Raw genomic sequence first — 72089 nt, forward strand, 5'->3', positions numbered from 1 at the left:
GCTTTAAATTAACGTTTTTATAGTTGTTTCGCATATAGGTGAGACCTATCCCGAGGACGAGCGCAGTCACTCGAGGCAAGGGGGTTACGACCTTTCCACATACCAATGAGTGGGCTTTTGGTTTTCCTTATATACCTATATACTTGTGGTTTTTCCCAGAAAATGAAATGAAATGTTTATATGTTTTAAATGCCATGCATTGCATTTGCCTATCTAATTATGCATTAGTAGTTGCTTATATATATGTTTGGTGCTGCGAACGCATAGGTAAGTGCCAGGTAAGTTATAGTTTATGATGATGATTAGTAGTTATGTGTGATGCATAAAGAGCTCATAACCTGCATCCCCGGTGTTAGTGCTCCCGTCCAGAGTAGGGCACAGCCCTTCACGTGATGTTCACCTCCCGCACCACACGCTCATCTTAGATCCAAGTTAGGTGCACAATCATGTCGTACAGACCACTTTAGGTGGTTCCAACTCATAGGTAACCTGCGATTATTCACCCAGTCTTCACGTGATCGTAGCACTTGAGTGTATTTATTTACACCCAGTCCTATTGTACAGACCACTTTAGGTGGTTCCGACTCGTGTGCAGATATAGTTAGTGAGTTGGGGATTTGAGTTCTAGATTCAGCCGTACAGGTCACGTTAGGTGACTCTGGCTGACTCATTACATTGCATTGATTGACATTACCTAAGTTACTTACAGTTTATGTAGAGGCATTCGACATGGCATATTTCTGAGCATGTTTTCGATATATGTGTATATTCTATTTTCTGGGAAACTATACAGGTTTTACGGTGAGGGGTTAGAACTTTTGATAATGAAATGATTTTGAAAAACTTTGTTTTTGCCCACTCACACTTTCTGTTTTGCGCATCTTCAGGTTCTAGTTTGGTTACTTTTTTGGTGGCTCACAAGGAATCCACGGCATATCTCACAGATTATCAAAGTCCCTAACATGGAATACGCATGATAGAGACATTCAACAAAGATCATTAAGTTCAACGGAAATCATAAACATCGACTAGGCATTCATAACTATGGAATACGCATGTTAATCCAGCCTAGGGTTTACTAAACACAATCGTGACTAGCGATCTTTACTACTCATGAATATAAGTTCATAACGATTAGGTAAAATTCCCTTATATCCTAGCATCAAGTTTAGGCATGCAAATTAAGTGTCGACCCTCAACCCACATAAATAAACAAGTTCTTAATCAAAACAGAAAAATAAACCACATCTAAAGTTCATGAATTCATAACTGGAGTAAATCAAATCATAACCAATATATGTAAATGGCTTCAAATTCGCCTCTAACTAAAAAAAGAGAAATTAGTTCCACATGTTTAACATAATTGAACAACAAGTTAAATTAAACATGAAAACATAAACAAGTTAATAAACTAGACAGAATGTAAATATGAAATTGAAATAGAATGAATGGAATTGAAATGGATGAATGCTAGCTAAGGGGTTCATCTTCACATATGTTACACTTGCATAATAAAATGATTTCCAATTGCATTTCAATAAACCATGAAACTCAACACCCCGGGTTAATTAGGTCCGCTTAAATTAACCGTCAAGTTCTCCTTAAGTTAATGAATTGGATGGGTTAGCGCAACGCAATCCACAACATTCTCCAAAAGTCCTTTACGTGAACAGCACAATAAAGATACAATCAAAGATCATTAAGCATCATGAAAATTATGAGTATTGACGAGGCATTCGTTACTATGGAATACGCATGAAACTTATGCCAAGAATTCGTTTAACGCGATTGTTTATAAGCAACCTCCACTACTTGTGAATATAAGTTCGTAACTATTAGGTGAAACTCACTTATATTCTAGCGTCATATTCATGCATGAAAATTAAGCTTGCAATCTCAATGAACATACATAAATAAGTTATCAATTAAACAGTTAAACGAATTGAATCCACAACTTATGAAACGCAATTAGAAGTATTCAAATCAAAATGCAAGCATAAACATATATTCGAATCACCCCCTAACCAAGGGGGGTTTAGTTCCTCATGGTACAAAACAAAGAGAATCAAAGAAACACCTAAACATTCCAACAACTCAAACTTGAATTGTATGAACGTTTAGGCCCTCTTATCTTCCATTCCTCATTCGTACAAAACAAAGAGTATTGAAATTAAACATTGAAATCAAAGAAACACCTAAACATTCCAACAACTCAAACTTGAATTGTATGAACGTTTAGGCACTCTTCTCTTCCTCTTCGTTGTAGCACAAGGTCTAAGGATAGTTTGATGGTGTGAATGGTTTGGGGAGTGGTGGAGGAATGGAAGAGGAGTGGTGGAAATGGAAGGATGGTGTTTGGATTGTAAGGGAGAGCACGGCACAAAGGGTTTGATGGTCTACATTTCTGCAATGGATGAGTTTCTGAAATGGAAGTGTGGATGAAATGTGTATGAATGAGTGTTTCTGAATATGGGAATGTGTATGTGACTGAAATGTGTATGAATGAGTGTGTTGGAATGAGTATTTATAGGTGAAATGGGGGGGGGGGGGGGAACATGACAGCTAGGTTGCATGTGCAAATGCTGGAATGGTATGGTGAGTGAATGTGCACGGTTTTGAGTGTTGTTGGTGCTGGAATGGTATGGGTTGTGCACGGCATTGAGTGTGGATGAGCTGGAAATGCATTGGGAACTCACGGCATTGAGTGATTTCTGGGTGCATGTGGAATGAATGATTTCTTGGTGAGTGGATGCATGTGTTGATTAAATGGGGAATGCAAAGGAAAAGCTAGAAATGGGAGTGAAGAGTCACGGCAAAGGTAAGTGTTTGGTGATGGGTGCATGTGTTGGTGGTTTTGCATGTGAATTAAAACTAGAGTGATGATGATGAATGCATGTGCAAAGGAAGTGGATTTTCTGCAAATGCAATGATGAAATGGATGGGAATGCATGTGGATTAAAGGTTGGAATGACAATGAGTGCATGTGGAATGGCTGAAATGTAAAGGGGATGCACGGCATGGTTATGATGAATGCATGTGCAAAGTTGGTTGAATGATAAGTGGTGAATGATATGTGATAAGTGATATGTGGTGTGTGATAAGTGATATGTGATAAGTGATATGTGATAAGTGATATGTGATATGTGATATGTGATATGTGATATGTGGTGTGTGATAAGTGATATGTGGCTGAAATGAAGGAGTGGAATGTTGGAATGTTATGCACGGCTAAGGATAAAGGAAAGGTTTAAATGTCCTAAAACTAAAGGGAACAAGGTTCCAACACTTTGGTCTTCAATTAGGCCTTCAATTTCGTCCAACACTTTGGCTCCAAGCATAAGCTATCCATCCTTAGCCCAAAAGTGCTCCAAAAGTCTCCAAAATGCATCTTTTTGCTCCTTTAGCCCTTTGGACCTACAAACACACGAAAATAGCTTAAAGTACTAAAATAACTAAAGAAACATAACGTAAATGCACGAGAACAAGCCATTTAAGTCGCATGAATATGCTCCTATCAAATACCCCCACACTTATCTTTTGCTAGTCCTCGAGCAAAACAAAACAACAAGAGAACACGAAACTAGACAAAACGAACAAAACACAACCTACACCTTCCAACAATCGTCTCACGGATTTCCAATGCACATGACAAGTTAAAAATCATTAGTCCCATAGATTTTAGTCATCTTCACACTTGAGTACATTCTTAATCATAGTCACCACATACTATTTCACAATTAAGCATTTAAAACCATGTTTTGAATGAAGTAACATGCCTTAGAGAATTTGCTCAAATCCTTACAAGATATGCACTCATTTTTCACACAGATTTTCTGACTACACACCCTACACTAGTTATATGTGAGAAGATTGATGTAAATATGAATTCTAACACTCACATATGTTATATCAAAGAAAGCATTTTCTGGATTTACGATAATGACATGAATATGATCTCATGAATGGAATGCTACTACTTAGAATGAGAACCAGTGATTCCATAAGCTCATATCAATTCCAAACTCCACATTATTGAACACATAACGATCAAGATAGAAGCATAAGGGTTGAAACGGGGCTAAAGGTGTTTGGCTAACAAAGAAGGGATATGGAAAACAAAGGTTCTTAAAGAAATAGCGAGCAAAGCATTTGAATTAACTTAGAATTCACTTTTGAATGAAAACTCAACTTTTGAACAACAAGGGGGAACAAGCTCTTTTTTTCTTTCTTTCTTTCTTTTCTTTTCTGTTTTTTTTCTTTTTCATATGTTTTTCAGAATTTTTTCTTTTCTTTTGACTCTCAAAACATACATAAACGCTTAAGAACAAAACATTCTCTCCCCCACACTCATTTTCTTTCATAATGTACTCAAAAGGAATTCATTTAAGTCATGCTCACTATCTTTTAAAAACAAGGGTGTGGACAGTCCTAAACTAGGCTAGGTTAGGATAATGTGGGTTTACAATGAATAAAAGCTAAACAAAGCTCAACGGGGTTAAAACTTACAACAAATACGAAAAATGGGAAGTAAGGCTATTTGGCTATGGTGGTAACTACACAACTTCATCTTGACATATGTTATGCAATTCAATGTCATGCTTTGAATGAAACGGATATAAGTTCTAGCATTTAGTTCTATCATGATACAATTGCATTCTAAGTAGCAACCAAGCAAGGAATAATGAGATCATGCAACAACTTTAGAAAACAAAGAATCACAGAAAATAACTCTCCAAAGAAAGTAATGGCTCGAGTCTCAAAGGGATGTAGCGTTATTATGAGTTTCTTCCTTCAAGCATGTTACAAAAACGAATTTTTCTTTTATGATTGCATGTGAAGTCATATATTATAACCATAACCAAGCATATACCAAGAGTAAATCAAACTTTTCTCCATGTTTATAACTCTTTTTAACAGTCATGCAATTACAAACCAAATCCTTATCATTGTGTTGAAAGGTACCCTAAGACACAAACACACAAAAACGACTCAAAACACTCTTTTTAGGCTTTTCAAAACATGTTTTTCAAATTTTTATGTGATTTTCGGAGTTATAAAAACAAAACATACTAAAACACTCTAAAACAACTTAAAAACACCTTAAAACAGCAAGGAACAACATTTGAAGTTATGGGTGATAAAATCCCACGAATTTGCATTAACAACATTAGTTACCCCCCCACACTTAAATCAAACATTGTCCTCAATGTTTTAAGCATAGATTCATACAAAGCATAAGTAAACACACAAAAAACATTTAAACATACTAAACATGGCAGAATGTAAATAACAAAGAGAAGAGTTTAGAGACGCAAATCTGGTTGTGGAATGTAAATTCCATCTTCTCCTTGTTGATTGCAATGAGGCTTGATGTTGTTGATTCCACAGGGGTTCCTCCCATCGTTGATTTTCCTTTGTGCTACTCTTGAAATGGGCAGCAGGATTCTTTTGGTCTCCCCCGAAGGTCTGAGCTTACTCCTTTGGTCTGTTTCTTTGTTCAATCTTTCCAATTCGTATTGAAAAGGGTTGGAGGATAACTCAGCCTATGCTTGTCTCCACATGCTTCAATGTATCATTTTCCCTTGCCTTACTTGCTCCGTTGAAGATGACTACTCGAGAGCAACACTAGGTAAGCAATCAGGAATAGATTCCAGGCAGTTGGCTCTAGATCGGAAGACTGACTCCAAGTGCCGGCTGATTGCTTCTTTCATTTTGCCATGCGAGTAAGAACAAGGACAAAGAAAAGGACAAGGAAAGAGCATGATATGAGATACTTTTGCTTTAGACCTTGATGATATGAGATACCTTTGCTTTTGAAGAAATGGCGAATGAAGCAGCACATGTATTTGTTGTGGTTGTCTCCATATGCTTCGATCGACCGTTTCCTTCTGCCTCATTTGTACTCCAGGTTTCTGGTATCTTCTTTGGGGGTGCAAAAATTGAGTATTTCAAGAGGCTTTGCTGGGAGTGCGCCCTCAGAGGTGAGGGAGAGTTGGGCATTTTTCTTCAGGTTTGCCTTGCCATAAAAGACGAAGGTCGACATATATAGAGATAATATCAAGTGATGGTATTGTTCTTTTACCCTTGTCGACAAACGTTTTGATCCCGCAAATCCGGCTTTTTGAAATAGTGGCGCCTCATCGATTTCTGAATGACGCCCCTTCGATTTCTGAGCAGGCGCCCCTTCGCTTTCTGAACGACACGTAGTAGTGCGGATGCGGCTCCTTTTGACAAAGCTGCACACGTTTTCTGAAAAGCAGAGAAAGCGTCGCCGAACTTTGCGCTTGTCGGCTAAAGATGTGTAGTTGCGATGATGGCCTCCACGTGTTGTCTGAAAAGAAGAAATCTTTTGACAAAGTTGAACGCGTCTTCTGAAAAGCTGAGAAAGCGTCGCCTAAATTACGCCGGAAATTCCGGCCTTTTAATCGGTGGACGCGTCGCCTTGGCTTCTTATAGAGGTATCGATCACCGCCAACAAACACACTCTGAAGAATTCCCATTCTTGAAAATCGACTACGGCCCTTTGAGAATTAACTCCATCCACCCCATCTCTTTGAACACTTTTGAAAAATGGCAAACCCATCGAACCTTAGCTTAGAATTGAGTCTCAGCAGTGATACGGGCGCGCCGCGTCAAGGTAACGTATGGCGCCCTTCTTTCTTATCTTCTAACGGTCCTCTCACAGGTGAAGACTCCGTGATGCAGGACGCCACAACAGCTACAATAGTAGCTAGGAACCTCCACACTCCAAAAGATAGTAGGCTGCTGTCAGGACGGTCTGATGAGTTGGCCGTTCAAGAGTCCCTCGCACTTAGTGTTCAGTGTGCGAGTTCTGTGTCCAACATCGGCCAACGCCTGCTTACCCGCTCCCGTCAGGTTGAATCATTGATGGCAGAGGTGGAAAGTCTTAAGCAAGAGATCCAGCAGCTTAAGTACGAGAATAGAAGTTTGCACGTGCTTGCAAACAACTATTCGACGGGCATGAAGAGGAAGCTTGATGAACTGCAAGAGTCTGAAGGTCGGATTCAAGCGACCGTGAAAGGTTTTCTGCTTATCTCCAGAGGCACCTTTTTCCTGGCTCATCCAGCGCTTGGCCAAGTATTGAGGCCTGGAATGCTCTAGCTCCGATGCCTCCCGCTCCGATGCCTTCCGCTCCGATGCCTTCTGCTCCGACGCCTCGTAGTGGGGCTTCACGTAAACAACCTTTGTGAAGCACCATCTTTCTCCATGTTTAGTATTTTATTTAATATATGAAATTTTTTTTTTTTTCAGTGCATTGGGTTGCCTCCAAAGTAGCGCTTTCTTTTATGTCTTGCAGCCGGACGAAGAACCCAATCACTCCAGGATATGTTCACGAATCGGATGAGAACTCCGAGTCATAAACTAGTACCTAAAACAAGAAACAAAACAAGATTAAGAATCTGGAATAAAAACAAACAAAAATAAAACAATCCAAGGGATTAGCAAATTTTCAAATCCCCGGCAACGGCGCCAAAATTTGATGCGGGAATTATACGCACACAAATTAAACCCTCTTTTCGTCAAATTGTAGTATATGTATAAGTAGGGATCGTTCTAGACCGGGGATTAGGAGGGATTGTTAACCACTTGGATTTGACTCAAAAACGTAAAATAACAATATGAAACACTATACTAGACTCAAAAAAATTGCAAAACTAAACTTTAAAACACTAAAACAAACCAAAAGACTCAAACATCACCCAAAACACTCACAACTGCCTTAAAATCACTTTCTGGGCAGTTTTGAGCACTTTGGTGAATTTGGACGAAATTGGGAAATAAAATGAATCAAAACACTCATAAACACAAACTAAATGTATTTCTAACTAATCTAACACTTTAAAATAAATGGGGGATTGGTTTATACGTAATTAAATTAAATGAACAAATTGCAATTAAAACAGAATGTACAAACGAAATTGATGGAATAGAATGATGAAAAACTAGTTAGAGGGTTCCTTATCCACACATGAACATAAGCATATAATTTGACTCCCAGTTATGACTTCAACAAACGATGAATGACAATGCTCCAAGTTAATTAGGTACGCTTAAATTAACCTTCAGATTTCCTTAGATTCATTGGATTGAATGGGATACGCATTACAACCAAATTATTCCTAATCAAAGTCCCTAACATGGAATACGCATGATAGAGACATTCAACAAAGATCATTAAGTTCAACGGAAATCATAAACATCGACTAGGCATTCATAACTATGGAATACGCATGTTAATCCAGCCTAGGGTTTACTAAACACAATCGTGACTAGCGATCTTTACTACTCATGAATATACGTTCATAACGATTAGGTGAAATTCCCTTATATCCTAGCATCAAGTTTAGGCATGCAAATTAAGTGTCGACCCTCAACCCACATAAATAAACAAGTTCTTAATCAAAACAGAAAAGTAAACCACATCTAAAGTTCATGAATTCATAACTGGAGTAAATCAAATCATAACCAACATATATAAATGGCTTCAAATTCGCCTCTAACTAAAAAAAGAGAAATTAGTTCCACATGTTTAACATAATTGAACAACAAGTTAAATTAAACATGAAAACATAAACAAGTTAATAAACTAGACAGAATGTAAATATAAAATTGAAATAGAATGAATGGAATTGAAATGGATGAATGCTAGCTAAGGGGTTCATCTTCACATATGTTACACTTGCATAATAAAATGATTTCCAATTGCATTTCAATAAACCATGAAACTCAACAACCCGGGTTAATTAGGTCCGCTTAAATTAACCGTCAAGTTCTCCTTAAGTTAATGAATTGGATGGGTTAGCGCAACGCAATCCACAACATTCTCCAAAAGTCCTTTACGTGAACAGCACAATAAAGATACAATCAAAGATCATTAAGCATCATGAAAATTATAAGTATTGACGAGGTATTCGTTACTATGGAATACGCATGAAACTTATGCCAAGAATTCGTTTAACGCGATTGTTTATAAGCAACCTCCACTACTTGTGAATATAAGTTCGTAACTATTAGGTGAAACTCACTTATATTCTAGCGTCATATTCATGCATGAAAATTAAGCTTGCAATCTCAATGAACATACATAAATAAGTTATCAATTAAACAGTTAAACGAATTGAATCCACAACTTATGAAACGCAATTAGAAGTATTCAAATCAAAATGCAAGCATAAACATATATTCGAATCACCCCCTAACCAAGGGGGGTTTAGTTCCTCATGGTACAAAACAAAGAGAATCAAAGAAACACCTAAACATTCCAACAACTCAAACTTGAATTGTATGAACGTTTAGGCCCTCTTATCTTCCATTCCTCATTCGTACAAAACAAAGAGTATTGAAATTAAACATTGAAATCAAAGAAACACCTAAACATTCCAACAACTCAAACTTGAATTGTATGAACGTTTAGGCACTCTTCTCTTCCTCTTCGTTGTAGCACAAGGTCTAAGGATAGTTTGATGGTGTGAATGGTTTGGGGAGTGGTGGAGGAATGGAAGAGGAGTGGTGGAAATGGAAGGATGGTGTTTGGATTGTAAGGGAGAGCACGGCACAAAGGGTTTGATGGTCTACATTTCTGCAATGGATGAGTTTCTGAAATGGAAGTGTGGATGAAATGTGTATGAATGAGTGTTTCTGAATATGGGAATGTGTATGTGACTGAAATGTGTATGAATGAGTGTGTTGGAATGAGTATTTATAGGTGAAATGGGGGGGAACATGACAGCTAGGTTGCATGTGCAAATGCTGGAATGGTATGGTGAGTGAATGTGCACGGTTTTGAGTGTTGTTGGTGCTGGAATGGTATGGGTTGTGCACGGCATTGAGTATGGATGAGCTGGAAATGCATTGGGAACTCACGGCATTGAGTGATTTCTGGGTGCATGTGGAATGAATGATTTCTTGGTGAGTGGATGCATGTGTTGATTAAAGGGGGAATGCAAAGGAAAAGCTGGAAATGGGAGTGAAGAGTCACGGCAAAGGTAAGTGTTTGGTGATGGGTGCATGTGTTGGTGGTTTTGCATGTGAATTAAAAATAGAGTGATGATGATGAATGCATGTGCAAAGGAAGTGGATTTTCTGCAAATGCAATGATGAAATGGATGGGAATGCATGTGGATTAAAGGTTGGAATGACAATGAGTGCATGTGGAATGGCTGAAATGTAAAGGGGATGCACGGCATGGTTATGATGAATGCATGTGCAAAGTTGGTTGAATGATAAGTGGTGAATGATAAGTGGTGAATGATATGTGATAAGTGATATGTGATAAGTGATATGTGGTGTGTGATAAGTGATATGTGATAAGTGATATGTGATAAGTGATATGTGATATGTGGTGTGTGATAAGTGATATGTGGTGATGATAAGTGGGAGTGTGGCTGAAATGAAGGAGTGGAATGTTGGAATGTTATGCACGGCTAAAGATAAAGGAAAGGTTTAAATGTCCTAAAACTAAAGGGAACAAGGTTCCAACACTTTGGTCTTCAATTAGGTCTTCAATTTCGTCCAACACTTTGGCTCCAAGCATAAGCTATCCATCCTTAGCCCAAAAGTGCTCCAAAAGTCTCCAAAATGCATCTTTTTGCTCCTTTAGCCCTTTGGACCTACAAACACACGAAAATAGCTTAAAGTACTAAAATAACTAAAGAAACATAACGTAAATGCACGAGAACAAGCCATTTAAGTTGCATGAATATGCTCCTATCATTTAATAGGTTGAATCTGTATCTAAGAATTCCTTCCAATAAGGTCTGAACTATTTTGTTTAATTAATGAAAACAGGTCACTTCTCTCTATGGTGGTCCCTTAGAGTTTTTGTTTATCGTGGAAAGCACAGAAAACCCTGCTTATTGGGCTGTATCTATGGCATTATCAGAGCTTAGGTATACGCAACAATAATCATGGTTTCTTTAATATAAGAAGAACATCTAGGACAAGTCATGTATAATATATGCTTGGAAGCACAAGTTTAATGCATAAAAATTTTTAGGTTACATGTGTTCCCAGATTAATCTGTTTTAAGTTTAACTTCATTTCCTTACAGGAAGAGGTTGATGCTAAGATTGTTGTGGTTGGTATTTCAACAACCTGCAGTTAGAAAATTCACAACCAATTGGTATGTACCTGATTAAAATAATTTACGTTTTGCTACCATGCATAGTTGTAAGTGTTATCTTATCAAATCATTATGTACCTATAATTGTTCTATACGATGAGTTTCTTTTCTGTATGGAATACAGGAATATAAATTTATTACCAAGTCTTAATGGTGTAGGGTATATGTAAATGAATTCAATTAGAACTCATTTTTTTGTTTTCTATTTTGTAGCTGCCTTGATCATTAGTTGGTGATCTCTTGTATTGGAATTTCCTGATTTTTTAAGTTTCTGAAAAAAGAGAAAATGTTATTGCATTTATATGTGTGAGTATGCGCGCATTCTTCACTGATATTCCATTCTCATTTCTATTCTCCCTTATTCATATGTAAATGCTTTGTTGTATCTTGTCATCTGCCCATTGGTCATAAATATAGTATCTATGCTTTCTTTATCTTATTTTTGAATACCCACGCTGATTGGGAGATCATTTGTTGTTTCAAGGTTGAAGGTGGTCTGCATATTCATGAACTTGTCAATTTAATATGTTCTTAGTTGAAGTTGCAGAAGGGCTGCACTGAATTTGTGGAGATTTTTGTATGGTAAATTATGACTGCAAACCCCTTGAAAATCTACTTTTCCCTGGTATTTATGTGATCATATCTCAGTGTTGTCCTCAACTCCAATCACTTTCAGTTGGACTTGAGTTAACGTTATTCTTATGAAATTTGTGGGTTTGATTTTGGGTGCAGGCTGTAGCTAATGATCATATCCAAGTTATTGAGATGATTAAGCTCCTGGAAACAAAGGGTTCGAAGACTTTTTAAAGTTTGGTTCCAACATTTGTACAAAATTCTATAAAATATTAGTTATGCAAATTTATAGTTGTATTCTTATATTTTAATGATATAACAATTTGTTTTCTCACCAAAAATAGAAAAAGAAATATGATACTCCAATTTGGGTGCCCACATAGGGCATCCTTTTTTTTAATATTATTTTACAACTTTGCCACCGATGTGAATTAGGGTGGCACTGCAGGAAAGGTACCAATGCAATATTGGTAATCATTGTTACAACAGAGTCCTCTACATAGGCCACACTCTCTAGTTTAGTGGATGCTTGGTGGACATGAATGTGACATCCCACATCGCCCAGGGGAGTGATCCTTAAATGTATATTCCCATCCTACCTAGCACGAGGCCTTTTGGGAGCTCACTGGCTTCGGGTTCCATGGGAACTCCGAAGTTAAGCGAGTAGTGCACGAGAGCATTCCCAGGATGGGTGACCCATCGGGAAGTTCTCGTGTGAGTTCCCAAAAATAAAACCGTGAGGGCGTGGTCGGGGCCCAAAACGGACAATATCGTGCTACGGTGGTGGAGCGGGCCCGGGAAGTGGTTCCGTCCCGGGCCGGGATGTGACATTTGGTATTAGAGTCTAACCCTGGCTGCGTGTGTGCCGACGAGGACGTCGGGCCCCTAAGGGGGGTGGATTGTGACATCCCACATCGCCCAGGGGAGTGATCCTTAAATGTATATTCCCATCCTACCTAGCACGAGGCCTTTTGGGAGCTCACAGGCTTCGGGTTCCATGGGAACTCCAAAGTTAAGCGAGTAGTGCGCGAGAGCATTCCCAGGATGGGTGACCCATCGGGAAGTTCTCGTGTGAGTTCCCAAAAACAAAACCGTGAGGGCGTGGTCGGGGCCCAAAGCGAACAATATCGTGCTACGGTGGTGGAGTCGGCCCGGGAAGTGGTTCCGCCCCGGGCCGGGATGTGACATTTTCAAATGTCACATCCCGGCCCGGGGCGGAACCACTTCCCGGGCCGACTCCACCACCGTAGCACGATATTGTCCGTTTTGGGCTTACCATTCCCTCACGGTTTTGTTTTTGGGAACTCACGAGCAACTTCCCAGTGGGTCACCCATCATGGGATTGCTCTAGCCCCCTTCTCGCTTAACTTCGGAGTTCCTACGGAACCCGAAGCCAGTGAGCTCCCAAAAGGCCTCGTGCTAGGTAGGGATGGGAATATACATATAAGGATCACTCCCCTGGGCGATGTGGGATGTCACAATCCACCCCCCTTAGGGGCCCGACGTCATCGTTGGCACACACGCGGCCAGGGTTAGGCTCTGATACCAAATTGTGACATCCCGGCCCGGGGCGGACCACTTCCCGGGCCGACTCCACCACCGTAGCACGATATTGTCCACTTTGGGCTTACCATTCCCTCATGGTTTTGTTTTTAGGAACTCACGAGCAACTTCCCAGTGGGTCACCCATCATGGGATTGCTCTAGCCCCCTTCTTGCTTAACTTCAGAGTTCCTACGGAACCCGAAGCCAGTGAGCTCCCAAAAGGCCTCGTGCTAGGTAGGGATGGGAATATACATATAAGGATCACTCCCCTGGGCGATGTGGGATGTCATAATGAAGGTTTGCCACCAATGTGAGTGGCAACACTTGACAATAGCCACCAATGAAAAGGGTGGCTTATAGCCAAATTTCTAGTAGTGTTTTAGGCCAAGCTCGGGGTTCTCGGTTCAATTAGAAGTATCAAGAATATTTTGGCATGGGTCGAGCCCTGTAGCGTTCGGGCGAGGCCTATCAGAATGTGATTTCCTCTTGGATAAAGATGAAATGGTCTAATCCTAATACAAGATGGACTCTCTAGAGTTTAAATAACTTCTGCGTCAGAGAAGATGTCGAACTTCAAGGGATGAATCTGAATGATTAAAGAGTCTAGTTCAGAGTCCCATAGAGGTTAAGATTGGTCGAGACCGAATCAGATTGGGATGAGGAATTTCAGTTCGAGTGAAATTCTAGTTCAATTGTTTGGGAAATCACTATTATAAATAAAGAGTGGGATGCATCATTCAAAGCCCCTCCAATTCAACACACAACTGTCATGCGCAAACCTCTTAAACACCTTGAGATTTTTATTTTCTTTTTTCCCGCCAACATATCTTCAGTTTGGATAAACAGCATTGTGAAGGCAACCAGCAATATATTCAGTTTAAATAAATAGAACTGGAGTAGTAGAATCAGTCGACCGAGAAGCACCTTTAGTTTGGATAAACAGCACTGCTTCGAGACCGACTGGTTATTTATCCAAGTCTCGGTTGACAAGGATTTCCGGTTCCTTGTTGGAAGAGGTCATCTCATTAGCCTTCTAGGCGAAGTGAGGTGTTACTAGGTTACTACATTCGGCACAGTGAAACCAGAATTTGATATTGAACTTCACATAATTAGTAGCTTTGTCTTCAGGGTCTACCTGAAGGCCGAGATGTGTTCCTTCCTCGGCCGCAGTCGCGAGATCAAGAAGCCAACAGCGTGCCCAACACCACATCAACATATTTTAGTCGCCGACCAAACTTAGTTGACGAGTTGGCACACGCTGCATTTAATTGAATGACGTAATTAGCTTATTAATTACTCGGCATGCGCGCCACGTAGGTAGGTAGTTTTTGGGTCAACAATTACACAATAGACTCTTCACAATATTTATAGCAAAAGTGGCTCTCTCTCTACTGAAGCAGTAGTAACCAGTAAAACCAAAGCAATGTAATTAGCAAATACACATGATTATTATTATTATTTTGGTTGTTCGTGTTTTTCTTGTTTTATTAAACCAACTTGCCTAAAATGACATCGCTTTGGTCAGGTAATATTTAAAAATAATAAATAAATAAATAAATAAATAAATAATAATAATAATAATAATAATAATAATAATAATAATAATAATAATAATAATAAGAGCTACTCTTCCTTCAGGCATTTTATCAAACAATTGAAGGGCATGTATAAATTCAATTCCAATCTTTAAAGGGACAACACCCAAGTTATCCATGGACATTTATTAAAGTTCGAGGTTAGCTGACCCCTTGCCCCTTAGTCCATCTGCCAATGATTCAGTATCAGTTTTCATGATGAAAAACATATGATTTCATACATGTAAATTTTGAAATGTTTAGTTTTGAAAGAAGAAAAAAAACTGAACCGAACCCAAACTGAACCGATAAAACCGAATCAAAGTCAAACTAAACCATAAAAAAAATAAAAAATAAAAAATAAAAAATCAAACAATAACTCCTTATCGATTTTCAATTTCGGCAAAGATTGAGCCGACTGAAACCGAACCACACCTAACATGTACACCTGTCAACTTTTGAATATTTTCCTTTTATGAGAGAGAACATTAACAATGGAGCTGTAAAGAAAGTGAGAAAAAGAAAAGCAAACTAAAAAGTGAAGGACCTTGTGGGTGATCATTGATCGTTCTTGGGATGTAGGTGAAGCCCCGGACATGCCATCATTGCTGCTCCTTGACAAAGTAGAATATTTCCCCTTTTCTTTTTCTTTAGCAACAAATTAAAGAAATAAAGATACATATATAGCATGATATATCATTGTGCACAAGAACCAGAACAAGTGAGTTTATTCCATCACTCATCTCTCTACTTTCCAATCCCAATGGCAACCTCCCCGGAACCAATCTCCGAAAACCCTGTTGATTTTCGTGCCCCGCCGCCTTCTCCCGTTGCCTCTGGTCGCCTATCATCAGTCGCAAACGATGAAGTCCTCACCGAATTCCTCGAGCACTCCCTCCAAGTCCCTGACCTCATCTTGCCAGACAAGTTTTTCCCCAAGCAAATATCTATTGAAAACAATCCTCCCACAATTGATTTTGGAGCCCTGAATTCGGATGGATGTGACGCTAGTCTTTGCAAGGTGGTGGAGTCCATAGCAAGAAATGGATGCTTTCAGCTGGTGAACCATGGAATTTCAAGTGAGCTTGTGAGGCCAGTGCAGGCTGCCGCCACGGGAATTTTTAGCGTGTCACCGGAGACGAGGGCTGAGGTTACTAGGTCACCGGAGAAGCCATACGGGTTCGAGGAAGTTCATGCTGAGGAGGCTGACCATGTATTGAGTGAAGAGTTTGTTTGGTGTAGAGACCAAGGCTTGAAGTTGGCAATGGATGGAATTGCCCCAATAGGATATTCAAATTTCAGGTATTTATAACCGCCAGTTCTAAAGAATCTTAATTTTTTTATCAGAACAGACTTCCAACTTGTGACTAACTTCAATACTAGAAAGAGAAATATTATTAAACTAACATAACTAGTTAGTTATGGAAAATTTTATTTAATTTTGGTTTAAACATTTTTTTTATTAAAATAAAGCATGTCGATCGATCGGACGAAATGTTACAATCCCAAACTTTTTGCTGTGCAGTGAAAAACTAGAGACCCTTATGACAAATATTGAGAAAGTCTGTGAGAAAATTCTACTAAGCTTGTTGATTAATTCTCAAGAAAAAATCATTCATGGAGAAAGCAAAAATGATGAAATGGTGCAAAGGAAAGAAGTTGGGACGGTTTGTTGCTTGTACAAGCATAGCCAGAATGTGTTACAAGATGAATGGGATAAGTCTCTGAGATATGATGTGATTAAGATGCTGATTAGAGGGACTGATTACTCTCATGCCTTGTGTTTACATATCTGTGATGGTTCTTCAGAGTTCCATGTTTACTCCAAGAAAGGTTGGGTTTCTTTTATCCCAGTTAAAAATGCCCTAATAGTCACCACTGGGGACCAAATACAGGTAATTAAATTAACTTTGGATTACTGTGTATTATGTATATAATTCAAAGTTCTAATTATAAAGCCAACATTATAACTACTTGGTCACCTAAATGGCATATATTGCTTTAGTTTGTATGCTACATTGTTTTCAAAGTTTGTGAATATATTTGCTTTTAGTGTCTAAAGGTTGCAATAAAGTCGGGTATTCCCTTGCTTTGTAGCAATTCATTTGATGGCTGCAAGCCCACCATCATGAACATTTGTACCTTCTACCATCATTATATTTTGTAATTTTATATCTAATGCCACCTATTCAGAGATGCCCTCATCGAAATATTTTCCCCACACACACACACACACACACATATATATATATATATTCCTCAAATTATTTTATTGGAGATTCTTTGTAAGACTTACTCAACATCGTACTTCAACGATCCAGTTATCTATCTTTTAGGTCGTTCCTCAAAGATTATTTATACCAAAAATCATTCAACTCCAAAACCATTTGACCTTTGGATTGAAGAATAGTTGTACAATGTCTCTTTGAAAAACCGTATTCATCAATTTTCTTCACTACAATTAGATGTCTTAGTGGTTTTGCATTTATCTGAGTTTTTGCAAAGATAATCCATGAATAATGTACTAAAATATAGACAATTTGTATCGCTAAAAAAATTATAGAATATGATGTCCCTCAATTAAGCTTATTTGAGAGACCCCTCAACAGAAGTAGACTATATGTGTGTGTGTGTGTGTGTATTTTGCTTAGAAATAAAATGATGCAATTTGAGGTGTCCTCAAATAAGCTAATTGAATTTCTTTGTTTTTTAAAAGGCATGGAGTGGCAGCCAGTATAAGCATGTGATTGGAAGGCCAATCTTTAAAGGTGAGGAGGAATTTATTTCAATGGCTTTCCTCTATTCTCCTCCAAGCTTCATTACAAACTCCCAAAGCAGCAAGGAAAATACTATTTCACTTGGTCAACAAGTTATAGTGGCTATACTTCTTACTCTTGTCTACCAATTTTCAGTATACTTGTCAAGCCATTTCTGATGCATTTACTCGTCAAGTTATTTCAAATTTTCAAATAGGGTAGTATATACATGTGAATTTGTGGATGTATTTTGGATGATCTTGGAATTATTTTATACATTGTAACTTTGCAAATTTGAAGTTAATAGTAAGCTTGTAGTCTTCATGATGATTTATATCATTTTTTTAGTTGGATAAAATTTTATTAAAATGATCAAGAATTTACATAGGACAGACATGTCAACATTCTCAAAATAAACCGTATCAAGGAAAAATGATATGGGAAATCTCTAGAGCAATACCAAGAAGCCACACATGACCCGGACTCGTATATCCACATGGACACCAAAATCGAGGCATACTAGTTGACATCCAAAAAGTGACGAAGCCATATAAGCAAGTGATATGTAAAAAGAACAAATGAATTAAAGTCCGAAATTAAACTAAGACTATAGTGCGTCGAGAGTGTAATGAACCTTTAATAATACATGTAATGCAATCAAAAACCTAATTATGCACAGTGGAAGAATACTAATGTAACACATCCAAAGATATCAATTAAATTTACTAAGAATAGTCTCTATTTTGATGAGAGAAGATTATGCCGCCATGCCTAGTGTCAAGAGCTCCAAAATCTACCAAGTCTTGGAGAGACACAAAACAGAAAGTGTGAGCAGCAAAAATATAGATTTCTAAAATGAATTGTCCCTTTCAAACATAAAGTACTAGTTTGGTACTAAGGTACTTTTATAAAAAGTGTGACATCCCACATGGCCCAAGGGAGTGATCCTTAAATGTATATTCTCATCCCTACATAGCACGAGGCCTTTTGGGAGCTCACTGGCTTCGGGTTCCATGGGAATTCCAACGTTAAGCGAGTAGTGCGCGAGAGCACTCCCAGGATGGGTGACCCATTGGGAAGTTCTCGTGTGAGTTCCTAGAAACAAAACCGTGAGGGCGTGGTTGAGGTCCAAAGCGGACAATATCGTGCTACGGTGGAGTCGGGCCCGGGAAGTGGTCCCGCCCAGGCGGGGATGTGACAAAAGTGGGTATAAAAAAAAACTGAGCTCAAAAATATGTTTGGTAAACACTTAAAAATAGCTTATTTTCACAATTTTGGATGAAAAAAAGCTGAAAACGTGAAGCAGCATAAATGTTGGATTATATGTTGAATGTTGGATTATGATTTCTTGTTAAACGTTCGATTATGATTTCTTGTTAAACATTGGATTATATGTTTAAGATAAAGTTTATAAATATTTTTCTTATAAAAATAAAGTATATTTAGTAATTCATCCTTAAATTAATGGCACGTCTCGTATTATACCATTTTTTATCATTTCACACAGTCGCAGCTATTTTGATATAAAAATTTACCAAATACTATAATACTTAAAAGGAAATTTTTGTAATATTGCATTCAATGAGAGAGTATTATAGTATAATCCATAAATTTGAAATTTTTATGATTTCATGTGATCGATTAATTATGTGCACATTTTAGACTTTTTTAATTAATTAAAATCATTAAAATCTTAAAACAAGGTTGTGGGCTTTGTTTTCCACTCAAGGTTGTGTCATGATACAATCTCTATATGTGAGTATATACATTATATATCTGATGAGCCTTTATATTTTTTTTTGAACAATCGATATTATTTATATTGAAGGAAGGAGGCGAGCTTAGCCTCATAATGAACTAGCAATAATGTGGTTCAAATTCGTCTTTCATGAGAATCGAACTTTAAAACATTTCACTGAAGAAAAATATTACTAAACTATAATATTAAGTAACAGTGATCTCTATATTTTAAGAACTCATTTTTCGATCTATTTAAGATTCATTGACGGTAATTGTCTTTATTTCGGACTCCGCTGGAGATGTTTTTAGATCGACAGAAATAGAGAGCATCGGTTTGCGAGAAAACCTATACAAAGTTGAACGGCCAAAGATTGAAGGGTTCGATAATCGGGAGAGAGGTCCGCCGGGAGATACATCGACCTCCCTCCTTGGGAGTAGAAACACGAAAACCCAGTGGAGAAAAGGTATTTGACATCACTGACATCACTCTCACTCATTTTGCATCAGATTAGAATCTCAGTTCGACAGAGATGGACAATTTTCGTACAAGAAAAAGAGATACAATGAATTCTCTCTCTGTTTTCACTCACTCTGAGGTAAAAAATTTCTCACCCCTTCTTATGATTCCTTCAATTGGGTACTTTCAGCTCTCTGTTCTCTGATTCATCAAAATTTTCCAATCTTTGGCTTTAAATTCAGCTGCTGCTAATTGGGGTTTTCTACATTTGGTTTTGTTTTATATGATAGTGCTTGGTGTTGGACTTTTCCTTTTTATGGTAAATTTAGTTTTTGTTTCACTAAACAAGCTTTTGGGTTGTATTTTTTACTGGATTTGATGTTAAAGTTTGAGGCTTTCTCTCTATCTCTCTGTTTTGGTTGTTGTTTTCGCTGTTTATATTTTTCCCCATGTTACCTTTACATATATAATAAGATGTATACACAAATGTCGTCATTTGGATGAAAGAAAATGTAACTTTTGAAGTGTAGGGAGCTCACCATGTATTAACTCATCATTTCTGTTTTTTTTCAAATTCTGTATTGGATGATATTTGGTGTTTGATGAGTCAAATTATTCCCCATGTTTCAAATATCCTATATACCGAGAAGCAACTATGGTTGCAGATGGATTCGCTACTCTTTAGTAAATTTCCTACTACATTTATTCCTAGGTTCAGTTATGGCTTATGGCTTTAGGACCCGAAGAGGATCCGCTCTATAATTTTCGCATTCAGTTATTCAAAGGATGATTTCTGTATCAGATATTGATTGTATTTTTCCTTTTAGTAGATTATGGAAATGGAAAATTTAATTAAGCATGTCGGAAAGCAATCACTTACTCAGGAGTTTTTCCAAGACCTTGCAACAAGTTTCAGGTGATTCTGTAATGCTAAATCGTATAGGTTATAGCCTGAATTGGCCAGACACATTTGTTTTATTTTCTTGTCAAAAAAGAAAATAAAAAGAATGATTTCTTGGAATTAAATATGCATACTTATACAGAACAGGGTTTTTCCAAGTACACGCCTTTTATTAAGTTTTTCGCATTGCTCTGTCTTTTCAGTTGCGCTCCAATCCGTGCTGGAAAACCTGATGTAACATGGGAACAGGTTAGTCATTTATTTTTATGTTTTCGTTGCTTAATCTTATTGTTTATACTGGAGCATTTTGTAATGTTATGAGTTCGTATTTTGTTCTAGGTGCAAAGTTGGTTCCAGGACAAACAAAAAGAGCTGCAACCCAAAAGTACTTCCTCGCCTAATGCTGTCGAGTTATTGGTTGATTTTTCAGATTCAAATGTCTCAAGAAATGCACCTCAAGTTTCTCAGAAGCCAAAAGGTTATCCTTTTTGTCAGTATGGATGAAGCTGTAGAAAATGTGGTCTTGAATATTGAATGGCTTTTCCATGTTAAATGCAAATTTTGATTTACCATGTAGTCAAAATTATTTCTATGCTAACATCAAGCAACATGAATAATATTTGATGATATTACTTTCAAGTTCCTTAAAATTCCAAATCAGAATGGCATCAGCTTGGAGCCCTTTGAAAGCCATTGTAGCATGTCGGTGCTATCTTGGCAGAGAAGGGCAGGTGGGTTAAGAGCTCGGTCAATCTCGAAGTCTAAGACCTAATTGATTAATTTGTGATGCTACAGTATTATCAACACAATTCTTTTAACAACTTGTGGCCTTGTCTATGTGATGTTACTCAATCGAGGGGTCTTCAGAAGCCATAATTATACGTTTTTTGAAGTGCTATAAATGCTATTTTATTACTCAAATTACTAGTTGTCTGATAGGTGGTGCACTTTCTCTGCATATTGATTGACTGGATTCTGATTGCAATATATTTCTGTGGTCAACCTTTCGTCTGCTATGCCTTACATAAATTAGTTATATGCGATATATTGTTTTACCTTTCTTTTGTCATGTTTCATTCTTTTTGTGTAAAATTTTTGCTTACTTTATTTTCCATGTCATATTATCTTTTCGCGTATGGTGCAGTGGTAAATGTTATTTCTCACTTTCTAGGATTTTGCGTTCATTATGTCTGTTATCATCTTTACATGGAAAGAGATATTTTCACGTGCATGGTCTTCTGCAACATATGTTTAAAATCTTTATCTGTTATATAGAATGCTTATGTTGTCCTTAGGTCACTATTTATGTTGAATTTTTCAGTTATGATACTGGGACATTATTTCTTAACATGTAATCTCAGAAAAACTTTATCATGCAGAGCAGTTAAATGGGGAATCTTCAATCTATGTCTGATTTCTCATCGAAAATCTTACTTGATAACTTTTAACTCAGGTAAATGGGTCACAGAACTTTCAGAGTTGGCATTTGAAGCAAAATCATCAAAAGATGATGCATGGTAAGAATTTGTCTATTCAACGATCCTTTCCAAGTCAACTCTACTTGATTCTATATGTTACATTTGAAACACGTGTTCCCTGTTAATATGTTACATGGCAAGAGTACCGTCCCTACTTAATATTGGAGTAAAGTAGCCGAAAAACCATTGACATCATTTAATATTAAATATGCATATTGTTCTTGTTTTGGAGTGGCGTGAGTATTCCTATTCATTCCGTAATTCCATGAGATTTCTTACCCTAAGTGATATACATGTTTGAAGCATTTTTCTGTGTGAAAGAGTAAAATATAAACTTTGGGCAGATCCACAATGTGTAAGTATAGTTCTCAAACAGTGCAGTCAAACTTAGGTTCAGAAGACGCCTAACGTTATTATGCTCTCGAGGAAAAATGAACTAGCCTAATTACTTGTTAGGAAATCATCCAAAAGTAGTTATAATTGTTGGATTATGAATAGTTTACTTCCTTGAGTTACGGTATAAAAACACCTTTATTCTGTGATATACCAGAGTTTTGTTACTATAAATTAACTCAAGATGTTTTGGGCATTTACCTAATTAATGCCACTAAATAAACATCAAGGTGAAAATTTGTACGTAGTTTATTATTTCTTTCAATTCAGATTGAAACACAACTACACCTGACATTTTTTGTCTTTCCAGGTACGATGTTGCTACTTTCCTCTCATACAAAGTAGTCAGTTCAGGAGACCTTGTAAGATTCATCCTTTCATTATTTAGTATAATCATTATACTTCGTTTGGATTAAAACGCAGTTCTTATCTTAGGTCTATTTTCTAATGTAGAGTTTTACGAGAATAATGCAATAAGTCATCCATTATGTCTTGATCTCTTTGTTTTATTTGCAACATTCACGGTATGAATTTCCATTTTCGCTTAGGCATTTATATTTTAAAGATATACTAGCAAATATTGTCTCTGCTTGAAGAGAGATTTTAATGTTTCCCTGTTATATGTCACAGGAAGTTAAAGTGCGGTTTTCCGGATTTGGTAGGGAGGAAGATGAGTGGGTGAATGTGAGAGGTGCAGTGCGTGAGCGATCTATTCCTTTGGAAGCTTCTGAGTGTTCGAAGGTGAAGGTTGGGGACCTAGTGCTGTGCTTCCAGGTAATCTTCTAGTCTATTTCTTTTAAATTTGTCCCATAAGCTGCCTTACAATGATGCATTGGAGTCCAAAATATTGTAAAAGGCATATTTTTTGTTAATGCAAACCTTTCCAAAGATATTAGTACTCTCTTATCGCTCGGCCTTAAAACCTTATTCGCAGGAAAGAGAACATCAAGCTGTATACTGTGATGCCGAAGTTGTGGTCATCCACAGGGGGCTACATGACATGAACGGTGCTTGCAAATGTACCTTTGTTGTTCGCTTTGACCATGATAGCTCCGAGGTAAATTTCCGAGGATCTATGTTCATGTATGTTTGTGTTCAGGTTCAGTTTTTCTCTCTAACGTTGGCTGATCGGATTGATGTTACTAATAATACCAGGAACATGTTGAGCTGGGGAGGTTATGTATCAGGCCTGCACAAAGCACTTCAGGCTATACTAAAACCCAACCGGAGCTCTTTACAAACAGGGACATGAAATTCTCTTTTCTTTATTGAAATATGGCGCTGGATGGCCGGAGGCGGCGATGTTTGTAAATTTCTTTAAAACTTTAACTTGAGATGTCTTTGCAACTGTATTATTTGCAGCAAATTACATTAACATCTTGTTACCAACAAGCATAATATCCATATTCTCTGAATGAACACCTTGCAAACAAATCACAGATTGATATGATTGAAAAAACTTGCCACATCGGGCTTTTAACGAGTCAACTCAGGCGGTGATTGGTAGTAAATGATTTTCACTTTTCTTCCTACATCGTTGTTAATTTTTGTCTCTTGATTATTTTTTTATTTATTTAATCCAATTAGTCATAAATAAACACGAAAAATGTAGAATTAATCTGAGTCTATTACACATTTCATATATAATTTTTTTTTTTTTTTCGTTCTAGTCCAGTACCTAAAATTATAATTCTAAAACATTTTCATGTATCGGTTAAACTGTCTATTAAAACAGCTGTGAATTTATGACATGGTGCCCACGTAAGTAGGACTCTCTGCTACGCTCCTTCGTTTGCAAGAAAACGCTCTTTTAATTTATCATTCACATCAACAAACAAGACACTGCTCCCGCATTGGACAGAAACAGACCAACTATAGGTTTCGGCTACAAGTTTCTATAGTTACAATTAATTAGAGCTTCAAGTCATCAAAAATTTCTCGGTAGAGGGCGTTGAGACTCCCCGACCGGAAACAATGTCGCAATGGTGTCGGCAGTATCCCAAATAGTCGTTGGGCGGCTTACGAAACTGTTCGTCCATAACAAATGGATGCAAGATAAAGGTTCTTCGACCATTTCTCCTGTAATATCCATATATGAGTTAGTCCAACGTATTGAAAGATCACCAAATAAGGGAAAGAAAAAGAACCCTGACAACAGTGAAAATATTATGTTACCTTGACATGTGTACTGGGAAATACAGAAGTACGAAGCGTCTCCTGCGTTTCGTCTTGAAGCTTCCTCTTTGGGATACTAAGAACAAAAGCAGCTTGATCGGACGTTGCTGCAGTTGCTGTTATGCGGTATCCACTGTCCCACCGCTGATGAATACCTTCGCTTGGATAAAGGAAATCTAACTCAACAACCTGAAAAACAGAATATTGGCTGCCTGTTAAATAATTAGTTCCATACAAACAGGACGCGTTGGCAGGATCATAAAGTAACAACTAACAGAGTCAATGCTGCTGCCTTCACCAACTCATTAGACCAAATTGTCTCTCTAATTACTCGAAAGAGAAATGTGTTCTTAGATCCAAGATTACCTGGCCCGAATAATTTGCACCACGAGACATAACAACTGCCCATCTACTTCCAGAAGTGGCCATTGCAGTAACATAGAAACCCTCCCGCCACTTTTTGTTAATCCACTTGTAAGGAAATGTATCGGTTACTTTGTATGACTGCTGCGTAAACATTGTACCTGGACCCATACAAATGGCATCAGTAACAAAAAAAGCGGCCATTTTTAGATTAAAATGTTTGATAAAATTGAGCCCCAAAACGACTAGACTATTACACTAACCCTTGGACATTACTACTAATGAACTCCCGTTAGTAGCTCCAGCTAAAGCACTGATGTAATAGTTCTTATCCCATTGCTCCATTATCCATTCCTTCAAACACACAAAAAACATCATCCTTGAGATTAAATAAATATAAATTTTGAACAAAAATATTGTTATTTACAAACAGTTATTGCCAGCATTAAATAAAACGACGAAGTGGAAGTACAGATTCTAGCAAAAATAAGTTATTTTTGTCAGAGAAGACAATCACTTCTGGTCGATTGAGAGTACAAGTTTGTACCTTGTGAAGACAGCATGGTGAAAGTTCGTAAACTTGGGAAGAAAAATTAGTGCCTGCATCCATAATTAAGGCCCACAAATTTTCATAAGAGGCCACACTGCTAATATATAACCCATCCTCGGTCCCTTTGTCAATATGCTGAGCAAGCCTTGTATCAGCCACATTATAGTGATACCTAAAGAACGTAAGAGGAAATACTTTAAACAGTAAGGGGATAAAAGACAACAAAGACAACGATATAACTATCAAAACAGAAAGCAAGATACACAGCATAAATATATTATCACGATGAGAGGTCCCCAAATCCATCACCAAATAAGCAATAGCTTCACTGCTTGTGATAGAAATACCTTTGCTTCATTGGTCTATGAGCATTATAAACACTAATCCATTGATTTGCTGGCATACCCATCCTAATCCTCTTCTTTGGTTGTTCATCATCTTCCTCCTCCACCATCAATCTTCCTCTCTTATGACCGACCAGATTAATAAGCTTCACAATCAATAGAGCAGATATTAGAAGCACTAATCATACCTTTAAAAATATATGTACCAAAACTACTGCTCAAGGGTAAGCCATCAACAACAAAAGGAGAGAAGATCATGCATACCTTCAGTGCACCCTCTGTGTTTATTGGCCTGATATTAGGAATTGGACCTACAATCCCATCAAAAAGTGATATACACTTCGCATAATTCGGCTCTTCATCGAACTTCAAGTTCACCACATATTCCACAAATTGTCTAAATGGCTTTGGCTTGAAGGAACACAATGTCTCTGGAGATGTTGCCATCTTCTTCTTGCAAACAAGAAACCCCTTATTGTCTCCCTGAGAAGACCAACATGTTATAATAAAATGTAATGAAATAAACAAATTAAGGCAAGCACAGCACAAATTTTTACTCAAGCTAAGAAAGAAAAAACAAACCTGATATCCTTGCCAAGGCAGACGACCACGTAGAAGGAATATAAGGGTGTAAGTTAGAGACTCGAGATCATCTCTCCTACTACCCGTTCTCCCTAAATGCGCATGCACACTAGCGTAACGCACTGTTCCTCTGTCAGACCAGAAAACTTAAGAACAAAGTAGCAGAAAATTTTAAGAAAAGAGCATAGAGATGAGTAAATGAAACAAAACAAGATAGGAAACAATGCTTGTACCTGAAAACATCTGGCCTCTGGTCATATTCTACATGCCGACCACCAGTAATTTCTCGCCATCTAGTTGCTGATAAGACCAAAACAAGTTATATGATGATGACTCATTGACGACTACCATACCACTTAGCATTAACAAAACCCATATTCAAAAAGTACCTAATCCAAGGTCAACCAAATACAACTTTTTCTCATCAGGAGTCCCAGGATGACCAAGCAGAAAATTCTCAGGCTTTACATCCCCATGTACATAGCTGAAAACAACATGGTAGGAGAGTTAAACAATGGATTGATTATGGCTTTCAAGTTTCAAGGAACTGAAAAAACATCTGAAAATATGGCCTCTGGTCAAACCACAAATCCGGTGATTGTCTCACAAATCTACTTAAACTATCCCTCAAAAAATTTCTAAATCAAAAGTTTTAGTGGTCAAATAGTAAGTTGTGCATTGTGAAATTTCCAAACACTCCATCAACCCTGTTGTCCATACAAACTTTACATGCAACAACTACCTTTCTTATGTCTTAACTCTTGAACTTTCTAAACAATAAAATTGTATGTAGCGGAAACAAATAAATATTCCATTCCATATGAACTCGGATACTCAAAGAGCCTAAATATGATATTAAGATACTAGATAGAAGAAGCACAGGCTTACTATTTCACATCAATACTTCCCACATGTAAATTTTATCTAAACAAATCCATTGCACAACATTAACAACAACAAAGTTCTTAGTTGTTTCATGGAGAGAGAGAGAGAGAGAGAGAGAGAGAGGAACAACGAAAATGACAACAAAATTTGAATTGATTGGCAGAAGAAACTCTCACCCTCTACAATGTATCTTCTCCAATATTGATATTGCTTCAATGGCAATGCATGCAACCATTTCAACAGACATTCTAAAATTACAAAGGTGACTAAATTACTCAACCGGAAATCATGAAAACCATAAAATAATAATTAAAGAAAATTTGTTAAATTAAGAGTCACTTTTGTAATTCACACTTACGTGTGAGAGTTAGTATTCCAAACATCCCACAAGCTTGGCCCCAAGATATCCATAACCTGTACATTGAAGGGTTTAGGAAATATCAAAAAGCTAGTCTTGAACTAGTATATCACACAACTATCAAAACGTTACATTGTGGTTATCAATATTCAAAACAAGTCAAAAGAAGACTGCATACCATGATATAATAGTCGCCTTGCTGACCCTTGAAGTGTACTCGCGGCACGCCATGGCTGCCACCAAGAGTGCTGTAAACGTAACACAAAGTACATGATAGATTCATAAATCCTATTAAAATTAAAAAACAATGCCAAAACCTGTATAATAGAGGCATCCTCACCTGTATATCTGCCACTCAGCTGGTGGTCCATAGCTACACCCTTTACTGTTTTTATGCTCGAATTTCAATGCCACCTAAGAGACAAAGGTAACAAAATGTGTATACAAGGGAGAAGCCGAAAAGCAAGGTAAAAGGTAAAGACAGAGAATAAAAATCAACAATAAAAAAAAAAAAAAAATAACAACGTTCTTTACCTCTAAAGCTCCTGGGCCAATTCTCTCATTTGGATTTATTATACGTCGACCAACATAGACTTGTCCGAAGCCACCCTTACCGAGCTTTCTTTCCACTTTGTAAACAGGGGAACCACCAACCTGAACCTGCAGCAAACAAACATAGAAATTTGAACAGAGACAGAACAATTAAGCGTCGAGTTATTGAAGAAGAAAACAACTATGAAGGTTCTATCCAGGATTCCAGATGCAGCAACATGCATGCGGTGCAATTCTCAGAGTTAGAGCTGTAACTCCTCATCATTATTAGTAGTTATAAAACAATAGTTTAGTAATTAAGATATATCATGGGAGATGCCTATAACTAACAGGACACTAGGACTACAGCATAGTGATCGTCGAAAATGTAAATCACGACATAAATCAAAAGCTGCTTATACCTATCCACTAACATTTAGTAATACTAAGGACTGAACCAGTACCCTTCTAGTTCACAAAATAACACCATAACTGCATTCCAACTTTAACCAGAAACTTAATTTGTTCTCAATACTTAATTGCTCGAACAAATTTTAGAGACGGATGACAAGCCAACATCTCAGTGTCAGTCAAGTTTCTAGACAGGGTTAAAAGGAGGTAAAATTCAGGTTTCCTATTTAAAACAGACAACAACATTGAAATGCAGGAAAAATTAGGGATAAGTTTTGAAAAATTAACCTATCCACCAACCAAAACTCTCCATTTACATATAAACTGTTAATACAATCACAAAAAATCATTTTTCACAAAATCTAAAAGCTCTTAGATTATAACCCAGTTGCAATTCCAAAATCGAAATCAAATAAAACCGAATATCTTCACTCAAGAACAGCAAAAAGACCCCAATGCCCCCACAATCCCCCATCCTGCAGATTTATACACCCAAGAATTGCAGATGACCCCTAATTGGCATTCATACTCCACGGCATTCAGTAAAGACCACATTTTTGTTACGAATTTAAAAAATTAATTAATGAAAAAAAAAACAAGACTAAGGAACCTTCTCAGGAATCGGAGTAGTGCTTCCTTCGTCTTCACCGGCATTGGCCTTATCATTACTCGGAGCGGCACCGGCTGCTCCGCCGCCACTATCATAGTCATCCATTTTCTTCTCTCCCACTTTCTCCTTCTCCGCCTCAACGACTACGTTTTTCTCATCACCCACCACCACCACCTTCTTGCGATTCTCCTCCTCTTCTCTAACCTTATCACTCTCGTTCTTGTTCTTGGGATTACTCGGCACAGCTGCTTCTGCCGCCGCTGCTGCTCTCCTCCGCCTTGTTCTCGTCGCTATCGCCTCTCCGGCGTCGATCGGACTCGGAACTTTCTCCTGTTTCTGCTTCTTAGCTGCTGCCGCCGCTGCTCCTCGTCCCCTGCGCGCTCCGCCACGCGGTACCGGCATCTTTCATCGTCCGATTCTCATCCCCGCGAAAACTTTGAGCAATCTACAAACGCGCCACCGCCGACCGAGGAACAGCCGTAATGCGCGAACAAGGACAGCCGTTTCAAGCCTCGACCCTTTCTTTAAGTAATGGGTCGAAAGAATGTGGAATCTTGGGGTTCAATCCCCAATGTCCAAATCGCCGAGCTTCTGATCGTTCAAGAATTACGGTTTCGAGAAGATCGGAAAGACTCACAGAAGAGGGGTTCGACTAGTTACAGAAACAGGGAGACGAAGGTACGAACGAAGGAACGATTAATTTATTTTATAAATAAAATTTAGGGGTTTTAATAGAGGAATTGAATCTGCTCCATACCTTAGTGTTCAAAGCCTAAGGTTTAATTCATTTGGATCGGACAAATTAAATCCGACGGTCTCTATTAACTTATTTTCCTAGTCTATCACATAAAACCTACGGTTTTGATTTCTTTTAAACTACAATCAACGGTTTAGATGATTTGATCCCTTAAGCTATGTAATTTCTTGCTTTATATTTTGTACTAATTTAATATCTTGATTATTAAAAAAAAAAATTTCGAGTTTTGCTAGTTTTACCATGCAATACTGCCATTTTCTTTCCTAAATCATGAATAAAATTCCTTGTATAATTTAACAATCCTAAAAATACTTGTCATTGTTTTTTGTCTTCTAGCTTATCAAGAAATTCTAAAACTATCTTAGTCACTTGTTCCGGACTTAATGTACATTACTAAAATTCTATATCTTGTTTTTCTAATGCTATTATGTTTTCGGTAATCACAATTCTATTATTTATAAATTCTTGTAACTATCTTTAAATACTTTTGGTGTTCATTCCTATTTTTACTACGTACTAAAATATCTACCTATATACTACAAAATTTACATATTTCTTAAAAATTTGGTCCATCTTTCTTTGAAAGATCGATGGAGCATTTTTCAATCCAAATAGCATAACAAGTCCTTCAAAATTTCATTCTGGACAAGTAAAAGTTGTCCACTCAACTAATTCTTCTGCTAATCTAATTTGCCAAAATCTTGATTTACAATCAAATTTACTAAAATATTTATTCTCTTGAATTTCATTTATAAGTTCATCTTTATTAGATAATTTATAACTATCTTTATAAGTATTATCATTTAATCTCTTATAATTATAAATTATCCTACACCATCGTGGATGTAGCCCCAACTTGGGGTGAACCACAATGTATCGTAGTGTTCTTGTGTGTGCCTGTTTGCCATTGAATCTAAATTGGTCCAAGATTAACCTGATTTTTTTGCAACAGCAAATTTTAAATTTAATAACTCTTTTATTTGTTGCTCAAACTCTTGCTTAACTACATGGCATGTGATAGGGATTTTTACCACCTGCACAAGTAGTAATAAAAATACTAAAATACTTGCAAGAGTACAAGGTAATTGTAGTATAAATGGCTCTAGCAAGGTCGTTCTCCTCAGGGATTGAATGAATAATTTGTATCAAATCAAATCTTAATTAATTACTTAAAACAAAGTTTGAGAAAAAGTTGATTTTTGATTTCAAATAATAAAAACGAATTTAATAGAAAATAATTAAATAAAGTGAGAAAATAAAATAAAAGAAAAGAAAATAAGTTTTGAAAATTAAATTGTAAAAGCCTAGGGTTTCGCCGTCACCATAACAATCCTATATAATTCTTCCAATTACTTATGAATTACACATGCATATTACTCATCAACAAGTTAGCTGCTTTAATGGTTAAATCTAGATTAATAATATCTAATTTTGCTAATATTTTATTTTTGCTCCAATGTAATTGAGGGTCTTCTCATAGAATTCTAATTTGTTTTGCTAATTGTAATAATTCTTCCAAACTTTTTGGTCTGTCTAATTATAATACCTTTATAGGGGTTGCTTCTTCTACTATTGGATATTCATGCTAAAATATTTATTCATCAAATTCTTCTTTATTATGATGCTAATCATTTTCTTTTAAATTCTCTAAATAATAATTATCTCGACGGCTAGATTCTTCTATATTTATGCTTCTATATGTTTCTAAAGTATTACTTTGGTCAGTTATTGTTATACCCCTCTTAAAAAAAATGTTATGTTGGGAATCATAAACAAAAAACCTTGCAAATTTTTCGTAACGTTTAAACCTAAAATGAATGATTATGAACCTACTAGTAAGATAAATGTTAATGGTAAATTAAATTGTTGTTTTTCTACTTTAATAGACTCATTATTAATGCATTGTGTTACATATCTTGGTCTTTCAACAAATTGTGTTATTCTAACTAGTTTTGCTTATTTCTACCCATATTATGTTGGTACTAACTCTTCTCTTATAACACTCTTTATGCTTCCTATATTTACCATTGATGTTGTTTGTATTTTATAATCTTTTACAAGTTTTACTTCACAATTTATGGTAATTAAATAATGTTTTTTGGCTTTTCTATATTATGAATAGGGGTGGAATTTTTTGCCAAATTACTATACCAACCGTACCATACCAAAGTTATGCCAAAAAATAGTACCAATTGGTAATGCTACGGTATTTGTACCGTACCATACATTTTTTGTACGATAATGACATCCAAAGCCATTACCGGTGGTATACCGTATCGTACCAATATTATTCATCACATCTTCTCTTTCATCAAATTGGGTTGTCTTTCTCTCTGATTTCATCTATAAAGTTAATTTTTGTACAATTTTAAAGAATATTGAGATGGAGTCTTGGAATCTCTGTACTTCTTTTTTTTTTTTTTAGGGGTGCTAAGTGCTTTCAGTAATTCTTCCACCTATTTACTCTTTTTTTCTTAAATGAATCTCTATATATTCTCTATAATTAAATATAAAAAATTTAGAAACCCAAGAAAGTGGCCAAAAATGCGTTTAGGCCTTGAATTGGGTTGGAAAAAAAATCAAATTTTGGGCCAAAACAGTGGCCCAAAACAAAGTTATAACTACCATTACCATATCATGATAACCAAACTATTTGGCGTACCGAAATTTGGTATACCAAAAGTTTGGTACGGTAATAGTAATAGATTTTGCTTTATCAAAAGTTTGGTATGGTAATTGGGGATTTTGATACGGTAATCGTACCGATACCACCCGTAATTATGAACACTAGTCTTAATATTTCAGTACTCTCTGGTGATTTAGTTGAATTTATTTCTAACGACCTACTATTATAACAAGATTTACAAAAACTGAGTATGTATTATAGTACTTGTTTGCAATTAACTTACTACATTTATAACACCTTTCTAGTCAACCTAAATTAATATATTTGAACTTTGTTTGTTTTTTTTTTTTTTTTTTTTTTATGTTCATCTTCTAGGAATGCACACATATACTCTTCTAAATCACTATCTGATTAGAATAATCTGATTTTGAATCTATTATATTAATACTCTCTATTCTATAAATACTCTCAATACCACTCAAATATCTAAGCTATATATTTATTGTATATTGTCATCTTCTTCAAATTTAAATAACTTCATTACATGGACTTTTATCTCTAGACTGCTTTCTTAATTTTGAACTTTTACGTCTAAAATGTCTTGCTTCTCCATTTAAATATCCTTTACAATTATTTTTACCTTTTTATGCTTTGTATTTTCTTATTCAAGGTATACCACTTCTTTTTCTAAATTGTTTGTGAATATATTTACACTTTCTATATGATCTGGAAGGTTGTATGGTGAAATTTTTATTTTTCTTAAAAGGTTTATATGACCTGTATTTCTTGTTATATATTTTCTTATGATTATACTTATTATGAAAACCATATTGTTATAGTAAATCTATAGTTTACAACTCATATAAAATTGTTTCTTAATCTGTCATTTTGCTTTTAGTTGCCAATACTCTTGTCTAAGTATATCATACAAGTATATAATAAATTATTGTCATTTATCTACCAATTCTTCCAAAATATTTAACGAAATTTGGGGTATAATCAGCTATGTACTATAAATCACAAATTTGTAATTGTTCTAAATTTCTAACAGCTTCTTTTGTTCTTGTTAACTTTTGCTATCTAACCTATTATAATCTAAAATTTCTTGTTTAATTAAAGTAACAAAACCATCTATATTAAAATGTGTTTTAGCTACTTGATGTTGTTTTGAATTTTGTATTTTCCATGATTGGAAATAATAAAAAACTAAACCAACTAAAGTATGTTCAAAATAATCTAACATGTTTTGTAAATTACTAAAATCTAACATTAATGTCACATCCCCGCCCGGGGTGGAACCACTTCCCGGGCCCGCTCCACCACCGTAGCACGATATTGTCCGCTTTGGGCTTACCATTCCCTCACGGTTTTGTTTTTGGGAACTCACGAGCAACTTCCCAGTGGGTCACCCATCATGGGATTGCTCTAACCCCCTTCTCGCTTAACTTCGGAGTTCCTACGGAACCCGAAGCTAGTGAGCTCCCAAAAGGCCTCGTGCTAGGTAGAGATGTGAATATACATTTAAGGATCACTCCCCTGGGCGATGTGGGATGTCACAATCCACCCCTTAGGGGCCCGACGTCCTCGTCGGCACACACGCGGCCAGGGTTAGGCTCTGATACCAATTTGTCACATCCCGGCCCGGGGCGTAACCACTTCCCGAGCCCGACTCCACTACCGTAGCACGATATTGTCCGCTTTGGGCTTACCATTCCCTCACGGTTTTTGTTTTTGGGAACTCACGAGCAACTTCCCAGTGGGTCACCCATCATGGGATTGCTCTAGCCCCCTTCTCGCTTAACTTCGGAGTTCCTAAGGAACCCGAAGCCAGTGAGCTCCCAAAAGGCCTCATGCGATGTGAATATACATTTAAGGATCACTCCCCTGGGCGATGTGGGATGTCACAATCCACCCCCCTTAGGGGCCCGACGTCCTCGTCGGCACACACGCGGCCAGGGTTAGGCTCTGATACCAATTTGTCACATCCCGGCCCAGGGTGGAACCACTTCCCGGGCCCGCTCCACCACCGTAGCACGATATTGTCCGCTTTGGGCTTACCATTCCCTCACGGTTTTGTTTTTGGGAACTCACGAGCAACTTCCCAGTGGGTCACCCATCATGGGATTGCTCTAGCCCCCTTTTCGCTTAACTTTGGAGTTCCTACAGAACCCGAAGCCAGTGAGCTCCCAAAAGGCCTCGTGCTAGGTAGAGATGTGAATATACATTTAAGGATCACTCCCCTGGGCGATGTGGGATGTCACATTAATGTTGCATGTATACAACTATTTTCCCATCTTTGTATTGGTTTTTTTTACTAATCTTGTGAATTTGCATTATCTAAATTCAATATATTTCCTACTATATTAATTTGGTCAATTCCTCTCAAGTAAGACACCCTATTTTTCCTAGATGGCCTGACCATATTTTCCTCTATGTAATCTATTCTCTTCATTTAGTATATTGCTCACTTGTTTGTCTTAAAAATTGTTGGTATGTTCTGGCAATGTATCTTGAATTATTATTTACTCTTGATGTTCCACTTTCCTCTACTGGGTTACACTCAATTTTTAGTTCCAATAAATAATTATACTTCTTTGCTCCTAAAACATGTTCTATTTTGTCTAAAATTAATTTTTTTTCATTTCTTCATCTGAAATCTTGTGTGGTCCTAAATCATGTCTTATATTTTTTTTAAATATTATTCCTCATCTAAATTATCAGTATCTCTATTTATAATTTGTGACAGCCCGTTCCAGAATTTTCAAACCGTAAGTGTGAAAGGACGATTTTGCCCCTAGTGTGAATTTTCGTTGTGTGGTTGTTTTTGAGTTTTGGTTGGCTGGTTGTGGACCACACACATTTCCCCACATTCACCCTCACCTTTCCCTGCCCTGCACCCCCTGTCCCGAGCTCTCTCTCTCTCTCCCATTTTCACCTCCATTTGTACGGACATACCTAGAAACCACCCAAATCTTCACAGATCGAGGAAATAAAGTACATATTCATGCTCATGAGGTCCGTAGAAGTTCAACCATACCTATTTCAGGTAAGGATACCTTCGTTTTCACGTCGAACTCGGGATACCCGATTTTTGTCACTGTTCATGCACACGTTAATTCTTGTGTTTTTGGGAATTTCAAGCTTGTAGGAAGCTTGGTGAGGTCCTTAGGAGGCTCGGGGTGGTTCATTTGAAGGTTTTGGACGTCGGGATCGTGAGTTTAGAGGTTGGCCGGAGTTGGTGGTGTTTTTCTGGCTAGATTTCGTGGATTTTAGCACTTGAAAGTGGTATGAATTTGTTCCTCTCGTTGTAAGCTTCATTTTGGTACCAATTTTGTGAAATTTGGTTGAAAAACGAAGAAAATAGGAGGTTTTGAAAATTACCCGATTTTTCGGCGGCGGCGACGGCACCGGAGCCTCGCCGGAGAAGACAACGGAATATTCCTAACGGCGTTAGCGAAATCTGTTAAAGTTAACGGAATATTCCTGACGGCAGGTTGAGTAGATCACGTTGGTGTATTCATACACCCCATTTGAGCATTGTATGAGAAGTTATTTCATAAGGTTGGTTATGTGCTTTAAAATTAACGTTTTTATAGTTGTTTCGCATATAGGTGATACCTATCCCGAGGACGAGCGTGGTCACTCGAGGCAAGGGGGTTACGACCCTTCTACATACCAGTGAGTGGGCTTTTGGTTTTCCGTATATACCTATAGACTCATGTTTTTCCCAGAAATTGATTGAAACGTTTATTCGTTTATATGCCATGTTTATTGTTTGCCATTAGTTTACGCATTATTAGTTGCATATATATATGTGTATTGGTGTTGTGGACGCACAGGTAAGTGCCAGGTAAGTATGAATTATGTTTATGTTCAGTAGTGATTTGAGATGCATAGAGAGCTCATAACCTGCACCCTCGGTGTTAATGCTCCCGCCCAGAGTTGGGCACAGTCCTTCACGTGATGTTCACCTCCCGCACCACACGCTCATCTTGGATCCAAGTTAGGTGCACAGTCCTGTCGTACATACCACTTTAGGTGGTTTCGACTCGTAGGTGACCCTCGATTATTCGCCCAGCCTTCACGTGATCGTAGCACTTGAGCGTACTTATATTACACCCAGGCTTGTCGTACAGACCACTTTAGGTGGTTCCGACTCGTGTGCAGGTATAGTTAGTGAGAGAGAGATTTGAGCTCTAGATTCAGCCGTACAGGTCACGTTAGGTGACTCTGGCTGACAGATTATGTGACATTGATGTGATATTACCTGAGCACTTGCACTTTACTTCGAGGTTTTGGCATAGCATATTTCCGAGCATGATTTATATATATGTATATTATATTTTTTGGGAAGTGTACAGGTTTTACGGCGAGGGGTTAGAACTTTGTTTATGAAATGGTTTTTGAAAAGCTTTGTTTTTGCCCACTCACACTTTTTGTTTTGCGCCCCTCCAGGTTCTAGTTGGCTAGCACGTTTGGTGGTTTCCCTGAGGATTTCCCCGGCATATCTGACAGACTATTACCAATGTAGGACCACCTTCGGGTGTGCTTTTGTAGTGTCATTTTCTTCCGGACTGCATTAGGTTTTCATGCTCTGAACTTTGGTTTTCACACTTACGCTTGCACATGTTTGTTATTACTTTGTGTAAAGCTGGTTTTTAATTATTCGTACTATTTATTATTATTTTATTAGCTTTCGCACTATGCACATGGTTACGTCACTTCCACGTGACGGCCAGCATGCCCTGACCTCGATCGGGGTGTGTCATAATTACTAAATATAATTGTTGCTTCTCATGCACTAGTTTCTTATATTTGTACACGATATGGCTGCATATTTCTTACTACTTGTAAGTTAGGTAATATCCATTGGGTTCCTTAAAAGCTATTATCTACTGGTAGGATTATAAGCTTAAAACCAAGAATTTTTATCCAACAACTATTTTATTATAGGAGAAGTTGAAATTTTGACAAGTAGCCTGTCTAGCTCAGTTGGTAGAGTGCAAGGCTCTTAACCTTGTGGTTGTGAGTTCGAGCCCCACGGTGAGCGTATTTGAAATTTTATAGGTAAATTACAAAAAACTACCTCAACTATAGGTCCAACGACAATCGCATACCTCATGTTTGAAAAATGACAATATCATACCTCATCTTACAAATTTGTGTCACTGTCAGACCTCCGTCAGTTTTTCTGTTAATTTTTCTATTAAATGTTGACGTGGCTTAAGACGGGCTCCACTCCTTAGTCTAACTGGATTAAAAATTAATAAAATATTAAATAATATTTTTATTTAATATTTTTATAAAATAAGTGGGACGTACCCCCTACAAATTCATCTCCCTCACCAAATTTAAATCCGTAACCAAACACTCCCATAATCCCCCCCTCTTCTCTATCTCTAGACTAATTTCAAACAAAAAGCCCCCCAATTCCCCCGAAACCCTAACCCTACCTCGTCTTGGATCCTTCTCTTCAGACCCATCGGTAGTTCTCCTCCTCCCCACCACCGTCACTGCCACTACCTTCTTTAAATTCTGGCCTCCTTCATTTTTGTCCCTCTTCATTTGCTTCCAAGAAGCCATGTGCCACACTCCCTGCTTTCCTCATCTTCACTTGCGCTTCCCTGTTCCTCCTCGCCTTCTTCTCCCTCCACCTCTCCCGTACCACCGACTGAATCCACCATTTCCCCATCACCCTTGCTAATGACCGCCACCACTTCATCCTCAATCCGCGATCAGCCTCTTCCTACCCCCATCGCAGTTGCCACGATGTTTCCTCCCTCACGAACTCCTCCTCCACCGCCATATCCACCGTCTTTGTTCTCGTCCCTTTGTGGGAGATACTACTCATTGTCTCTCCAGAGACTCCACTTCCATCCGCCGGAGGCAACAACTATGTTTATCTCTTCCAGAACAACGACACCTTTGACGCCAGGCTCTCCAAAACGTTGTCGTTTACGAACTGGACGACGCTGGTGTGACCCATGGCCAACCGAGTGAAGCGCCTCTGCCCATTTCACCAACCTGTGTTGGCGAAAAGCTCCGACAAAGACACGCTGGCGCCGAGGTCGAATTCTCCGGAGCTGATGGTCCGGTGGAACTTTATGGTCTACGAGTCATTCTCAACCAATTGCCAGTGGTCGCTCGACATTCTGGATGTTTGGGCGCCAATGGGTCCGAATGGGAAGATGGACGAGGTAGGGTTAAGGTTACGTGGGAATTGGGGGGTTTTTTGTTTGAAATTGGTCTGGAGATGGAGAAGAGGGGGATTGTGTGGGGTGTTTGGTTACAGATTTAAATTTAGTGAGGGTGATGAATTTGTAGGGGGTGGGTCCCACTTATTTTATAAAAATATTAAAGAAAAATATTATTTAATTATTTAATATTTTATTAATTTTTTAATCTAGTTGGACTAAGGAGTGGAGCTCATCATAAGCCACGTCAGCATTTAACAGAAAAATTAACAGAAAAACTGACGGAGGTCTGACATTGACATGAATTTGTAAGGTAAGGTATGACATTGTCATTTTTCAAATATGAGGTATGAGATTGTCGTTAAACCTATAGTTGAGGTAGTTTTTTTGTAATTTATTCAATTTTATAATTACAAAGTTTCTTTTTTCTAAGTACTTGAGTTTTTGGGCTCAATGTGTCATCTGTATATTCAGCTGATGGGCTTGGGATAACATCTATTGTGGTGTGACCATCAAAGCACGTGAAATTGCATACATAATTGTAAATACAAATGTTGACGATGAGTTTTCATATTCTAACAACTTAACAGGGTTGATTGGTGTTCAGGTGACACAGAAGAAAATGAGTTTGAAAGGAGGAAGACAACGGTGACAGCAAAGAAACTCACACGGGTTTGCATTGGTTCTATTTAGACCGGATCAAAAATCCGAGTTGGGCTTCTTTTGGTCCGATATAGATTGGACTTGGGTTGAAGGTTTTGATGAAACTTAGTACTAGCTGATTTGATGAAACTTTTACGTTAGGAAAAATTTATCTTCTGATCAAATTGGAATGTGTGGATGTGTTGGTGCTTAGAAATTAAAACCTTGGAGTTTTTTTATTTTATTTTTATTGATGTGTTAGAATACGCTTAAACCTATCTCTATTGATTTTTTTTTATATGACGGGATAGTTACGCCAAGTGATGAACAATTTTAGTTAAATCACATAATGCTCTAGTCATAATAATTTGGTACTGCACTCGTCATTTACATAAGTCAAACTTAAGATCTTCTACTTATAAATAAAGAGAAATATCACTAGACTAAGGTAAATAATGTAAAAATAATAGAAAATGTATCTGATATTATGTTTAAATTTTAGTTATAAGTTCGACATGTGTATTTGGGTTTAGTATCAAGGTTAACAATTCGAGCAACCAAGTTTGGATTGAATGAACAACTCGAGCTGATAGGGCAATTGGATTAATTATTGCCTTAGGCACCAAAAAAGTCCTCCAGCGGTCCAAAAAGAGGTGGCATTGTCATACAATTCTCTTTCGGCACCTACAAGTACAAATGTGATTCAATTTTTATAACAACAATAGATCATTCACAAAACACGAATGTTGGAACGTAGTGAATCATGCTTCGAAATACAAAATTGTTTCATGCGTAATGAAACATGCTTCAAATGACTAAGAATAATATTATTTTAACATCTTTGGCGGGTTGTAATGTTATGCTTTTGCCTTGTATTTGAAATAAATTATTAAAATTAGATAAACTTACAAAGCATACAAAATATGTTTGTAAATAGTGTCATTGCCCTTCACAGACGGATGAACTTGCACAAGGGAGCTAAGTACATCCATGCTTATAAGGATGTCCACCGGTTGGTGGAAGGCACGGGCAAGGGACCAAAAGATGCCCTCCAATCCATTTAACCACTTCCAGAGATCCAATTTTGCAAGGGTAATTGGTGGGCCATGCAAAGCCCGTTCAAGTGCCCGAGCAAAAGAAGTCCGGCCTTGAGCCAGGAAGGTGAGTTAGCATGACGTCATGTTGACGCTAGTCACGATTTAAAATTTTTTTTTTTTTTCTGTCAGGCCCGTTTAACACACTAGCAATAAAGGAGAGTGGCCGATTGTCTTAGCATGGTGGCCCTGCTGTAGCAAACCAACAATAGAGCCCAATAGCTCCATGACGTGGCTTGTTGTAAGCTGTTAGATTTCCAACCAAAAAAAAAAAATGAAAATGTTATCCTTGTGACACGTGGCACATTTTGGTGTGTCCAATTTTAAATCAGTTTGAAAATTGATAGCCAGGGGCCCAGAATTAATCCAATGGTAAAGTTTTTAAACAAAAAAAGATTATTTTATATTGATATTCTATAAAATACCCAACCATCTCAACTCAATATTAATATGTTTGGTGTAATGATGTGCTTTTGCCTTGTATTTGAAATAATTTATTAGGATTATACAAGCATTTTATTTTCAAAGTATAAAAATATATATTTGTGAATAGTAAGTACTTCTCCTTGCCATTATCGTTGCCCTTTCCAAACGAGTGAAGTTTACAAAACAAGTACTATCCAAAGTAAATAGTAAGGCAACTTACTTTGCCTTACCTTCTTAAAACAGGTAGACTTGCTTTGAAGTGTTTCATGACCTGAATGTGTAACTGGTCGCATAGAGTTAATTAAAAGGTAAAGTGTATTGGGTATTTGGACCATGGATCGATTAACTCAATTCACCTAATAAAAGTGCACAATTTTTTTTTAAAGAGCAATAGTGTTAGTGGTTAAATAGTTAGTTGTTGGGGGAACGGTGTCCATGAAAATCGAACTCACACCCATAATACATATGCAAGATAATTTTATGTCATTGCGGGAAAGTGCCATATGCAATAAAAGGTTATAATTTGAGTACGAATTGGGTTAGATTTTTAGAGTTTAATCAAAAGCATTGAAATATAAAAATAATAAGTCGTCTATATTCAAGACAAATAATAAACAAGACTAGCTAGATTAAAAGGACCCGATCATATGTAAAAAAAAGATCTCATTGATTTGGACTTTTATATGTGGATAATGTTGGAACAAATCCTATTTTAACATTAACCCTAGACCACAAGCAAACATAAGGGTCGAAGACAAACCTATCGAAGCAGCCATAGCAGTACCATATCAGTAGTTTCAGGAGAACACATTTGTTCAGCGTAACTGTCGAAACCATCGTGGTTGTCAATGAACTCTTCTACTCACTTAGAGACCTTTATAGTCTAATGATGATAGACCCCTTGAACGTAGAACACTTTCTCTATGAGCAGGGAATTCATTTATATAGATGCAATGGTAGCCAACTTCCATCTATCGTGGAGGGTTGGTTGTTCACCCGTTGCACCCAATCCAACCGTGTATGGAGCAGTTGTGATTAGTGTTGAATAATTGGCCAAGTGGCCAAGTGGACAAATGTCCAAGAAAACTTTAGGTGATTAAACAAACCAAAGGTGGAAACACCTTTCCTTGTTTTGGGGAGGAAAATAAGGGAAAAGACCATTGCTTTTGAAAAAAGAAATAGATATGAGAGAGCTTGTTTCGGTTGATGATGAAAACAGAAAAAAAGAAAGAGGGAGCTCATTTTTCTGCAGAGAGCAAGGAGAGTTGCAGAGAGCCCAAAAGGAAGAAGAAGCTGCTGCTTTATTTGGTTAGTAATCATCCACCAAAGTAGTTGTTGTTGTAATAGCTTTGAGCTATATGTATAGAGAAGAAAATTATTCTTTATATTTCTTCCTCTATTTGTTTCTTTGGTATGTGAGAGCTATTGGGTGTATTGGGTTATTTGGGCTGTGAGATTGCCAACACTTTGTAAACTCCCATTTGGTTGATAGTGGATTATTGGGTGAGCTCCTACTGCTCCGAGGACGTACTCCAGTTACACTGACTGTTAAGGAACCTCGTTAAAATCTTGGTGTCTGTATATTTTTGTTCTTATATTTTCATTTGATAAATTTCCTGTGGGTTAGCTTGAGTTGGTTCCAAAAGATTTTGTGCTATCCTAGCACAACAATTGGTATCAGAGCACTGGTTGCTCTTGGGTACTGTCTAATTGCCAAAAATGTCAGACGGGCAAGATGAGAATCCTTTTGGAAGCAGCTCCGGATTTGCAAGAACTACGGTGCAAAATGCAAAGTTCGAAGTTGAAAAGTTTGATGGCACAAACAACTTTGGGATGTGGCAATGTGAGGTCAAAGATGTGTTGGCTCAACAAGATCTACTTGCTGCTTTGGGAGAGAAGTCGGAAGCTATGTCGAAGCCGGAATGGGAGAAATTAAATTTGTGGGCTTGCTCTTCAATTCGGTTGTGCCTTGCAAAAACTCAGAAGTATTTTGTGATGCGGGAGACATTGGCAACTGTGTTGTGGCAAAAATTGGAAGACAAGTATATGACGAAGAGTGCAGAGAACCGGCTACACTTGAAGAAAAAGCTCTACCGCTTCCAATACAAAGAAGGTACAAAAATGATTAGACACCTTGATGCTTTTAATAAGTTGATTGCCGACTTGTTAAATTTAGATGAGGATATTAAGGATGAAGATAAGGCCTTAATATTGTTGAATTCCTTACCGGACTCTTATGTGCATTTTGTTACCACTATTATGCATGGTAAAGAAACTGTGAAATTTGAAGATGTGTCAAATGCCTTGATGAATTATGAAATGAGGCATAGAGATAAAAATCATGATAGTACCTCGGAAGCTTTATTTGTTAGAGGTAGATCATCGGAGAGAAGATCATCTTCTAGTAGGAAAAAATCACAGTCTCGACCTAGAGGAAACTCTAAAGGTAGAAAACCTTTGGAAAAGGATGAATGTGCCTTTTGTCGTAATAAGGGCCATTGGAAGAAAGATTGTCCTAAATTGAAGACCAAAGGTAAAGAAAGTTCTGAAGCTAATGTTGCTGAAGTTGAAACAGATTTTCCTGATTTTGTTTTAACCACTTCCTCATCATTTGATTTTGCTATTAAGTGGGTGTTGGATACGGGTTGTACTCATTATATGACTCCTCACAAGGATTGGTTTTCAAGCTTGAAAGAGTTTAATGGCGGTGTTGTGTTCATGGGAGATGACAATCCTTGCACAACAAAAGGGATTGGTACAGTTCGTTTGAAGTTGCATGATGGCATGGTTAAAGAGTTGACAGGTGTTCGGTATGTATCGAATTTGAAGAAAAATCTTATTTCTTTGGGAACTTTGGAAGCCAAGGGCTTCAGGTTTCATTCAGATGGGCAGACATTGAAGGTGACTTATGGTGCACTTGTTGCGATGAAAGCTCCTCAATGTGGCCATTTGTATTTATTGCAAGGAAGCACTGTGACAGGTGAAGCATCTGTAGTCTCAGAAAATATGGGCACATCCGATTCTGATACTACTAAATTGTGGCATATGAGATTAGGCCATGCCGGTGAGAAAGCTCTACAAGGGCTTGTGAAACAAGGTCTTCTAAAAGGTGCCACGACTTGTAAGCTTGATTTCTGTGAGCATTGTGTCTTGGGGAAGCAAACTAGAGTGAAGTTTGGTACTGCTGTACATCAGACGAAGGGCATTCTTGATTATGTGCATTCGGATGTTTGGGGTCCTACAAAGACTCCCTCTTTGAGTGGTAGACATTGGTTAGTGACCTTTGTTGATGATTATTCAAGAAGATCTTGGGTCTACACTATGAAGCACAAGAGTGAGGTGTTGAGCATTTTCTTGGGTTGGAAGAAAATGGTTGAGAACCAGACTGGGAGAAAGATTAAGATTTTGAGATCGGATAATGGTGGTGAATACACATCCGACCCTTTCTTTAAAGTTTGCAAAGAGGAAGGGATTGTGAGACATTTTAGTGTCCGGGGAACTCCACAATAAAATGGAGTTGCAGAAAGATTGAATCGAATCTTGCTTGAGAAGGTTAGATGCATGTTGTCTCAGTCGGGTTTGAGCAAGTCGTTTTGGGCAGAGGCAGTTACTTATGCATGTCACATCATCAACCGATTACCCTCAGCTGCTGTTCAGGGTAAGACGCCAATGGAGGTATGGACTGGAAAACCTTCTAATGATTATAATTATATTCGTATTTTTGGTTCACCTGCTTATTTTCATGTAACTGAAAATAAACTTGATCCTAGAGCCAAAAAGGCTATCTTTCTTGGTTTTAGTAATGGTGTCAAAGGTTACAGGTTATGGTGCCCGGAGATGAAGAAATTTGTAATCAGCAGAGATGTGACATTTGATGAAGAAAATATGTTCAGAGACTCTGAAAAGAATGTGAAAGATGTCCAACAGGTGGAGCTTGAGAAAGTTGCCTCTAGTACTTCAAATCCTATTTCCTCTGATGTCGAAGCCACTACAAGTGAAGAAGTGGGAGACCATGAGGATGTTGAAGAAGTTGAACTTGAAGATTCTATTCAAGTTGAATAGCAAGTTTCACCTCAAGAGTCTATTGCCAAGAACAGAGGAAAAAGACAAATTACCAAGCCAGCTCGGTATAGTGACTATGTTGCTTTTGCTCTTCCTATTATCACTGATGAGATTCCATCCAATTTTGAGGAAGCCATTGAGAGTGAGGAAAAGGAGAAGTGGTGCAATGCCATGGGTGATGAGATGAATTCTCTCTTGAAGAACAAGACTTGGGAGTTAGCTAAATTGCCTAAGGGTAAGAAAGCTATTGGTTGTAAATGGGTGTATGCCAAGAAAGAAAATGCTGATGAGAAAAGCAATGTAAGATTCAAAGCAAGATTAGTTGCTAAAGGGTATGCACAAAAGGAAAGCATTGACTACAATGAAATTTTTTCTCCAGTTGTGAAGCACTCCTCAATTCGCATTATGTTAGCTCTTGTTGCACAATATGATCTTGAGCTTGTGCAACTCGATGTGAAGACGGCTTTCCTACATGGTGATTTGAATGAAGAGATCTATATGTGTCAACCGGATGGGTATATGGTGAAAGGGAAAGAAAATTTGTTTTGCAAATTGAAGAAATCACTTTATGGCTTGAAGCAATCTCCAAGGCAATGGTATTTGAGGTTTGATAAATTTATGAGAGGCCAAAATTATTCTAGAAGTTAATATGATCATTGTGTGTACTTCAAGAAGTTGCAAGATGGGTCTTTCATTTATTTATTGATATATGTTGATGATATGTTGATTGCCTCAAAGAATGTCGAAGAGATTGAGAAATTGAAGAAGCAAATGAAGAATGAGTTCGAGATGAAGGATCTTGGTGAAGCAAAGAAGATCCTTGGCATGGAGATCACTAGAGACAGAGAGAAGGGTTTGGTTTGTTTGAATCAAAGACAATACCTTGAGAAGTTGATTCGGAAGTTTGGAGTTCATGATTCAACTAAACCGGTTAGTACCCCTTTGGCTCCTCATTTTAAATTGAGTTCTCTACAATGTCCTAAAACTGATCAAGAGAAGCTACAAATGAAAAATATACCATATGCAAATTTGGTTGGTAGTTTGATGTATGCAATGGTATGCTCTAGATCGGATATTGCTCATGCAGTTGGTATGGTGAGTCGATATATGCATAATCCTGGTAAAGAGCATTGGAATGCAGCTAAGTGGATATTGAGGTATCTCCATGGTACTGGAGATGTTGGTTTATGCTTTGAGAGGGATGACTATGGTATTGGTCATTTTGCTGTTGGTTATGTTGATTCAGATTATGCAGGTGATCTGGATGGAAGGAAGTCTACTACAAGCTATGTGTTTACTATGGCTAAAGGGCCAGTTTGTTGGAGGTCCATTTTGCAGTCGTCTGTTGCTTTGTCTACTACAGAGGCTGAATATATGGCAGTTGCTGAAGCTATAAAGGAGGCCATTTGGATACATGGGCTGATTAGAGATTTGGGGGTTGATCAGAAGCAGGTGGAGGTACATTGTGATAGTCAGAGTGCCATTTATTTGGCTAAGTATCAGGTTCATCATGCGAGGACCAAGCACATAGATGTGCGTTATCACTTTGTTCGTGAAGTAGTTGGTGAAGGGGAGATCATCCTCCAGAAGATTCCAACTAAAGACAACCCTGCTGATATGTTGACTAAGGTTGTTGGTGTAGCCAAGTTCGTTCATTGCTTGAACTTGGCTCACATTTTGCCTATATAAAGAAGGCGTTGAGCAGTAGGAGTTTTGGAGCATTTGGCTCAGCATTAGTTGTTCTCTTGCTAGTGTTTGGGAGTGTTTTTTGTGTTGATTGTGTTGGTTGGCTTATCATGGCGTTTTCAAAACTTGGCCAAGGTGGAGATTGTTGAATAATTGGCCAAGTGGCCAAGTGGACAAATGTCCAAGAAAACTTTAGGTGATTAAACAAACCAAAGGTGGAAACACCTTTCCTTGTTTTGAGGAGGAAAATAAGGGAAAAGACCATTGCTTTTGAAAAAAGAAATAGATATGAGAGAGCTTGTTTCGGTTGATGATGAAAACAGAAAAAAAGAAAGAGGGAGCTCATTTTTCTGCAGAGAGCAAGGAGAGTTGCAGAGAGCCCAAAAGGAAGAAGAAGCTGCTGCTTTATTTGGTTAGTAATCATCCACCAAAGTAGTTGTTGTTGTAATAACTTTGAGCTATATGTATAGAGAAGAAATTATTCTTTATATTTCTTCCTCTATTTGTTTCTTTGGTGTGTGAGAGCTATTGGGTGTATTGGGTTATTTGGGCTGTGAGATTGCCAACACTTTGTAAACTCCCATTTGGTTGATAGTGGATTATTGGGTGAACTCCTACTGCTCCGAGGACGTACTCCAGTTACACTGACTGTTGAGGAACCTCGTTAAAATCTTGGTGTCTGTATATTTTTGTTCTTGTATTTTCATTTGATAAATTTCATGTGGGTTAGCTTGAGTTGGTTCCAAAAGATTTTGTGCTATCCTAGCACAACAATTAGTGCTTATTTTCAAATGCACGTTGGAAGTGTATTCCTCAATTATAGGATGTAGCTTTACATGTATTCAAACTCTATTTGATTTATATTACCAACCTATTACTTCTCCTTTATCCTAACTAGTTGAGTCCACATAGGCATAGGATTCTTACATTCTCCCACATGGCCGTTAACTAATTATGGTATGAAGCAACATGTCCATGACAAATCATTCCTTAGTGATCACCTTGAGTTTTTTACGCAACCAACATATTATACACATCTACCGGTAATCGTTTGAGACTTGAACTCCAAAAAACAATGCATGTAATAATACTGCATGCACCCTGGAATCACAATTCTCAAAATCATATCGTATGATGCAATTGATATACATTTCATGTACTTCCAAGCAAGTAATTTACAACTTATATCACATTTATTTCCTCCCACACATTTACCCAGTGTACCTTCAGAGATTGAACTTCCAAGTTTTCATCTTTGGACATTAACCTTTCAAGCTTCCTGCATAACAGACTTAACCAATATGCTCTTTCGAACAATGATTAGTCATTTAATTGTACATCACAAATTTTGAATTAACATAAACGTGGTCAATTATAAGCTTGAAAGAAAATAAAATAAAATCTTGTAGTGACACAAGACATAGTGAAAACAAGCATTGGTTTCCTCTACTCCCACATTTCAACAAACCAACAGGTCCTACTTTAGGAATAAATTTCTCGAAAACACAATGAAAACAAGCATTCGTTTGGCCAAGGAGTTTTTCTTCTACATGGTTAAAGCATCACCTAATTCATCCTTAGGAATAGATTCCCACTCCAATACGCATTACTGTTGTGCCCTAAAACTTCCATTTTGTGAGCAAGCAAAAGACAAAGACAGCATCCAGCACCATGGATTCTATTTCTACATAATGGTTCACGATCAAAACTTTACCACCTAATAAGAAATATAACTAGCTCGCCCTAGTTGTAAATAGACAAAGCTTTGAAGAGGACCTTGACACAGGTATACTTTCCGTAAAAGGTTTTCCCATCCCAAAATGGTTTGGCAATTTATGATTCGCAAGAGCCTACCAGTCAAAATCTAATTACAGACACAATGCAAAGAAAACAACATGAATCAAGAGAACTTTTCTAGTCATGTAATCAACATAAATAATACAAATTACTCAAAACCAAAATCATCATGCACACCCATGTTTGCAACATGTTCCTTGAAAATTCCCAAAATCAGTGGTTTTGTCAAAAGATCAGCTAACATCAACTTCATATCAACGTGCTCAATCAACACCGACCCTTTTCTCACTTCTTCTTTCACAGATAAATCTTTCATGTCCATCATTCATGCATGTTTATGTTACACCCTTGGGCAAGAAACATAAACAACCACCATTTGATAATAGATTGTATAACCTTATTGTATAACAGGCATGTAAGAGATTATGAAAACAACCAAAACTTTAAGTCTTTGGACAAGAAAACAGTCAACTTAATTCTCTTAAAAAATAAAATAATACACTTGAAACATCTCAAACGATTCATATATTTCTCATTTTAAACCCAGTTCAAGTTCAGTTGCCTAAATATAAACAGAACACTATTTTCGAAGAAATTCCACTTAACCTCATCCACCATTTTTGTATATACATACATATATCATTTTTCTCGTCATAAACCATAAATTTTCCTCCACACGTTGTATTTAGTTTTGAATTAGATGCCAATTAACTCACACCTAAAATGCACCTTATCTAAGACTTTGACAAATTCATGCAGCTATATCCAAAAAACCTCAGTACTCACCTAAATGTATCAAAAGTTATAAACTAGAATTTGCAAATAAGTAAAATTGAAGAGAACCCAGAACTCATTTGACTACATGGTCCGTTCACACACACACACACACACACACACACACTTGTTCATATGCTTATAGATACATAAACATGTTGATGAAGGGGAAAATTGAAGATACCATTTTTGATGGCCGAGAGCACCAATTAGCTTCCTCTCTTCCTGAATGGTTTCAGCATAAGCATGCAATGTAACCTCTTTTGCTGCCATCTTATATGCTGCCAAATAGAGAACAGCATCCAGACCAAAATTTCCATAAAATCTCACTTTGGTGAAGATTTAATAAACATTTGTCCAAATGATTATTTGTTCTAGATGTTACAGCCTTAGTTATTTTCTGTTGGCATCATTCATGAATAAGACTGATTAAGAAAAGCATTAATGTGAACAATTATAATCGCAAACAATTATAATCACATGAAAGAAACAAGGACCATTGACATCTTACAATGTTTCCCTCTGCTGTGACACCACCACTCATCAATGTATTTAGAGTCTACAAGCCTAGAGGAAGTTATAATTTTGCTAGGGACCCCTAACTATAGTGTTAAGGTAGACTCTTATACAGCTGTAAGGGAAAATATCACTCACATTAGCTTTACTTTTGAGAAAGATGATTGCCAAGACTTATATCACTTGGACTCAAACTAAATGATAAACACTATTTTGTAACAGTAAAAGCAGGAAATCAAATACGAGGTAAATCAGAGTTACCAAAGTTCAAGTTCAAAATTGCTCAAATCCAATCACTAGAAAATCTCAAACAATATTATTGCACATACAATGTTTCTTCACCACCCGATTTGATTTAAGAATCAGTGGCATATCAAAAGGCAAAGCTCCTCCATGTGTTTTGCAAGGTATTCAACTTGTCTTTTGTTTATTAGACCACATAGGTGGTTCTTTTAAGTTGGATTGTGTACCTTATAACATAATTAACAAGCTTGGATTGATTGGGATAACAATATTCCACAACTTTAACAAAATAAAGGTCATATCAGCGACCCATTACAATCCTTGATTAAGTATTAGGCATTGGGCAACCGATAATTGAAGACACACGCGAAAAGTGAGAACCCATCGCTTATAAAACGTAATGCTTTATTTCACAGTAAGATCAACAAAACAGGTAAAAAGAAATTAAGCATAATTTCTTATTGTTTCCAGGAATGACATTCAAAATCGAAAGCAACCTAACTACTTTGTATGGGTTTTGTCGGGCACCGATCACATATAAGAATAACATGGATGGTTCTTACTCCCATAGATGAATCAATTACATGCATTGCAAACCGATATCAAGTATTTCTATTTTCCCTTAAATTACTCACGCACACAATTTTTTGAGCAATTGATAACTTGATAACAAGAAACTAAAGGGTTTTGGATCAAATTAAACCAAAATAGTGACAGGTTGATTCCATCAAAATTCATGTGCCAATCAAATTATATGACTTACAAATATATCAAAATCTGTGACTCACTAATTAACACTATTAGTGACAATAATAACAAATCAAATAAAGTATCACCCACATATTTGGTATTAGTTGTAAACTCAAATACCAACAGTCTGGAGATCGAGAACGGGGAATGGAGCAAATGCGGGAACGGGGGTGGCATGATTTGGTGCACTTAGATGTACGTGACCTCTACACCCATCAAGAAGAGCCTTTGTCTTTCCTTTTCCTGTCGTGAATACAAATTTTGGCTATCGAAGACAGGAAAAACTTGAAACAACCATTAGTGATTGTTAAATGCAGGTTTATATCACACCTTTGGGCAAGAGATATAAATTGCCATTGACCTTCATTGTATAGCCATCATCAAGGATCTTATCATGCAATTATCACAAATCTTTGGATAGGAATATGGCCTGATCTACATGATGTCATACACTGATTAAAACTACCAACAATTTATACATCCCCTTCTTTGGAAAAGAATGTGAACATTTCATGGGTTTTAAACCACAAATGTTCTTCCTTTACTGTAATCGAACAATGCGCTTAATTGTTCTTAACATTTACTACAAATCAAACTGTTAGTATAGGAGTAGAAAAGATAAAACTCAAAGTGATATAGTTATCAGCAATAACTAAAGTAATTTAGCACCATGTGAAATAAAACCATAAGAGCAACTCCTATCCTACCCTACCCAATTGCCAAGGGAATCTATGGACTGAGATTGGGCTGCGTTGCCTAAGAAAGCATTAAAATTTAGTTGTGGAGAGATTGGAGTCGTTAAAATAATTTATCCTTGTTTGCAAGTTATAGCGTTTGACTGCAAAGGATATACACACCCTTTGCGCTTTCACTACAACCCCAATGATTTGGATTTATTAGTGATACAGTTCGATACCCATTGATAATGATTAAAAATCCTTCTGAAGACCCACAAATTCGTTGATGTCTTCCCAAATTTATTTGGGTTTTGAGAACCTTGTCATCCACAGGACCAAATGTTGTTCAATTTGAAGGCCTTGTCATCCACAGGACCAAATGTTGTTCAATTTGAAGGCAGATTCTATAAATCTTGTTGATGGTTATGGTAAATCCTATACTTTTGATGTTACTACTGATCAATCCATCTCAGATATGAAAGTGGTTGCACACGAAAGTGGAGGGTGGAATGTCTATCTGTTAGAATCATGCAGTATAACTATACAATGGATCTAGAGCATGTTAAGTTGGCTCTGATACCAAAGGTTGGAACAAATCCTATTTTAACATTAACCCTTTACCACAAGCAGACATAAGGGTCGAAGGCAAACCTATCGAAGTAGCCATAGCAGTACCATCGTGGTTGTTCAACATAACTGTTGAAGCCATCATGGTTGTCAAAGAACTCTTCTACCACTTAGAGACCTTTATAGTCTAATGATAATAGACCCCTTGAACGTAGAACACTTTCTCTATGAGCTGGCAGTTCATTTATATAGATGCAATGGTAGCCAACTTCCATCTATTGTGAAGGGTTGGTTGTTCACCCATTGCACCCAATGCAACCGTGTATGGAGCAGTTGTGATTAGTACTTATTTTCAAATGCACGTTGGAAGTGTATTCCTCAATTATAGGATGTAGCTTTGCACATATTCAAACTCTATTTGATTTGTATTACCAATCTATTACTTCTCCTTTATCCTAACTAGTTGAGTCCACATAGGATCTTACATATAAGACTTAAGAGTGAATATAATTTTCACAATATTTTGTTAATTAACATTTTATCCAGTAGCCCTATATTTTATACTCTAAATCAGTGTTTTTAAGTATATAAGTAGTGATATTTTGTCCTTTCTATCTAATCAAGCAGTGATATTTTAATTGGAAACTTTAACGAAAAGCTCATGGTATTGTTCATTTTAACAAAAAACCACAGTTTTACATTAAAAAGTTAATTGTGGTACTATTCACTTTACCCTTTATTTTGTCCTTATCGTTAAAACTCAAAATTTTCAAATTTTTTTCATTAGTTTTTCTATTTTAATTTGTGAGTGCTAAGAATCATGCTCCCATTTGCTAAAAACTAAGAAGTCGTTTCAAGGAAAATTTTAGATAGTACATAAAGTTGGTCCAAAATAGATAAGACAGTACTAATTAAGGCCACCATACCTATCCATGCACCAAACCTCTGTCAGTTGTCGAAGCTAGTTGCTTTTTAATTCCTTAATAACAAAGACTCAGAAAAGGATATTGATTCAAAATTATTTGTAGGAAAGATTCATTCCTTTTTAGCCCTTGATAGTTTACTTTTGCAATTATTTTGTTCTAGTATTTATCCAAACCCCTCCTCATCCCTAGTAATATCAATAGTTGAGCTTAAAACTCATGGGTGGTACATAGTTTTAACCGTGGAGTTGAGAGCAACTTAATTAGAATTGGATCACTGCGAGTGCGCTATTTTGATCTAATAATGTTTTATCATGTAAAAAAAAGCTTACAAATAATAATTTGTTATTAAACCAAAACGTTATATGTATGTGGTTCATTGACACCCATTTCTTGTAAGTCATTCTCCTTGGAGTTTGGTGGACAATTAAATTAGTTGTGTTTCATGATTGAAGTAAGAGGTTTGAGTTTGGGAGTTCCCAATGCTAATGGAATTCTCTCTCTATTATTTGCTTTGCAGTTGAGCAGTATATTTTGGACAGCCCGAGTTTTGGTTTTGGATGCATATACAAACAACTCATTCTAAGTGGCCAAAAAGCAAGCATGAACTCTAAAGTCTATTTAAGCACGAACAATAATTTTGAAGCAAAAGGGAAAATCAATATGCACAAACTTTTCCATTTGCTCTAAGTTTTGCTTATTTCTTGCCAATAATCATTTTTGCAATTCAAAGCAATATATAAAGCTGTGCTCCTTCTTTAGCTGCCAGATATGTGGCGTTGAGGTAAAACCCTGATTTTCACTAATGCACAATACCATTTGTAAAGATTAAAAGCACTACAAAGTTACAAATCCACTCCCTTCCCCCTTTCCATTTAACAGGGCCATATTCTGAGTTTTCAAATGCCCGGGGCAAAATTTTAAATGGTGCCCTTCTTAGATTACTCTTACACATTTTTTACAAACAAATTAATTTTATTAACAATGATAAAATACCAAAGTTATATATGGACTAGAAAGGATTATAGTAGGAGAGGAAACTTGTGTGATCTAGAGAGCACAATTGAATACATAAACAATGTAAAGATTAAAAGTCAAAATAAAATAAATTGGAGAGCTAGAGATTGAGAGATGAATACCTTCTAACACAAATTAGCATTTATGCAGATTACGCTTATTTATTTATTGTTGATACAACATTGTATTCTATTTTCGATGGGAAGAAGATTGAGTTAGGTTACAACATGGGCTAGACAGTATAATTAGATAACGAACTCAATGTAGACTATGTGAGTCGATCTTAAGACCTATCATTTATAAAAAGAGAATACTACTAAACCATAATATTAGTTGATTGATGGTACTTATCTTTGACCAGTCCTTAATTTGCATGGCATGCCATATGTCCTAAAAATGGTTTAAGTACAAGCCTCATCGTAAATTATGCAAAAACCTCTGATGGCCAAAAGATTATGGAAGTATGTTCTTGGCATGATCTAAATTGAGAGACAATGATGGTGCTCGAGTGAGATATCATTATTAGGCAATTCGCCTACCATCCACCCACTCTTTCTTTGGGGGAATTTTCTAAGCTTTGCTTTATGGAACATTTAAAATCTAATACGCATTTATAATCCTACATTTGTATATTATACATTTCGTTGAGTATTATACATGGTATATGTTAGAGTATGAGTTAGTGAGTGTAGGATTGTTAAACTTGTCATAAGATGAGGAGTTATGTTTGTCAGATAGTTAAGATTGTTGTGTGTAAATAGTATTGTACCTTGTATTACTTGGTTATTAAGAAAGGAATATACATTTCTCTCTTCTCTCTCTCTCTCTCTCTCTTTCTCTCTCTCTAGAAAATGTTCTTCATTACATAGATCAAAGATCGTCAATCAATATAGGTTAACATGGTATCAATCACCTCTGATGCTTGCGTTGATACTTTGATCCATTTTCTTGCTTCCCTACCTTCGAATTTGTCTTCGTCTGCCTCTAATTTATGTTTCTTGCTCCTCAAGGATTCTTCGTGTTCTTGAAAACCCTCATTTTCTAGGGTTTGGCTCGATCTTGATTTGTGATCGATCTTTCCTCTACATTTCTCTAGATTGTACAGTCCAAGTGTTTATGATTAATTCTCAGTGACTTTCTTCTTCACATAGTGATTTGCATAAAATCAAATAGGCTAAGGATTACTTGGCAGCTGCAGGTGTGTATTTTGCTGATGAAGACATTGTAATTCTAGCTTTGAATGGACTCCCTCCTGAATATAATACATTCCGATGTGCGGTTAGGGGTAGAAAGAGTGTTATTACTCTTAAAGAATTTCGATCTCAATTACTAGTTGAAGAAAGTATTGTGGATAATATCTATGTTGCACCATCCTATCTCACTGCTATGGTTGTTAACTATAGACCTAATATGTCTTACGCACCAACATTTCAGCAGTCTAATGGTTCTCATGGCCAATCCTCATATATTAATGGAGGTTATAAGTCTTTCAATAGAAACAACGACAAAGGAAAGTTCAATCAAGGTCATAGATCATTTAATCCAAGACAACAGTTTTATACATTGACTCATGTGTTGCCTACACCAACTCCAGGTGTTCTTGGTCAATCCCCAACTTCATACTACTCTTCACCATATGCACCTCTTATTCCTACCTGTCAACTGTGCAATAGCGAAGGTCATATTGCTCCATTTTGTGGTTTTAAGCCCCCTGAGAGATCCAAGTGTCACATCTGTACAAAAAAAAATCATACCACATGCTACTGTTTCTATAATGACAAAGGTCCAGATTTTATTGGTGATGGTTCCCATTAGAATTATCCTCAGATGTTTTCTCATTCATTTGGACACTCTACATCTCAGCACTATCAGTCTCAACAATCTTAGATGCAAGCTATGTATACTGCAATTCAACCAACTTAGGCATCCATATCTCAGAATCTACCTCAAGTATGGCTCACTAATTCTGGTGCAACAAATCACATGACTACATATCTGCCTAACATCTATTTGCCAACTCCTTATCCAACTAATGAAACCATTTAAACTGCCAATGGTGAAGGTTTATTAGTATCACATGTTGGTAAATCTGTTATTAATACAAGAGTGGAACCAATAAACTTAAATTTAGTGCTCTATGTTCCAAAATTGACACAAAATTTGTTGTTAGTTCATCGGATATGTTTGGATAACAACTATTGGCTAACCTTTGATGCATTTTGCTTTTGGATTCAGGACAAGGCCACAGGGAGGATTCTTTACAAAGGGATGTGTAGTAATGGACTCTATGTCATACCTCTAGCATCTTCTTATTTTATCCACACAACCACCAAATATGACCTCAAGCATATCTTGGTCAACTAGTACTATCTTCTACTTGGCATCATAGATTAAGACACCTTACAAATAAGATTGTTGCATTGATGTTACATAAAGCTCATGTACAATGTAAACATGTTTCTTCACCTGTCATGTGTCACAGTTGTCTACAGGGCAAGTTTTGTAAACTTCCTTTTCACCACGGTGTCAATAAGTCTGTACAACCCTTCCAAACTATACATAGTGACCTTTGAGGCCATTTTCCTTGTATTTCAGTAGATGGATATAGGAACTATGTGATCTTTGTTGATGAATGTACAAGGCATTGTTTTATTTTTCCATTAATCAATAAAAGTGACTTGTGTTCTATGTCTGTTACTTTTACAAATATGTTCAAACTCAATTCTCAAGCTTTATTCAGATTTTACAAAGTGATAGGGGAGAGTATGTTAGCAAACAGTTTCAATCCTTTCTTAAAGATAAGGGTATCATTCATTATAAGTCATGTCCATATACTTTTGAACAAAATGTATTGGCTAAGAGAAAACATAGACACCTTATAGAAACAACCATCACCTTATTGTAGAATGCCAAGTTACCATCTTTTTTCTGGTCCTATGATGTCAAAACTACATCTTACTTGATTAATAAAATGCCCACACCAGTTTTACATGATAAATCTCCCTTTGAAGTTCTATTTGGAGATGCTCCAGCAATTTCTCTCCTCTAAGAATATTTGGTTATGCCTACTATCCCTTGCTAAAACCATATCTCAACAACAAACTTCAACCAAATACCATTAAGTGTGTCTTCTTAGGATATGCATCTCAATATAAAGTGTACATTTGTTATGATATGTTTTGGAAGATAACCTATATCTTCATGCATGTTGTATTTGATGAACATGATTATCCATATGCAGACTTATTGATGCACTCTAAGCCACCACATACATCTTATGTGATGTCAAGTACATCATCTTCTTTACCTATTATCACAAATACTAATTTTGTTGTCTTACCTGCCTCTCATGATACCTCTCTCTCGAATACATCTAATACACTTAGTAATTCACCTAATTCATGTTCTTCAGCACCACATATATCACCCATATCATCCCCACCATCTCCATTTGTTCACAACTCACATCTATCCATTACTGGTACATTTGAATCTTCTTCATCAATCCATGCGGTACCTGAGTCCAATGCTGAAGCAACATCAACTAATAATTTACATCAAGTTTCTTTATTTCAACCTGAAACTTTGCAAGTAGTTCTAGATATTCCCCTTATGAATTTGCATCCAATGCAAACCAAAAGTGAAAGTGGAATTATGAAAAGAAAAAAAAAAAAAAAAAAAAAAGGCCTTTCTGACCACTCTCCAAGAGTCTGGTGGTGTTGATTTGTCTCTAATAGAGCCAACTACTTACAATAATGCTTTAAAAGTTCATGCTTGGTTAACATCTATGAAAGAAGAAGTTGATGCTCTTCACCAGGCCTGATATTGCATTTTCTATGCATCAGGTTTGCCAGTTTATGCAGACTCCAATGGTTGCCCATTTCACAGCTGTGAAGAGAATCCTCAGGTACTTTACAGCGTTCAGTGATGCTGATTGGGCAGGAAACCCAAATGATCAAAGATCCACTATTGGATTAGTTGTATTTCTTGGACAAACTCCTGTGTCTTGGTCTTCTAAGAAACAATAAACTGTTTCCAGGTCCTCCATTGAAACTGAATATTATGCCTTGTCTACTACTTCTTCTAAACTCGGTTGGATCAAACAATTACTTGTGTTTATGCATGTTCTCATTTCTAAAGCTCCAGTATTGTTTTGTGACCATCTTTCTGCCATTGCTTTCTCATTTAATCCGGTTCAGCATCAAAAGACAAAGCATATTGAAATTGATGTGCATTTTGTTAGGGAACGAGTGGCAAAGCAACAGCTTTTTGTGCAGTTTGTTTCCTCCAAAGAACAGTTTGCAAATATATTGACAAAAGGGTTGAATGCTCCTTTATTTCAAACTCATTGTAACAATCTCATGCTTAGCTTATCAAAGCAAGAGATTGATGGGGGATGTTAGAGTATGAGTTAGTGAGTGTAGGATTGTTACACTTGTCATAAGATTAGGAGTTATGTTAGTTAGGTAGTTAAGATTCTTATGTATAAATAGTATTGCACCTTGCATTACTTGGTTATTAAGAAAAGAATATACACTTCTCTCTTCTCTCTTCTCTCTTCTCTCTTCTTTTTTTTTTTTCTCTCTCTCTCTCTAGAAATTGTTCTTCATTACATACATCAAAGATCTTCAATCAATATAGGTTAACAGTATATACACCGACCCCACCCAAAATTATGAACATATTCGTATATGTAACATACTTGAACACTTGTAAGTAATAATATTAGGTTTAAGTTTTTTTTTAATGGTAAGTTTGATACCAAATAACTAGCACATTGGATGATTTAAACCAAATCCAATTCTATGGTATCAATATAAAAAAAAAAGTGTTATAATTTGAATGGAATAGTAACCACGTGACAGTGCATTAGCGTGCAAAATATTTAGACGAAAATAGCACGCAAATTGTCTTAGTGAGACATTTCGTCGAGTCCCTAGCCAAGTCATATTGTGCACCTACCAACAAATGTCGACAACTTCTTGGTTAGCAGATCAACTAATGCTGATAGATTTTAAGCAAGCTTGTCCATAGATGTCAATATGCCAAGTGAGCTTGTAGTAGATGGCAACATTAATGCACACAAAGGCATGAGACTAGCGACTTTCTTGTCCAATACTCATAGTGACAATTCGTCAAGCAGTTGAAGGACAACTTTTCAAGAAAATCTCAAATGTTGAAAGGCTAGTACCCACCTCTTTTATGGAGGATTTATGAACTTTAGGGGTGAGTGGCCCTAAAAGGAGGAGGGGTCTATTGACCACCACCTCAAGGTGGGCCAACCTCTATTTATGAGAATACTTGAAAATTAACTAATATATTCAAATTATAATACATCTTATAATTTTTCCTTAATATACTTTAAAAATAAGACATATTAATTATATCAGGTATAGTAACAACATTACGTAACAATGTTACGAGTACACCACAAAGTTCTTTAGACAAAACAATGATAAAAAAAAATAAAAAATAAAAAAACCATTACCCTTTCCTATTAATAGCTTTTTAATTCCCAGTTAGATCAGTTCAAATCTTTAGAACAATTTTCATCCACACATGTGCATAAACATCCAAAAATGTAGGTTAATGGGTGTGGAACTTTGATATTGCACGACAAAATTAATGTAGTTAGGATTCACATGTGAATGAGGATGCATGCTTTGTATTGTTGTAAGACCCTTTTTTGTTAGTGGGGAGAATGGAGAAAGGTTGGCATGAAAGAAAATTTAACTTTTTATAGGCATATAATTTTGCTACTTTCGTGTTTCCCTATCTCTAAGCAAAGGCTTCCAGCTCATGGTTTGTAATTTCATATAGGCAATAAGTTCTAGCACAGGCACATTGTTTTGTTCAAAGGCCATAGTGTGTGTGTGTGTGTGTGTATATATATATATATATATATTTTTTTTTTTCTTTTTGGACCAATTTAATTGCAGGGCTTAGCATTCATGCTTACATGTTTATAAGGTTAACTTTACTTGCCAGCTGTAATGCAAATTGCTATAAAGGAGAAGCAAAAACATACCGTTATGGAAATAAAATATTTTTGGGTTAAAACCTAAATTTTCTAGGTTAAAAATGTTAGATTTTAACCCAATGTTGGAGATAGTCTAATAGTCATAGTCAACTTTTTGGCCAATACACATCCAACAAATATTTTCTGAATTTCAAATTTTATAAGGTATCTTTGTGGCAAGATCCGCGTAATTTACAAATCTCCTTCGTCTTTTGATCAATAAAAGGATTACAAAGATGAAATTTTACGCTGATGGGGTAATTTCACAGTAATATTAGTGAATCACCAAATTTGTTCACCAAAAAACTACATATTATATGCTAGAGAGTTGTCAAATTTGTTCATAAAAAAGAAGAGTAGTGTCAATGTACATATAATGACCTAATTACTTAAAGAGTAATTTATCATAATTTGTGTGATAATTATTCTCTTATTCGTATCATCACACTTGTAGGTCATTACAAATGATATTTTTTTTCATGCATATACGTGTGTATATACATGCGTATACGTGTATATATACATGCATATGTCTGTATATATATCATTCTCCAATTTAGACGCTACATAATCTCAGAATTTTGTTCAGACATATAATAATATATATTGCGCTGCCATGGGCAGGAGCGCTTTGACCAAACAACCATCTTTTCTCATCAAGTTTTTGCCTTTTGATCCGCAACTTGTTCAATGTTCTAAAAATCCCCGCCTAACGTCGTCTAGACACTAAGCGGTTGGTCATCGTTCCAATTAATATCTAGATATTTGAAAATTAAGAAATGGTGCCTAGACCTACTGAGTCACCCGTCCATACCGCTTAGGCACCTACTTAAGTTGCGACTCACTTAACCAAAAAATAGATAACTTTCATTTTGTATTTGATTTTTTTTCAATAAATTGTAAAAGACTTGTTGAATACTTAAATGAATACACATTATATGCATGTTCCCCATGTTTTTATTATGTTCCAATATACTTTCTAATATATATGTCATTCTATTTTGTAGTTTATAATGAAATTATGTATATTTTAAATATAAACAAACACTTATTTACACAAAATATAATAAATTTACTTAAATCCGCCTTGGCGCTAGGCCCCAACTCGCTGCCCGACTAATATCTAGCGTCTTTTAGAACTTTGACTTGATTAGAGTGGAGAATCACCCTTCAAGCTCAGATTTTAATCAGTCTTTGGTTGTCATGTGTCTTTTACATAACAACCACTACTCCAACGAACATAATAACTATCTTATGACACTTTTTTAATTTTTATTTTATGCTTTATGCAGGATACTTGTATCATTCTACATCATAACATGAATAAAAGTATAAGAGAATACGATACATGAGACGGCTGAAAATATAATTGAAGGAAACTAAAGCCTTGATCATATGACAACTATATATTTGTTGATTGATGGACTAAAACCTTCGACGTATATACGAACGTAGAAATAGTTTACTTTGTCCTTTCGTTTAATCTGTATGATTCCGACTCGTCAACTACTATGGAATGTGAAAAATGTAAAATAAATATATAAACGAAAAGCATGTCAATATCAGGTATATTATAAACATATAAATATCAAATATAACACGAAAAGGAGTCCATTTATTGAATCACAAATCCTTCGCTGTGTGAGAGAGAATCTGCGACACAAAATCTACGCTGCAACACAAGCGCCTTGAAATTAGGAGTTGAAAATCGAACGACCGTGACTTTGTTGCCTAGCAGGACTAAAATACTATAAAAACATTTGTTAATAGCTGTATTTTGTTTTCCAAACGACTGGAAATTTATTACGAGGGTTTTGATACTGATGCTTAGGTTTTGAAATTTTGAGATTAAATATTTATACCTTTTAGAATTTTGATTAAACATCTTTCTATGATTTAGGTGCAAAATCGATTAGTATACCTTTTAATTCATAGATAATACATCAAAACTCCTAAAATTTTGTTGATAAATATTGTAGAATTTAATTCCAATAAAAAGTCTTTCAAAATACACATAAATGCAACTTGCCATTATATTTAATATACCTTTTAATTTTCTTAGATAATATCTCAAAACTACTTAGATCTTGTACATAAATATTGAAGTATTCAATTTTAATAAAAAGTCTTTCAAATTACACATGAAACGTTGATTTCTTCTTGGTACATATTTGATACGTTACTTAATATATCTTCTTGGTACATATTTGGTATGTTTGTTTTCTTTTTTGTATGTATTCGGTATGTTTATATTTATTTAAAAAAAACATATTTGGTACATATATTTCCTCTTGATTAAACATATATTTCTCTTTGGTACAGTACGTTACTTTATATATCTTCTTGGTACGTATTTGGTACGTTCATATTTTTTTTTTGTATGTATTTGGTACATTTATATATTATTTTGGTACGTTTATATTTATTTTAAAAAAATATATTTGGTATGTTACTGTATAAATCTTCTTTGCACGTATTTGGTACATTTAAATATATTATCTGAACGTACCAGCCTCAAGCCTCTGAAAATAGAGAATATGTCTAATTATCTCACATGATATCAATATAAAATAGTGAAAACAACCACTAATTGAAATGGATAAGTCCATTCAAAATTCAAAAATGAGGATCATATAATTCTAATGTGGGAGAAGAAACCATAAGGCTCAAACGTGGGAGAAGAAATTGGCTTCCAAAAAAAAAGGCCACGTACATAAATATATCAACCTAAAAGGATATTTATGGAATTTAATAATTAACATTTTAAATTAAAAAAACACAATAATTACATGTAATCTAAATAAATATAAAAATGCTGACATGACTATTGTTTATGACACATCCCGACCCGGAATGTCTACTAGGACTCCGAATCGAGTTGTGTTGGCTTCATCACCTGAGGGCCCAGGCTAGGATGTGACATTTTAGGCGTACTAATCAAATTTCAAAATAGAACCAATGTTTAATCTAAAGAGTATTAGAAAAGTGCAAGGGATTCTAATTTTTCCAATTTATTAACTACGAATAGTAACATTTACATTCTTCAATAGGGAGGCAGATTATCTGCCCTCTTGTTTGAGTGCCCTTCCCATCCCCTCCTATTTATGCGGTCACGATTAAGCCACGTCAACATTTTATATTCCTATTGCTTTTTATCTTATTATCTCTATAAAAAATCAATATAAAATGTTGACGTGACTTAACCGTAACCACATAAAATATGAGAGGATAGGAAGGTCACCCAAATAGGAGGGCAGACAATCTGCCTTCCTTTAATAGAACATTAAAGTACCAAAATGGTCCAAATCCATTCCACCAATGACGTCTATGTTCCATGTAGTGCTAAACAGTGTTTAAAATTTCTTCGGTCGATATTTCTATGGAAATATCGTAATAATTAGAGAAAAGATATGAAAATGGGGGTGAAATCTAAATTTCACATCATATCTGAGAAACTCTTCAATTTAGCTAAAATAGACAGATATCGTCAATATGTCTTACACATCTTTAAATACGTAATTTCCATCATTTCCATCAAAAGCAACCGATCTCGATACTGATATTCAAATATCTATCAATATTTCCACAAATTTGCATATCGATATTTTCTTTTTTGCTTGGAAGTTGGAAGAGTACTTTCATGAATTTGGACACGTGTAGACGTAATTCTGAAGCCAAACCCATTCACATCTTAAATGATTTGATGTGACATCCCACATCGCCCAGGGGAGTGATCCTCAAATGTATATTCACATCCCTACCTAGCACGAGGCATTTTGGGAGCTCACTGGCTTCGGGTTCCGTAGGAACTCCGAAGTTAAGCGAGTAGAGGGCTAAAGCAATCCCATGATGGGTGACCCACTGGGAAGTTGCTCGTGAGTTCCCAAAAACAAAACCGTGAGGGAATGGTAAGCCCAAAGCGGACAATATCGTGCTACGGTGGTGGAGCGGGCCCGGGAATTGATCCTGCCCGGGCCGGGATGTGACAGTTTGGTATCAGAGCATATGTTGGGCAGTATTGTGTTCATCACACGCGTGATGTGAGCACTCTTGGTTTTTGTGTTTGACGTTCGAATGATGCCACCTCGTCGAATATGGAAAGATATGCTAACTTTTCTTAAGTTTTGGACAATTATGTTGTCTTCACGACATTTTAGATGATCATTTTGGCCATGTCCATAGAACTAAAATGAAGATTTTCCTTGTGGAGGAAAGGTATAAAAGTGAGGCAAGTTGATGGCCTAAGTAAATGTTTTGATAATCATGTATTGCCAGAGATATTACCAAATAATTCTATCATTGTCCTACCGCCATTAGTATTGATTCTTTAAAGATTGGAAATCTTAGTTAATCTTGATTTCTTAGTAACATTCCGCGGAAGATCATCGGAGGGATAATTATTGTTCGGTCCCTATTAGCACTAATATCTTCAAGCGTACTTGTGTTCATGTTGGATCTTTAGGAGGAAGATCGACTGTCGATGAAGTCATTTTGAAAGTAGATATTAAGCAAGGTCTTTTTCTAGCATTGAGATTTTTCAATCAACGCTATTCCAGATTTTTGCTTTCGTAGTTGTACTTATTAAATGTGTGAGAATAGGCTTGCGAATGTAAGTTGTCATATCCTGGGAGTTGTAGAAATCCGAAAAGCAATCATCAAATCCTCCTAGGATCAATGAACTACTTCGCTTGAGCCGAATAAATTAGGATCGTGGAAGCTTAGGAATAAGCTTTGCAATAGGACGTTAAACTCATGATTGTTGTTTTACCTTATCACTTATTTAGGTAAACGAAAACCCTTTGACTAACCACCTCTCGATCACTTCCATAGACATTAGAATCAAAATGCGGGATGATATCTCACTGTTAGATTGTTATAAGTGTCGAGGAAACTGTGAAGACCTTTTAGTTCGTGTCGTAGAGTTGGTTAGTAGTACTGTAAATTTCGAGGACGTATACTTTTGGCGTCATATCCCAAAAATCCTACCGCGGATACCACCACATTGTTAAGTTGGTATGTCAACATGACGGAGTATTGCTTTTACTTTTCACGATTAGAATCGTTTGAAACGAATCATCTTATTCATTGACCTAAAGTCAACAGTCATCACCTTATTTCGAAGGCTAAATGACACTTCTCGGTGGAGATTTTGATGATGCATGATGATTGTCGATTGATGTGATAAGTCAATTCGGATTCAGACTTTCTTAGTATGTTAACGCTTATGTTTCTCGGTGGTAGAACCGCTAAAGATGAACCATCATACTTCTGACCTAGAATTAACAATTTCTAATTTCATTGGAATATTGATTGGGACTCTTATGTAGAAAAGTGTGTCCAAATCTTCATTGATCTTAGAACTTTTTATTACATTTACTTTTTGAAACAAGCTAAGTTCTATCAGAGGCAATAGTAGAATTAAATTAGCATCTATGAGTGCACTATCGTGTATCTACTCTCGCACATTTCCAACTTGTCATTTTCTATTTAATTGGGAAGTATCTTTTTATATGCGCAGTTCGAGATATGTGGTATATGTAAAGAATGTGAAATTCATTAATCGTGATGCTAAACCGATGATACGCCTATATGATGTTCCAATTGGTGGTTGTTTACTTAAGCAGAAAACAATATTCTTCTTGCTCAAAAAATTGAAGTATTGACAATAGTTATTTCCTGAAAATGGGTGTTGAAATTTCAACAATAAGACACTTGTGAAGACCACTAAGATAGAAGTGGGATGTAGTCAACCTCTTCGGGTGATGTGATCTAGAAGTTCTCTTTGTGACGTGACCAAATGTGGAAGTAGGGAAGAGATAAAATCGAGGCTTCCTTTGATGTGTTTTAAATGAATCCTCACTCTAGATGGACCTTGCCTTTGATTAATGTTGTGAGGATATTGAGGTTATAGAGTTCAAAATTTTCTGGACAACTACAATTTTCTAAGTGCGTCCAGAGGACGATGACTTTTTGAGAAAACTACTCCTAGATTTTTATACCAATTTCAGTAAACAGAAACCTGACAAGATTATCATCTTGGTGTATTTATATTTCATCGTGTTACATGTTTCACTTCCAAGCCTTTGGAAGTCGTTATGAAGGTTTTGAGTATTAAAAGTTGTTCCTTATTGCATTTCTATCCCTAGATTAACGATTAGTTTGAAATGAGTTACTCAGACCTTTGTGGGCGAGTTGCATCTTGTTTGTCCCACCAGTAGCATGGTTGCAGTATATCCTTATCTCCATTTTAGTCACTTGTAACCACGGTTACAATTTCGGGTTAACTATGGTATCATTGGAGTTGATGTATGGAGATTTTACGCACAACGCATATTTAATGAACGCATACTTTTGTTAGAATTATGGGTAACTACGGTTACATTCCTGTTTAGGAGTATGGTATCCTTCGAAATATAATACAAATATTGTATGTGCAGTTTGTGATTTACAGCAGATTATTGCGAACAAATATTTGATTGAGATTGTGATGTAGAAAATTTATGTTATTGACGATGTTGCCTCAGAAGGTAGTGAATGAGTACGATCAAGGCTGGCATGTGTATTTCCCATTGAGGGGCAAGATGGTAATATTGCACCCTCGGGAATTGTTACTTGCTTATCAAGACAACAGTGAATTATCGGTTTTGCGGGGTGCAGACCGTAATATTAATAACTTATTCGTTGGGTTGTTAAGCAAGTAAACAAGTAGATTATTCTACGTTAATATTTGTATTTACTTATTTAATTCGTTAATGGTTGTTTGGGCTTGACCCAAAAATATTACATGCTTAATTTCGAAGTGCGTTACGCTTTGAACACGTTTATGAGAGGATAGTAGGAATTTGGAGGCATGAAAGAAGAGTCACTACGCTCCGATCATGACGGAATGTCATCCTCTTTTATGTAGTCGCCATCACTTTGTATCTTCCTCGTGTATGTATTTACATACATATATCTCTTTAATTTTGAGTATTCTACTTTGGACTGATGATTTTAAATTTCGAGGACGAAATTTTCTTAAGGTGGGTAGATTGTGACAACCCGTTCCAAATTTTACGTTTTTATTTTATTTTAAAAGCGTGAATTTACTAAATTGCCCTAGAGGCAAGGACTTGACTTCCGTTGACCATCGACTTGAGAGATGTGGGACTTATTCTTTAAGCATATCCTCGTAGTACTCTTTGGTACGAACGTATAGGCGAAAGCCGTTTGCGCGTCCGGATTATAACGGTATAGTTACGGACGTTCGAAATTGGTTATTCAAGGTTTAGTGTGTATTTAAATTAAGAAGCCCAAAATCAGAAACGGAGGGAGGAAAGAAGAAAAAAAAAATAAAAATAAAAATAGGGAAGAGAGCTTCCCGTGCACCCATACCCGCGCCACCACGAGACCATCTTCCAAGGCCGATTCCGGCCAACTCCGGTGGATTTTTTCGATGCCACCACCACCATCTTGAAGCTCTCATTCCCCTCTACAAAACCCAAGAACCACCTTGATTGACCATGGTATGAGGCGGTTTGAGGCCACGAAAGTTGACGAAAATCAATGGTGCTCCGGCCACCCTTTTCGATTTTCCTGCAAATCGGCAAAGCAATGGCCGATGCCACCACTTGGGCTTTGTAGCCCATCATCCCAGGAGCAAAACCCAACCAACCTTGACCCCGTTGGACCACCGTAGACGACGAATCGACGTCGGGAAGTTTTAGGCATCCGCCGGCTTCGTGGGCAAAATTGATCATCTTCCGTCCACTTTTGGACTTCGTGGAAGGTATGAAAGTTGCTCCACTCACTGAGATCTTCATTTCTGTGAAGGTTGAGAATTTTTGGAAATAGTTGGATTTTCCGGCGAGTCGGGGCGGCCGACCGCCACCCGCGGCGGCGCGTGGCCAGTGGGCCGCCAATGCTATTTTTAGGCTATGTCAAATGTCTTGAATTCAGTTTTGTCATTTGAATGACGTAGGTTGATAGTTGGAACCTAAATTCGTTACGATACGTTACTTGATAAAAATGTGAATCGATGATCCGACCGTTGGATCGTCACCAAAATGGGATATATTATAATACGTAATATTTAAAGTTTATAGGAATTTACAGATCAGGAATCCGACTTACGGATCTTCCTGAATTGGATTTGTAAGTTAGTAAAATAAATGTTCATGGCCACTTGTTTTAGGAAATTGGCGGAGATCTGACCGTTGGATCGTAATGAAATTTTAGTATGTTATTCTTGAAACATATTGTGGATCGTTGGGAGTTGCGGATTGGAAATCTGATATGCGGATCTTCCGGGTCAAGTTATACAGGGTTGTAAACCCTACCGTCGATCTTTGATCGACGGTTGACTTGTGGTCAATGGGTATCAAACTATTTTAGAATGTCGTTGAGGTTGTGTTTTATGTGAATTACGTACTCTTCGGATAAGAGTTCTGAGATGTGATTTGATAATTGGTCACAGGGACCAATCATTCAGGACGCCTCGATGTGTGCGCTAGAGAATCATAGCGTGGACTCCAAGTAAGTGGATCTTTTCCTTTTTATCGTACATATTATTGAGAGTTCTATCGACACTTTTAAATTGATTAGGTATATTACTTTCATATATAATTATTGTGAATGCTTGAAGTACGATATGAACTACGAATGGCTTGATCCCTATTTAGGGTACGTAGGCAGTCTAACGAGACGTTAGATCCAGCCATAAAATATTTGAGACCAAAGCCTTACTTGGGAAATTGAGTAAGGCGAAGGAAATTGGTAAAGGCAAGTTTTAGTTTTATGAATTAGTTAGCTAAATTAGTGTTAATTGGGTCGTCATGGATAATTATCCCTGAAAATAAGTAGTTTGGGAGTAATGCGTTATTGATTGTACACTTCTTATTGTATTGTTTATAATTGAACATGCTACGACATGGTTGAGTATTAGATTGCATCATAGTATATCAATATGTATATTACTTGCATATAATTATTGGGAATGCTTTCAAGTGCAAAGGTGAACTCAGGACACCCAGGTAAGTTCAGGTGAGTTTATGGTACTAGTTGAATCGATTGCGTTATAGCACGACTACAGTTATGTGTTAGGCAACTTCGATACTGTCGTACTGGTTGCCATGAGTTGCACATGTTATATTGAGATGCATTGAGAGCTCATAAACCTGCACCCCGGTGTTAGTGCTTCCGCCCGTGGCCAGGGCACAGTCCTTCACGTGATGTTCACCTCCCGCACCTTATGCTCACCTTGGATTCAAGGTAGGTGCACAGTCCTGTCGTACAGACCACTTTAGGTGGTTCCGACTCGTAGGTGACCCGCGATTATTCGCCCAGTCTTCACGTGATCGTAGCACTTGAGCTTATTTATTTACACCCAGTCCTGTCGTACAGACCACTTTAGGTGGTTCCGACTCGTGTGCAGGTATACTTATTGAGCTATATGCTAGCCAGGATTGATGAGATATGGATAAGTCGTACAGGTCACTAGAGGTGACTCCGACTTATATGCTAGCCAGGATTGATAAGATATAGATAAGTCGTACAGGTCACTATAGGTGACTCCGACTTATATGCTAGCCAGGATTGATGAGATATGGATAAGTCGTACAGGTCACTAGAGGTAACTCCGACTTATATGCTAGCCAGGATTGATAAGATATGGATAAGTCGTACAAGTCACTATAGGTGACTCCGACTTATATGCTAGCCAGGATTGATGAGATATGGATAAGTCGTACAGGTCACTAGAGGTGACTCCGACTTATATGCTAGCCAGGATTGATAAGATATGGATAAGTCGTACAGGTCACTAGAGGTGACTCCGACTTATATGCTAGTCAGGATTGATGAGATATAGATAAGTCGTACAGGTCACTATAGGTGACTCCGACTTATATGCTAGCCAGGATTGATGAGATATGGATAAGTCGTACAGGTCACTAGAGGTGACTCCGACTTATATGCTAGCCATGATTGATGAGATACGGATAAGTTGTACATGTCATTTTAGATAACTCTGACTGATATATCACTTTGTATTGATTTAGTTCATTTGGCCTACTTATTAATGTATGGTGGAGTTAATGGCAAACCGTGGTTTTGGTCATTTCTGAGTATGGTTTGGATATATGTATATATGTTGTACTGTCTTATGGAAAACGATACGGGTTTTACATTAGGGCATTACTTTTAGAGAGGTAATAACTTTGGGAAGCTTGGTTTTATTGCTTACTCACACCTTCTGTTTGGTGCCCTCCAGGTTTTAGCTGCTGAGTTCGTATTGACAACAATCTGTGGTGAATCTTAGTATTAATGGATATTTTTGAGGGTATGATTCTTACCCATACTACTGTACCTTACTTATGCTCTGACATCGCGTGTGGAATGGGTTCACTCCCACTCGTAGCGCACTCTGGTACTTAGACACTTTTAGATTCAAATTTATTCACTTTTTGTACACTATCACATTTTATGGCTTCGTCACCTTCCAGGTGTCGGCCAGCACAGCTCGATTCAGGGTCCAAGTGGACTTTCTGGGTCGGGGTGTGTCAGTTTGGTATCAGAGCCAGACTCACGGTCGTGGTGTGCCGACGAGGACGTCGGGCTCCCTAAGGGGGGTGGATTGTAGTATCCCACATCGCCAGTGAGGGCGTGGTCTTTGGGCCTTATATATCCATGCCCAGAGCTTTAACTTCAGAGAGGCCTTTTGTGGACTACGGTCCACAAGAACAAAACCGTGCGGTAGCTGGGTGGCTGCGACATAGTCCAGGCCCAGAATGCCAAAGCGGACAATATCCGAGAGGTTGGAGTCTGGGATGTGACAATTTGGTATCAGAGCCAGACTCACGGTCGTGGTGTGCCGACGAGGACGTCGGGCTCCCTAAGGAGGGTGGATTGTAGTATCCCACATCGCCCGTGAGGGCGTGGTCTTTGGGCCTTATATATCCATGCCTGGTGCTTCAACTTTGAAGAGGCCTTTTGTGGTGGGAGATGTGGTCTGCGGACTAACACTCGGCCACAAGAACAAAACCGTGCGGTAGCTCTGCTGCGACATAGTCCAGAGGGAATGCCAAAGCGGACAATATCTTCAAGGTGGGAGACCGGGATGTGACAATTTGGTATCATAGCCAATCCCTGGCCGGAAATGTGCCGACGAGGACGTCGGGCCCCTAAGGGGGGTGGATTGTGACATCCCGCATCGCCCAGGGGAGTGATCCTCAAATGTATATTCTCATCCCTACCTAGCACGAGGCCTTTTGGGAGCTCACTGGCTTCGGGTTCCGTAGGAACTCCGAAGTTAAGCGAGTAGAGGGCTAGAGCAATCCCATGATGGGTGACCCACTAGGAAGTTGCTCGTGAGTTCCCAAAAACAAAACCGTGAGGGAATGGTAAGCCCAAAGCGGACAATATCGTGCTACGGTGGTGGAGCGGGCCCGGGAAGTGATCCTGCCCGGGCCGGGATATGACATTTGAATTGTTAAATTTTGAGGAGAGAATTTTTTTTTCTGAATTATCCATGCCAAATTGACATTTTTATTTCAGCTTTATTGAAGGAACTATGATTTTGCACATTTAAGATGAGGAAACAATTTTGGATTTAGATGATAATTTTTTTTTCCCCTCATGAACTTTGAATGCATGGAGAGAGAAGTTCGTTTCCTTTTGCTGGTTTATGTCTTTGACATAAAATAATTGGTATTAACTGTTATTGATATTTTAAACTAGTCAATCTACTCTTTTTTTCATTCAAAAAAAGTTATGAAAAAAACCCGGAATAAAAACAAAATGACAATACGAAAGCGCCATCAAACCCATATTCTTTTAGAATAAGATTTATTTAATTATCGCATGACTTTTGTTTGTTTGTTCGTATTTTTTTTTTTTCCTTCTTTTTTGCGGTACAGGGAATTCCGCATTATACCAAAATATAAGACAACTTTGAAACTTTACAATAGTGAAAG

General features: G+C 37.0%; 3 protein-coding genes and 1 non-coding gene across 4 annotated transcripts; 3 read left to right on the forward strand and 1 right to left on the reverse strand.

Moving 5' to 3' along the window:
- Positions 1-15508: 15508 nt before the first annotated feature.
- On the forward strand, positions 15509-17851 carry LOC137738731 (1-aminocyclopropane-1-carboxylate oxidase). Its single transcript, XM_068478206.1, has 3 exons — positions 15509-16136; positions 16360-16729; positions 17551-17851. Exons 1-3 carry the CDS (start codon positions 15523-15525, stop codon positions 17767-17769), a joined length of 1203 nt encoding a protein of 400 aa, XP_068334307.1. The 5' UTR covers positions 15509-15522; the 3' UTR covers positions 17770-17851.
- Positions 17852-19628: 1777 nt separating this feature from the next.
- On the forward strand, positions 19629-23951 carry LOC137740368 (protein SAWADEE HOMEODOMAIN HOMOLOG 1-like). The gene is made up of 9 exons (XM_068480242.1): positions 19629-19926; positions 20618-20703; positions 20892-20937; positions 21028-21166; positions 22142-22205; positions 22870-22921; positions 23190-23333; positions 23494-23616; positions 23715-23951. The coding sequence occupies exons 1-9, from the start codon at positions 19861-19863 to the stop codon at positions 23829-23831; spliced, it is 837 nt and encodes a 278-aa protein (XP_068336343.1). The 5' UTR covers positions 19629-19860; the 3' UTR covers positions 23832-23951.
- Positions 23952-24340: 389 nt separating this feature from the next.
- Positions 24341-30048, reverse strand: LOC137739439 (casein kinase 1-like protein HD16). The gene is made up of 16 exons (XM_068479004.1): positions 29369-30048; positions 28351-28476; positions 28157-28230; positions 27995-28064; positions 27817-27872; positions 27635-27706; positions 26963-27057; positions 26807-26873; positions 26574-26703; positions 26256-26474; positions 25995-26137; positions 25645-25819; positions 25361-25451; positions 25101-25258; positions 24735-24923; positions 24341-24638 (listed from the first exon to the last, which is right to left on the reverse strand). The coding sequence occupies exons 1-16, from the start codon at positions 29768-29770 to the stop codon at positions 24579-24581; spliced, it is 2127 nt and encodes a 708-aa protein (XP_068335105.1). The 5' UTR covers positions 29771-30048; the 3' UTR covers positions 24341-24578.
- Positions 30049-37728: 7680 nt separating this feature from the next.
- Positions 37729-37801, forward strand: TRNAK-CUU (transfer RNA lysine (anticodon CUU)). Its single transcript has one exon. It is a non-coding gene; the product is annotated as a tRNA-Lys (tRNA).
- Positions 37802-72089: the final 34288 nt, after the last annotated feature.

This window comes from Pyrus communis, chromosome 7 (genome assembly GCF_963583255.1).
Source record: "Pyrus communis chromosome 7, drPyrComm1.1, whole genome shotgun sequence".
NCBI lineage: Eukaryota > Viridiplantae > Streptophyta > Magnoliopsida > Rosales > Rosaceae > Pyrus > Pyrus communis.

Bases quoted from the DNA above. Each gene is read 5' to 3' on its own strand.
- LOC137738731 (XM_068478206.1), top strand. From the start codon at position 15,523: ATGATATATCATTGTGCACAAGAACCAGAACAAGTGAGTTTATTCCAT. The intron at 16,137-16,359 runs GTATTTATAACC...TTTGCTGTGCAG, and splicing joins ATAGGATATTCAAATTTCAG to TGAAAAACTAGAGACCCTTA. The intron at 16,730-17,550 runs GTAATTAAATTA...GTTTTTTAAAAG, and splicing joins CCACTGGGGACCAAATACAG to GCATGGAGTGGCAGCCAGTA.
- LOC137740368 (XM_068480242.1), top strand. From the start codon at position 19,861: ATGGACAATTTTCGTACAAGAAAAAGAGATACAATGAATTCTCTCTCT. The intron at 20,704-20,891 runs GTGATTCTGTAA...CTGTCTTTTCAG, and splicing joins GACCTTGCAACAAGTTTCAG to TTGCGCTCCAATCCGTGCTG. The intron at 21,167-22,141 runs GTTATCCTTTTT...CTTTTAACTCAG, and splicing joins AGTTTCTCAGAAGCCAAAAG to GTAAATGGGTCACAGAACTT.
- LOC137739439 (XM_068479004.1), bottom strand. From the start codon at position 29,770: ATGCCGGTACCGCGTGGCGGAGCGCGCAGGGGACGAGGAGCAGCGGCG. The intron at 26,704-26,806 runs GTACAAGCATTG...CTGGTCTGACAG, and splicing joins CAGAGGCCAGATGTTTTCAG to AGGAACAGTGCGTTACGCTA. The intron at 26,138-26,255 runs GTATGCATGATC...TTGATTGTGAAG, and splicing joins ACACAGAGGGTGCACTGAAG to CTTATTAATCTGGTCGGTCA.